The 72089-nt window shown below is 44.9% G+C and overlaps 2 protein-coding genes across 2 annotated transcripts in view; both read left to right on the forward strand.

Moving 5' to 3' along the window:
* Positions 1-862: 862 nt before the first annotated feature.
* Positions 863-50838, forward strand: LOC124010640 (protocadherin Fat 1-like). Its single transcript, XM_046323310.1, has 32 exons — positions 863-4145; positions 4546-4664; positions 4803-4898; positions 4995-5094; positions 6958-7019; positions 7162-7536; positions 9543-9753; positions 13915-14054; positions 16768-17043; positions 18050-18260; positions 18431-22486; positions 22618-22814; positions 23087-23240; positions 23374-23607; positions 25631-26017; positions 26142-26356; positions 26544-26681; positions 26859-27002; positions 27411-27608; positions 30531-31356; positions 37512-37634; positions 37871-38028; positions 39146-39465; positions 39587-39747; positions 39890-40043; positions 42955-43065; positions 43333-43621; positions 43709-44054; positions 44312-44428; positions 44592-44656; positions 45101-45145; positions 50719-50838. The coding sequence occupies exons 1-31, from the start codon at positions 863-865 to the stop codon at positions 45107-45109; spliced, it is 13275 nt and encodes a 4424-aa protein (XP_046179266.1). The 3' UTR covers positions 45110-45145; positions 50719-50838.
* A 17607-nt stretch (positions 50839-68445) lies between these two features.
* Positions 68446-72089, forward strand: part of LOC124011147 (melatonin receptor type 1A-A-like) — a 36189-nt gene continuing 32545 nt past the window's right edge. The window contains exon 1 of the mRNA XM_046324211.1: positions 68446-68812. Within this exon, the coding sequence (XP_046180167.1) occupies positions 68626-68812 (187 nt within the window). The 5' untranslated portion in view covers positions 68446-68625. The remainder of the gene's footprint in view (positions 68813-72089) is intronic.

A 72089-nucleotide genomic window follows, 5' to 3' on the forward strand; every position in this document is an offset into this window, starting at 1 on the left:
TTGTAAAAGTTCTGTGCTGTATTGCCAACTCCATCCATTGTCTGGCATTCGAATTACCTCACCGCTGTAAGTATTCTTTCAGACAAGAACGAGCGCTCGAGCTTGAAGTACGTCACTTCTTGCAGTGCAGGCGTATCCCACACTGCTGCTGCTGCTGCGCTCGAGCCGCTCATTCAGAGTGAGGAGCCAACAATTGGACTGTAATCTCTGACTCATTAACGACTTCGAAATACACTCTTCCTTTAGATATTAAAGAATAAAACATGTCTTCAGATAAATTCAGTGTGCAGTATTCCTGTTCAAATTCGTGTTGTTTTGGCAACAAGGAATGTTGGCAACTACTTGAGTAGCAGAAAGTTGTGAGAAGGTGAGTTTCCATGTAGGGCTTTCTGTAGGCTAATTACCCAGCAATTGTTTTCAGAGTATTGATGTTAATTTGCACATTCTGTTATAAATTATGCATTTGCTTAAAAATCTTACTTGAGAAGTGGATTCATTGAAAAAGCTTTTTGACAATAATTTACAGTAGGCTATTTATAGTCTTCCTCTCAAATGATCTCAAGTGTAGCTTGCAACAGAACAATTCTAGTTTACTTGTGTTATGCCTGTTAGAGAGAGTGCCTGCGTGTGAGTGCTCTATTATCCTACATTTAGACATTTTTGTCATTTAGCAGACGGATCTTACTCAGAGCGATTTACTGTCGGCCGTGGGATTTATTTAAGATACTCTTGAAATGTTTAATTGGATTTGGGGATTTGGTTTAAGTTGGCAGCATACCTAAGCATAGTAGTTCTCAAAACATACATCCAACTGCAATTTATTCACACTTGAGTCATTATTATTTGTATTTCTTTAGGAACTATGTTGATATACGATGCCAATATGGGAAAGCTCTTCACAGCAATTGTTATGCAGATCTTATGGAGTTGCTCAGGAATACCTGGACAGCAGACATCACCATTTCAATTTACACAAACAGTATACAATACCACTATATATGAAAACTCAGCTGCTAAAAGCTATGTAGAATGCCCAATTAAAATGGGAATATACATCACAGACCCATCCTGGGACATTCAATACAAAATAGAATCTGGAGATGGAGAGGTTTTATTCAAGGCTGAAGAATATGTACTGGGAGACTTCAGTTTCCTGCGAATTAGGACCAAAGGAGGCAGCTCTGCTATACTCAACAGGGAAGTGAAGGAGCACTACTCACTGAGAGTCAAAGCACTAAAATGGAGCACCAACGCTGTCGCTCAAACAAGAGTTCAAGTGCGAGTTCTGGACACCAATGATCTCCGGCCTCTTTTCTCACCAACCTCCTACACTGTTTCCGTGCCTGAACACGCTGACATCAGAACTAGCATTGTGAGAGTCACCGCCACCGATGCCGACGTCGGCTCAAATGCAGAGTACTATTTCAGCTTGGGAGGAGAACACACCCACATGTTTGCCATTCATCCTACCAGTGGGGTGATTACTCTCATGGCCAGGCTGGATTACGCTAAGCGGAGGCTGTTTGAGATGGATGTCTTGGCTGTAGATCGGGGCATGAAACTCTATGGGAGCAGTGGCTTCAGCAGCACAGCCAAGCTGACGGTCAGGGTACTGCAGGCCAATGACCACGCTCCCGTCCTCACAGCTGTTCCCTTAGCTCCATCAGCCACAGACACTGACCCTACATATGCTCTAGTAACCGTGGAAGACAATGATCAAGGGCCTAATGGTGAGATAGCATCACTGAGTATAGTAGCTGGGGACCCACTCCAGCAGTTTAGGGCAGTGAAAACCAGCCCTGGTGGAAAAGAATACAGGGTCAAAGCCATTAAGGATGTGGACTGGGATAGTTGTCAGTTTGGATGCAATCTTACACTACAGGCCGAGGATAAAGGTAGCCCACCACAGTTCTCCTCCGCTGAAGTCATTAGAGTGAGATCCCCACGTGTTGATACAAGGGCTCCTACATTTGAAAAAAACATTTACAGAGTCAACCTGACAGAATTTTCCCCACCCAACACTTCTGTTGTAATGGTGAGAGCTATGCCAAATCACCCCATGTTGAAATACTCCATCAAATACCCCAAGATCCAACAGATCACTCATCCTTTCACTATTAATTCAAACACAGGCTTGATAACAACAACTGCAGCTATCCAAGCTGACTGTGCCAGCAAGTATGACTTTGAGGTGATTATCAATAACCAAGAACAAGCATCAACCAGGGTGGTCATCAACGTGATTGATGTAAATAATAATGCACCGGTTTTTCAGCAACCATCCTACAAAGGCAATGTCAATGAAAATGTACCAGTGGGGACCAGCATCCTCACGGTCAGTGCCAGCGACATGGATGAAGGAGAGAATGGTTACATTACTTACACCATCGCCAATGTAAACCCACCACAACCTTTTACCATAGATTACTTCACAGGTGTCATCAGCACTGCCAGGGAATTGGACTATGAAAAGATGCCAAGGGTTTACAACCTCAGAGTCAGAGCTTCAGATTGGGGCTCTCCTTTCCGTCGTGAAGTGGAGACTCCAGTTTCTATTACACTCAACAACCTTAATGACAATGAGCCCTTGTTTGAGAAGGTTGACTGTGAAGTGAGCTTACCAAGATACTACAGGGTGGGTGAGCAGATAGTCCAGGTGTCTGCTATCGATGCAGACGACATGGAAGGGGTTCAGCATGTAGTCATAGATGGTAACAGCCTTGGTCTTTTTGACTTGACACCAGACACTGGGCTGTTATCACTCAAGTTGCCCTTACATGATGGCGAGGCTGCAAGGTTGTCCTTCCACTCCTTACAAATTAGTGCCAACGATGGGGAGACATCAAGTAAGCCAATGTTTGTGAACATCACAGTCCTGTCTGGTTCAGGAGCCGTCTTTGAAAAGTGTGTGGATACAGGAGTGGTTGGGCGTATGGCTGAGAAGCTGCTTCTTGGCACCATGCCACACTCTCAAAGAGAAGATCATTTTGAGGACATTCATTCAATCAATAATTATTTTCCTCACTTTGTGGACTCTACTCCTAAGTTCATTGAGGTTAAAGAGGACCTACAAGTTGGGATGAGGATAGCTCATCTAAGTGCCATAGACGCAGACCATGGCTTCAGTGGAACATTGATGTTTGTGATATCTGGAGGAGATGTTGAGAGTCGTTTCATGATTGAAATGGACACGGGTTGGCTAAAGATTATGGAGCCATTAGACAGAGAAATAATGGATCAATATACTCTCAACATCACTGTGTATGATCTGGGAACACCACAGCGGTCAGCGTCACATGTCTTACAGATCAATGTCCTGGATTCAAATGACAACAGCCCAAACTTCCTCCAGAATAGCTACTCTGTATCGATAAGGGAGGATACAGACGTAGGAACAGCTGTCATTCAGGTTGATGCCACAGATAAAGATTTAGGGGCCAACAGAATCATCAGGTATTCATTGATGGCTGAGTCTGATCACTTTGTCATAGATAACCAGACGGGATTGGTGAAGGTTAAAAGTCCATTGGACCGGGAACTACACCCAACTATTATCCTAAAAGTTGTGGCCTGTGATCAGGCAGTTGATGAACCTCAGATGGTTTCTACAGTATCTCTGAAGATAGTGTTAGAGGATGTCAATGACAACCCTCCTAGATTTTTCCCCCTCCACCAGCGCGTGAAGGTGTGGGAGGACCTCCCGTTAGGGGCGGTGGTGGTCTGGCTACAGGCCCATGACCCTGACCAAGGTCAGTCTGGGCAGGTCCGTTTCAGCCTGCTGGACAATGGAGATGGAGACTTTGATGTTGATAAAACAAACGGTGCTGTTCGTATATTAAGGACCCTGGACTTTGAGAGGAGACAGGTGTATAACCTGACAGCCAGAGCCAAGGATAAAGGGAAACCTGAGTCGTTGTCCTGCACATGTTTTATTGAAGTCTACGTAGTAGATGTGGATGAGAATCTGCACCAGCCTCGGTTTGCCTCCTTTGTGGATAAGGGAAGGGTGAGAGAAGATGCTCCTATTGGCACAACTATAATGACAGTTACAGCACAAGACAATGACCAAGGTAGAGCTGGAGAAATACGCTATTCTATAAGGGACGGATCAGGCCTCGGAGTCTTCACCATAGATGAAGAGAGTGGTAAGAGATTTCTTATTTTTAAAATTATAACCTTTAAACCTAACCCTGCTATAGCATTGAAATGTACTATATATTGCATGTTGTAACCAGGTGAATGCAAAAATGGTCTTCATATATTTTATTGTTTGGATAAAACATTTGTCCCTTTAGGCCAACACAACCCTTTATCACTGAGGTATTTAAAACCGGGTTATTCTTGAACTTACTTTGCATTTTCAATGATGTTTTTGACTTATATCTGGACTTTCATCCTGTAATGTTTGCTATGTAAAGTAGAGAGCACAGAGCTGGGATCCCGAGCCATGTGTGAGACCAGAGTTCCCAGTGATGCCTTGCTCAGTGGAAGCTCATCCCAAACTGTGACTGACATGAAACATGCTTCTTCTCTTTCTCCTCACAGGTGTCATACAGACACAGGAGCTTTTAGACCATGAGACCACCAATCATTACTGGCTGACTATCTATGGCACCGACCTAGCTGTGGTGCCTCAGTCGTCCTTTATGGAGGTCTACATTGAGGTTAGTTTATTGTTGGATTGTGTTCTTTTTCATCCATGTCTCTCTTTTTTATTTATCTTAATACACATGTAGCACTTTGCGATTGTTTTTCAATGACAGTCGTGTTCCAAATCAAATGTATGATTATTTATTATTCAGGTTGAAGATGTCAACGACAACGCACCACAGACCTCCGAGCCAGTCTATTATCCTGAGGTCATGGAGAATTCCCCCAAGGATGTATCTGTTATCCAGGTCCATACTTCTAGACGTGCTTTTAAAGAAGCACTTTTATAACCTTCCACTGTCCTCCGAGAGTTGCTGAATGTTCTCTCCCCTTCTGTTATCCAGGTGGAGGCGGTGGACCCTGACTCTGAGAACAGTGACCAGTTCAACTATAAGATAACCAGCGGGAACCCACAGGGATTCTTCAGCATCGACCACCAGACGGGTGCAATCCTAAACACTATTCATGCATTTTTACAGTGGTTCTTCCTTTAAAAGTTGCGGTGTACTGCAGCACAGATAGCGGGGTACCGCAGAATTCTATGGCACGTTATTTAAGTGTCAGCCATTGTTGCCAGAATTATGCAATTTACCACAATCTGCCACCATCTACCACAAACGGTCGAGGCATAAGCTCAAAACTTTTGAAAGAAGATCCTCACTATGCTTTGTATTGTTACACACTGATCTTTGTGTGAGACTGTCCTATTGCGTCATCATTAGCCAAAGTGTTGTACTTTTCATTATACTGTAAACCATTTGATGTCATAACAAGCACAACATCTCTAAAAAGTTTTGCACAGTAGGCTGATTTAAACATGAACATTTTCAGTTTGCATAGACATCTCACTCAGTACGAACTCTTCTCATGGAAGCGCTCCTGTTATGCAAAGCTTTATGGCAGCACTCCCTGTAAAGTAAATCTAACATTGCTCGTCCAGTGTAGAGATAGTGTTGCTGTCTGTCCAGCATATATCTCTGTGTTTCATGTCATCTGGGTGAGCCTGGTCCCATATCTGTGCTTGTTTAGCCAGCTCCTTGTAATGTCATGAAACAGTCAAAGGACTTGGCTAATGCAAATACAGATCTGGGACCAGGCTAGAGCTTGATGGCCACACCATGTCATTTAGTTTATTTCTAACACTAGACTATTTTCTGTTGTGTCCATGAGAAAGCCCTTGTGCACCCAGCCAACAGGGTTTATTGACCATGAGAAAGCCCTTGTGCACCCAGCCAACAGGGTTTACTGACCATGAGAAAGCCCTTGTGCACCCAGCCAACAGGGTTTACTGACCATGAAAAAGCCCTTTCACTGTAAATCAACCAGCTTCATACCGCTCCCCAATGGCACCCTATTCCCTATATCGTGCACTTACTTTTGGCCAGAGCTCTGATGAAAAGGAGTGCACTATGTACGTAATAGGGTGCCATTTGGGACAGGGACTATATCAGGTTGAGAACAATGTCGGCGTTTTTACCAAAAAAGGCCCTGTGGAGAACAGATCCAACCGAGTAGGAAATGGATTCCTTCTCTAACAACTTCCAGACATTGCTACTGTAGTCTGTAGACCTATAATAGGTTACTTATCCTTAGCTACAGTATTAGAATGTATTTTCCCTCTGATACAGTAAATCCTGGCTTGTTTCTTTATACTATAACTGCTGAGAAAAATAAGTTACTTCCATTATGTCATTATTTAGTTACTTCATTGTTAATTCAAGTAGCAATCAAGAACCTTCCCAGCCCTATGTTGTGGTGGACTTTCCCCCTGCATAACTAACATAATGCTATGCTATCAACAGGCTTGGCTTACAAAATGTATTTTTTCCCACTGCTAATCATACATACGACACAAAACAGCCATCGTTTATGTGGTTTCAATGGGCAAGTGGACTCCACATTTAACCTAACAAGCATCCCGTTAAGTCTTGGGGAAAAAAACAGTTTTCCTTTCCTCAGAATATGGCACAAACTTGTTGTATTGGAAGTGGTTAATTTCTTTGGGCTTATGTTCATGAATTTGTGTATAAAACCTGTGTTTATGGCCCAGTGTTTAAGGACCATATATAAAGTAGAACATGTCTGAAGGTCTATTCCAGCTCCTCAGAGCTGGGCGGAGCTACATGTACTGGGTACAAGACACAAACATTCTATGCCTCTGAAACATACCCATGTTCATTTGCCTTTGAATAACATTAACCCACATTATCAGTGATGCAAATGGGAGTTTAGCAAGAACACAGGATTATCTTACATGTAGATCATGACTGTATTAATACAGTCTGTGTTTGATATCTGACCTGACAGGTTTGGTGACAACCACTTCCAGAAAACTGGACAGAGAGCAGCAAGAGGAACATACACTGGAGGTGAACCATCTTTTATACGTAGCATCATCCTATTGGATGTTCTGGAAATCAATATCCAATTAATCAAAATATGAATATCTAACATCCTGTAAAAGTGACACCTAATGCTTGCTTGACCCTTCCCCTCCTTCCTCACTCCCAGATCACAGTAACAGACAAGGGCGTGCCAGCCAGGTCCACAGCTGTCCGGGTGGTGGTGAGGGTGCAGGATGAGAACGACAACACCCCACAGTTCCTGGAGAAGATCTATAAGGTCCAGCTCCCAGAGAGGGACAGGGACAGGTCAGACAGGGACAGGTCAAATGGAGACAGGGAGAGACCAACAGAGAGGAGGGGGGTTGCTAAGAGCGAGCCAATCTACAGAGTGATTGCCTCTGACAGAGACACGGGCCCCAACGCTGAGGTGTCCTACAGCATCGAGGGGGGAGACGAGCAGGGGAGGTTCTTCATCGAACCCCAAACTGGCCATGTGTTCTCCAGAGAGGTTGTCTCGGCAGGACAGCATGCCATCCTTACAGTAAGTCTGTACAGCTTGTTACAGTAGCTACTGTGGTATTACATCTGTTTAGCAATGAAATGTATTCAATTATCTATCATATTTTTATAGCCATTCAGCACCAGCCTGCAGCTTCAAACTTTGTGTTTAAATATGAACTAGTTAAAGACATGCAATATATATGCTCAACATGTGTATTAAGTCTGCTCAGCATGCTACTGAAGTATAACATGTGTATTAAGTCTACTCAGCATGCTACTGAAGTATAACATGTGTATTAAGTCTACTCAGCATGCTACTGATGTATAACATTTGTATTAGGTCTACTTAGCATGCTACTGATGTATAACATGTGTATTAAGTCTGCTCAGCATGCTACTGAAGTATAACATGTGTATTAAGTCTACTCAGCATGCTACTGATGTATAACATGTGTATTAAGTCTACTCAGCATGCTACTGATGTATAACATGTGTATTAGGTCTACTCAGCATGCCACTGATGTATAACATGTGTATTAAGTCTGCTCAACATGCTACTGATGTATAACATGTGTATTAAGTCTACTCAGCATGCTACTGATGTATAACATGTGTATTAAGTCTGCTCAACATGCTACTGATGTATAACATGTGTATTAAGTCTGCTCAACATGCTACTGATGTATAACATGTGTATTAAGTCTGCTCAACATGCTACTGATGTATAACATGTGTATTAAGTCTGCTCAACATGCTACTGATGTATAACATGTGTATTAAGTCTGCTCAACATGCTACTGATGTATAACATGTGTATTAAGTCTGCTCAACATGCTACTGATGTATAACATGTGTATTAAGTCTACTCAGCATGCTACTGATGTATAACATGTGTATTAAGTCTGCTCAACATGCTACTGATGTATAACATGTGTATTAAGTCTGCTCAACATGCTACTGATGTATAACATGTGTATTAAGTCTACTCAGCATGCTACTGATGTATAACATGTGTATTAAGTCTGCTCAACATGCTACTGATGTATAACATCTGTATTAAGTCTGCTCAACATGCTACTGATGTATAACATGTGTATTAAGTCTGCTCAGCATGCTACTGATGTATAACATGTGTATTATGTCTGCTCAGCATGCTACTGATGTATAACATGTGTATTCAGTCTGCTCAACATGCTACTGATGTATAACATGTGTATTAAGTCTGCTCAGCATGCTACTGATGTATAACATGTGTATTAAGTCTGCTCAGCATGCTACTGATGTATAACATGTGTATTAAGTCTGCTCAACATGCTACTGATGTATAACATCTGTATTAAGTCTGCTCAACACGCTACTGATGTATAACATGTGTATTAAGTCTGCTCAGCATGCTACTGATGTATAACATGTGTATTATGTCTGCTCAGCATGCTACTGATTTATAACATGTGTATTAAGTCTGCTCAGCATGCTACTGATGTATAACATGTGTATTAAGTCTCCTCAACATGCTACTGATGTATAACATGTGTATTAATTCTGCTCAACATGCTACTGATGTATAACGTGTATTAATTCTGCTCAACATGCTACTGATGTATAACGTGTATTAATTCTGCTCAACATGCTACTGGTGTATAACGTGTATTAATTCTGCTCAACATGCTACTGATGTATAACGTGTATTAATTCTGCTCAACATGCTACTGATGTATAACGTGTATTAATTCTGCTCAACATGCTACTGATGTATAACGTGTATTAATTCTGCTCAACATGCTACTGATGTATAACGTGTATTAATTCTGCTCAACATGCTACTGGTGTATAACGTGTATTAATTCTGCTCAACATGCTACTGGTGTATAACGTGTATTAATTCTGCTCAACATGCTACTGATGTATAACGTGTATTCATTCTGCTCAACATGCTACTGATGTATAACATGTATTATGTCCATTTAGCACAAGGCAGCACCTTAAGTATCTCTGTTAATAACCCAGTTATTATCCCTTGCTCTCCCATGTTGTGCTGTTGCCCAGATTAAAGTGGTGGACAACGGGAGACCCCAAAGGTCCTCAACCTGTCGGCTGCACATTGAGTGGATCGTGAGGCCTGAGCCCTCCTCTGAGCCCTTGGTGTTTGAAGAGACCTCCCTCGTCTTCTCTGTCATGGAGACTGACCCAGTGGCTCACATGGTGGGGGTTATCTCCACCCAACCCATAGACGCACCTGTCTGGTTCCAAATCACAGGTAACCAGTAACACACATTAGTGTTTCCAGACTCACCTGTCTGTTTCCAAATCACCGGTAACCAGTAATACACATTAGTGTTTCTAGACTCACCTGTCTGGTTCCAAATCACCGGTAACCAGTAACACACATTAGTGTTTCCAGACTCACCTGTCTGGTTCCAAATCACCGGTAACCAGTAACACACATTAGTGTTTCTAGACTCACCTGTCTGGTTCCAAATTACAGGTAACCAGTAACACACATTAGTGTTTCCAGACTCACCTGTCTGGTTCCAAATCACAGGTAACCAGTAACACACATTAGTGTTTCCAGACTCACCTGTCTGGTTCCAAATCACCGGTAACCAGTAACACACATTAGTGTTTCCAGACTCACCTGTCTGGTTCCAAATCACCGGTAACCAGTAACACACATTAGTGTTTCCAGACTCACCTGTCTGGTTCCAAATCACCGGTAACCAGTAACACACATTAGTGTTTCCAGACTCACCTGTCTGGTTCCAAATCACCGGTAACCAGTAACACACAAATTACAGGAACCCAGCACATTAATCATTTCCCATGCAGAAAATGTGTGAATGTGGGTTACTATTGTTGATGTCACCATTATTCTGTAAAAACTTGAGCTGCTATGTTGAAGTCTTTAGGCTTAATTTCCCAAAGGTTTGCTAGGTAACAGCCCATGTCAGAAGTAAGGTTTGCTAGATAACAACCCCTGTTAGAAGTAAGGCTTGCTAGATAACAACCCCTGTTAGAAGTAAGGCTTGCTAGATAACAACCCCTGTTAGAAGTAAGGCTTGCTAGGTAACAACCCCTGTTAGAAGTAAGGCTTGCTAGATAACAACCCCTGTTAGAAGTAAGGCTTGCTAGATAACAACCCCTGTTAGAAGTAAGGCTTGCTAGATAACAACCCCTGTTAGAAGTAAGGCTTGCTAGGTAACAACCCCTGTTAGAAGTAAGGCTTGCTAGATAACAACCCCTGTTAGAAGTAAGGTTTGCTAGGTAACAACCCCTGTTAGAAGTAAGGCTTGCTAGATAACAACCCCTGTTAGAAGTAATGCTTGCTAGATAACAACCCCTGTTAGAAGTAAGGTTTGCTAGGTAACAGCCCATGTCAGAAATAAGGTTTGCTAGATAACAACCCCTGTTAGAAGTAAGGTTTGCTAGGTAACAACCCCTGTTAGAAGTAAGGCTTGCTAGATAACAACCCCTGTTAGAAGTAAGGCTTGCTAGATAACAACCCCTGTTAGAAGTAAGGCTTGCTAGATAACAACCCCTGTTAGAAGTAAGGCTTGCTAGGTAACAACCCCTGTTAGAAGTAAGGCTTGCTAGATAACAACCCCTGTTAGAAGTAAGGTTTGTTAACAACCCCTGTTAGAAGTAAGGTTGCTAGATAACAACCCCTGTTAGAAGTAAGGCTTGTAATAACAACCCCTGTTAGAAGTAACTTGCTAGATAACAACCCCTGTTAGAAGTAAGGTTTGCTAGGTAACAGCCCATGTCAGAAATAAGGTTTGCTAGATAACAACCCCTGTTAGAAGTAAGGTTTGCTAGGTAACAACCCCTGTTAGAAGTAAGGCTTGCTAGATAACAACCCCTGTTAGAAGTAAGGCTTGCTAGATAACAACCCCTGTTAGAAGTAAGGTTTGCTAGGTAACAACCCTGTTAGAAGTAAGGCTTGCTAGGTAACAACCCCTGTTAGAAGTAAGGTTTGCTAGGTAACAGCCCATGTTAGAAGTACGGCTTGCTAGATAACAACCCCTGTTAGAAGTAAGGTTTGCTAGGTAACAACCCCTGTTAGAAGTAAGGCTTGCTAGGTAACAACCCCTGTTAGAAGTAAGGTTTGCTAGGTAACAACCCCTGTTAGAAGTAAGGCTTGCTAGGTAACAACCCCTGTTAGAAGTAAGGCTTGCTAGATGACAACCCCTGTTAGAAGTAAGGCTTGCTAGATAACAACCCCTGTTAGAAGTAAGGTTTGCTAGGTAACAGCCCATGTCAGAAATAAGGTTTGCTAGGTAACAACCCCTGTTAGAAGTAAGGTTTGCTAGGTAACAACCACTGTTAGAAGTAAGGTTTGCTAGGTAACAGACCATGTCAGAAATAAGGTTTGCTAGATAACAACCCCTGTTAGAAGTAAGGCTTGCTAGGTAACAGCCCATGTCAGAAATAAGGTTTGCTAGATAACAACCCCTGTTACAAGTAAGGTTTGCTAGGTAACAGCCCATGTCAGAAGTAAGGCTTGCTAGATAACAACCCCTGTTAGAAGTAAGGTTTGCTAGGTAACAGCCCATGTCAGAAATAAGGTTTGCTAGATAACAACCCCTGTTAGAAGTAAGGCTTGCTAGATAACAACCCCTGTTAGAAGTAAGGTTTGCTAGGTAACAACCCCTGTTAGAAGTAAGGCTTGCTAGGTAACAACCCCTGTTAGAAGTAAGGTTTGCTAGGTAACAGCCCATGTCAGAAATAAGGTTTGCTAGATAACAACCCCTGTTAGAAGTAAGGCTTGCTAGATAACAGCCCATGTCAGAAATAAGGTTTGCTAGATAACAAACCCTGTTAGAAGTAAGGTTTGCTAGATAACAACCCCTGTCAGAAGTAAGGTTTGCTAGATAACAACCCCTGTTAGAAGTAAGGCTTTCTAGATAACAGCCCATGTCAGAAATAAGGTTTGCTAGATAACAACCCCTGTTAGAAGTAAGGTTTGCTAGGTAACAACCCCTGTTAGAAGTAAGGCTTGCTAGATAACAACCCCTGTTAGAAGTAAGGCTTGCTAGATAACAACCCCTGTTAGAAGTAAGGCTTGCTAGATAACAACCCCTGTTAGAAGTAAGGCTTGCTAGATAACAACCCCTGTTAGAAGTAAGGTTTGCTAGGTAACAGCCCATGTCAGAAATAAGGTTTGCTAGGTAACAACCCCTGTCAGAAATATGGTTTGCTAGATAACAACCCCTGTTAGAAGTAAGGCTTGCTAGGTAACAGCCCATGTCAGAAATAAGCTTTGCTAGATAACAACCCCTGTTAGAAGTAAGGTTTGCTAGGTAACAGCCCATGTCAGAAGTAAGGCTTGCTAGATAACAACCCCTGTTAGAAATAAGGTTTGTTAGGTAACAGCCCATGTCAGAAATAAGGTTTGCTAGATAACAACCCCTGTTAGAAGTAAGGCTTGCTAGATAACAACCCCTGTTAGAAGTAAGGTTTGCTAGGTAACAGCCCATGTCAGAAATAAGGTTTGCTAGGTAACAACCCCTGTTAGAAGTAAGGTTTGCTAGATAACAACCCCTGTTAGAAGTAAGGCTTGCTAGATAACAACCCCTGTTAGAAGTAAGGCTTGCTAGATAACAACCCATGTTAGAAGTAAGGCTTGCTAGATAACAACCCCTGTTAGAAATAAGGTTTGCTAGGTAACAGCCCATGTCAGAAATAAGGTTTGCTAGATAACAACCCCTGTTAGAAGTAAGGCTTGCTAGATAACAACCCCTGTTAGAAGTAAGGTTTGCTAGGTAACAGCCCATGTCAGAAATAAGGTTTACTAGGTAACAACCCCTGTTAGAAGTAAGGCTTGCTAGATAACAACCCCTGTTAGAAGTAAGGCTTGCTAGATAACAACCCGTTAGACGTTGTTCACTTCTCTTTCTCTTTACCTCTTCTCCTGCACTAATTAACTGTCCTACAACTGACAAATTGATCTCTCTTCTGTTCTGCTCCTCCATTCAAACTCTCCTCTTTCTCTCACCCTCTGCGGATTTCTCTTTAATTGGCAAGGAGACATGCACGCTAAAGAAGTGTTTCACATCGCTCAAATGGCTTGCGACTTGACGTGTACTACAGAAGGTATCTGCTGCAGAGATTACCCAGATCTTGTTATCCACCTCCTGTTCTTTGTTAGGGTTTGTGATGCTTTCTCAGAATGCCCAACTTGTACAGATTTCATAGAAAAATGTAACATCGTTGATTAAATAAAATTGTGTATGTCTATTTTTGACATTTGTCCACTCTCTTGTGGTGTTGTTATCAAATAGAATAAGATTAAATAGGATTATATGGGTTTACTCTTAAGCATAGAAGACAATGCATCCAAAAAAAGCTCTATATATCTCCTGTTGAGAGAAAGGGAAACGTTAATGTAATCCACTGTCACTTCTCATTACGCTGATAACAGGTGGCAACGCTGACAGCCGCTTCGATGTAGGCAAGGGCAGTGGAACCGTCATTTTAGCCAAACCCCTCCATGCAGAACCAAAATCAAATTACAGCCTGACAGTGGAGGCAACAGATGGAAACAGATACATCAGCACCCAGGTAATTCACGACACTGAAAAACACAGGACTGAATATATTTTTTCCCAGAAAGCTCCTGCCATATGGGTACCATGCATCCAGGGAATGCCGTTGTCTTGTCACACTACAGAATGACAAATGAGTTGGCTGTTGGATTTTTATGTACATCTTCCAACATATTTTAAATGATTCAGAGATATTGTAAAGCAGGGGTTGGCAACAGGCCTGTAAAGGGATTATTTAGGGGCAATGTTTTTAGTTTAAAAAACTTTATTTAGAATGAAAGTATTCCAATGAATAAAAAAAGAGACGTGATGGTGTTCAATGTAATTGTCACGTTCGCTGGAATAATTAACAGACCAAGCTGCAGCGCGATATGGTTTCCACATATTATTTATTAGAAATACACCAAAAGAACATAGAAAGAACGAAACAAACAACGAACCGTAACATACACTAACTCAAAACAATATCCCATAAAACACAGGTGGAAAAAGCGCTACTTAAATATGATCCCCAATTAGAGACAACGATAGCCAGCTGCCTCTAATTGAGAATCATACCAAACACCAACATAGAAAAACGAAACTAGAACCCCACATAGAAAATAATAACTAGAAACCCAACTTGTCACGCCCTGACCTACTTTACCATAGAAAAACAAAGGCTCTCTATGGTCAGGGCGTGACAGTAATTAAGGTATTAAATTATTATTTTCAAATAAAAACTATTTTTGGGCTTAGTTGTGGTCAATTTGCAGTGTACAAATTATTATAATGATGTTGCATCCCACCGACTATCTGCCCACGGCTGAGTTTATACTTAACAAAAATATAAACGCAGCATGCAACAATTTCAAATATTATATCAGTCAATTAAAATAAATTCATTAGGTCCTAATCTATGAATTTCACATGACTAGGCAGGGGTGCAGCCATCGGTATGCCTGGGAAGGCATATGCCCACCTACTTGTGAGTCAGGTCCACCCACTGGGGAGCCAGGCCCAGCCAATCAGAATTATTTTTCCCCTAAAAAAGGGCGTTGTTACAGACAAAAATACTCCTCAGCTTCATCAGCTGTCCGGGTGTCTGGTCTCAGACGATCCTGCAGGTGAAGTCGGATGTGGAGGTCCTGGGCTGGCGTGGTTCCATGTGGTTGTGAGGCCGGTTGTACATACTGCCAAATTCTCTAAAATTACATTGGGAGGCGGCTTATGGTAGAGAAATTAACATTAAATTCTTCTGGCAACAGCTCTAGTGGACATTCCTGCAGTCAGCATGCCAATTGCATGCTCCTTCAAACCTTGAGTCATTGATGGCATTGTGTTGTGTGACAAAACTGCACATTTTAGAGTGGCCTTTTATTGTCCCCAGTGTAAGGTGCACCTGTATAATGATCATGCTGTTTAATCAGCTTCTTGATATGCCACACCTGTCAGGTGGATGGATTATCTTGGCAAAGGAGAAATTCTCACTAACAGGGATGTAAACAAATTTGTGCGCAAAATGTTAGAGAAATAAGCTTTTTGTGCATAGGAACATTTCTGTGATCTTTTATTTCAGCTAATGAAACATGGGACCAACACTACATGTTGCGTTTATATTTTTGTTCAGGATAGTTGTAAAATGTTAAATGCAATACATCGGTGATGACTGACATTTAGGGAATCAAAAAGAAGCAGCACTAGCTATAATGTTGTAGGCCTTAGGCTGCGACCTTGTAAGACATTTCATATACTGCACACATTACCTTGAGACTAAGGCAATTTTATCTAGGTATAGTTTGTGTTGAGTGATCTGTACCAAATACATATACCTCCTTGTTCCTATAGCCACAACATCCTCAAGCCGTCCATGTGTGCTTGTTGTTGGTGGAGGATTTGTAGGTGTTTGTACACAGAAATGGCAGGCATCACCATGACCTGGTCTGGGGTGAAGCGATTGGTTAGACAGGGAATGACATTCACTGTTTTGTTATGGTTCAGTCTCAGTTTCAGTGTCTCTGGTTCCAGAGAAATTCCACCATGAAATGATAATCATGAGCTGCATACTAAATCAAACCCTATTCCTTGTTATAGTAGTGCACTACATTAGGGATAGGCTGTCATCTGGGATGCACACATGGCCTTCATATGGTTTTAAAGGTCCAGGTTTAGAGAATTGTTTACCCAAGCGGTTTTATTGCAATCTAGGCATTTGCCAAACACTAACATTTCTTCATTTGTTTGTTTGTAGCGACTTTTTCTCTAAAAAGCACATTTATTTATGGCAATTTCTACCTCAGTTTAATTTCTACCATATGTTCCTGCACATAGTGCCGTTTAGTCACTTCTCTTTCCCCTCTTATGTGGGTTTATGGAGTATGGAACTAATGTTGAAAATAGCTACAGTACCAAAATATTGGACATTCAAACAGGATCTTAGAAGTGAACACTTTTAGTGCTGACTCCACTCAGGAAACAAGGGAAGACTATTTTAAATAGAAAAGTGTAATGCATGACAGCAATGAAGATGTCCACACTTAAAGCTGACTGTTACGTTAATTTGCAAGATGTTGGAAATCGGTGCAACAAATACTTACACAGCAATGCATGACAGCAATTAAATGTAATGCATACTGTTATTTTCATTTGCTTACTGTTGTAACTAAATGCATTTTGAAACAAACAGCCTCATTTCAATTTGCAGTATGTTGGAAATTGGTGCAACAAATACACAGTCTTCATTTACCTAGGTGTTCATCAAAGTGATTGACACCAACAACCACCAGCCCCAGTTCTCTCAGCCCCAGTATGAGGTCAGCATCCCAGAGGACACAGCACCAGAAACAGGCATTCTGCAGCTCAGTGCCACAGACAGAGACCAGAGGAACAAGCTAACCTTCACTCTGCTGAGCAGCACTGATCTCTTCAGCCAGAGGAGGTTCAGGCTGGACCCTGGGACGGGACAGCTCTACACCACAGAACCACTGGACCACGAGGTCATGAACAAACACACCCTCACTGTCATGGTAAGACAACATGAGGGATCTACCGTCACGCCCTCACTGTCATGGTAAGACGACATGAGGGATCTACCGTCACGCCCTCACTGTCATGGTAAGACGACATGAGGGATCTACTGCCACACCCTCACTGTCATGGTAAGACGACATGAGGGATCTACCGCCACGCCCTCACTGTCATGGTAAGACGACATGAGGGATCTACTGCCACACCCTCACTGTCATGGTAAGACGACATGAGGGATCTACCGCCACGCCCTCACTGTCATGGTAAGACGACATGAGGGATCTACCGTCACGCCCTCACTGTCATGGTAAGACGACATGAGGGATCTACTGCCACACCCTTACTGTCATGGTAAGACGACATGAGGGATCTACCGTCACGCCCTCACTGTCATGGTAAGACGACATGAGGGATCTACCGTCACGCCCTCACTGTCATGGTAAGACGACATGAGGGATCTACCGTCACGCCCTCACTGTCATGGTAAGACGACATGAGGGCTCTACCACCACGCCCTCACTGTCATGGTAAGACGACATGAGGGATCTACCGTCACGCCCTCACTGTCATGGTAAGACGACATGAGGGCTCTACCACCACGCCCTCACTGTCATGGTAAGACGACATGAGGGCTCTACCGCCACTCCCTCACTGTCATAGTAAGACAAAACTAGGTATTTAATTTGGCTGTGTCCCAGATGGCACCCTATTCCCTTTATAGTGCACTACTTTTGACCATGGCCCACAAAAGTAGTGCACTATATAGGGAGGAGGGTGCTATTATTTGGAACGCACAATGAGTAAACAAGCCTTTCGAATCAAATCAAATCAAGATGACAAACAAGCCTTTCAGATAAAATCAGGCGGACAAACAAAACTTTCAAATCAAGCGGATAAATAGGCCTTTCTGTGTCACTGTGTGGATGTCTTGGTTGATGTTTTGTAGCACCTACCCATGTGTGATATAATGTCTAATATGAGTACTGTGATCCATGTGTTTTCCAGGTGTGTGATGATTGTGTGCCTGTAAAGCGTAACCTGGTCAGAGTGATAGTTAACGTGGAGGACACCAATGATAACACCCCCTGGTTCACCAGCCCCCGGTACTCAGGCCAGGTGTTTGAGTCAGCTGCTGTGGGATCGGCTGTACTTCAAGTTACTGCTCAGGACCGAGACAGAGGAAGCAATGCAGAGATCAACTACATCATAGAGTCAGGTACAGTACTGTTCCTACCACACTGTTGAAACCATGACTCTCTGTGTACCATGACTTTTTAGTCTTTGACTATTAATGAATAACTACAGTACACCAGACGGTAGAATAACAATCCATGCTGTTACTAAAATCTTTGCTTTTTACTCTATTTTGGTGTTTTCCCTTCACAGGGAACGAGGACAACTCGTTTGCTATCGACCTAGTCCTGGGGACCATTACAGTGGCTAAGGAGCTAGATCGTGATGACAAGAGTCAGTTTGAGCTGGCTGTAATGGCGTCAGACAGAGGAGCGCCTCCACTGAGTGCGGTGACAACCGTACGTATAGCTGTCACTGTGCCAGATAACGCCAGGCCCAGGTTCCCTGAGGAGGAGATCTCAGCTGTTATCAGTGAGACAGCCCCTGTAGGCAGCTCAGTTACTCTGGTCTCTGCCTCCAGTCACTCTTCTGTCCTCTACCAGATCAGAGAGGGAAATGTCAATAACGCCTTCGATATCAATCCAACCTCTGGGGTTGTTGTCACTCAGAGGCTGTTGGACTATGAGAGTGTGTCTTCATATAGACTGACAGTGCAGGCCACCAACATGGCAGAGATGGTGAACTATGTTACAGTCCTTATTCACCTCAGAGATGAGAATGACAACAGTCCAGTGTTCACACAGACAGAGTTCAGAGGAGTTGTCAGTGAGTCCGCCCCTGTTAACAGTGTGGTGCTAACCAATGGAAGGTCTCCTCTGGTTATCCAAGCCACTGATGCTGACAGTGATCTGAATGGCAGGCTGGTCTACCAGATTGTAGAGCCCTATGCCCTTGAATACTTTGCCATTGACTCCAGCACCGGAGCCATTCGCACTGTCACTGGCCTGGATTATGAGCAGAGGTCAGAGTTCAACTTCACTGTGCAGGTCCATGACAGTGGAAAGCCACAACTTTTCTCTGAGATCATAGCCTATGTCACCATCCAGATCACTGATGTCAATGATTGCCCCCCAACATTCAGCCAAGACGTGTTTGAGACGTCTGTCATAGTGCCAACCTACAGTGGAGTGAAGGTGATTTCTATAAACGCCACTGATCTGGATTCAGGAGCTGGTTCCAATCTACTGTTCTCTATCTCAGATGGAAACATAGGAGGTCAATTCATGATTGATCCCAAGTCAGGCGTTATTTCTGTTTTGAATCCAGCCCAGTTGCGAAATGGGTACGAGTTGACAGTCGGAGTGTCTGATGGGAAGTTCACCAAGACTGCCATGGTCAAAATTAACATAAGAGAGAATCAGAACAAAGATCTGGCGTTTGCCAAGGACCTGTATACTGTCTCTCTACCAGAGAACTCATCTGAGAGGAAAACTCTGGCTGTGGTGACTGCTGCGAGAAAAAGGTTAAACGAACCTCTGTTTTACACCATCCTGAACCCACAGGGGAGGTTTGAAATTGGACACACCTCTGGTGTACTGTTTACGACTGGAGTACCTTTCGATCGAGAGGAACAGGATAAATTTGAGATCGTTGTGGAGGTGACGAAGGAACACAGATCCTCAGGGGTGGCTCATGCTCTTGTGGTGGTGACCATTGAAGATGTAAATGACAATGAGCCTGTGTTCGTGGGACTCCCCTACTCAGCCCTGGTGCAGTTAGATTCAGCAGTGGGTCAGGTTGTCAGGCAGATAACCACAGTGGATAAAGACATTGGTAGGAATGCTGAGATCAAATACCAGCTGAAAGAAGACTGGGGATATTTTCAGATCAGCCCCTCAGGGGAAATCTCACTCAAAGGGACCGTTCACCCAAAAGACGTTGACACTAAGTTTGCAATCAGCGTCATCGCTAAAGACAGAGGGGACCCATCTCTCTCGGCAACAGTGGAGGTGGCTGTGACAGTGGTGAGCAAAGCCGTACCTGTGTTTGAAAAATCATCCTATGACATAGTTATACCAGAGGATGTTCCATTAGACACCTCCATTGTGAAGATCCAGGCCAATGCTTCAGAGGGACCAAGGACTGTCTACAGCATATCGAAGGGAGACCCTTTAGGTCAGTTCTCCATTAGTTTCATCACTGGTGTCTTCCATGTTGTACAGCCGTTGGACTACGAGACCCACCCAGCATACAGACTTAGTATCCGGGCCTCAGACTCACTTACAGGGGCTCACTCTGAAGTGTTCCTTGACATTATCTTGGAGGACGTCAATGATAATGCACCGACTTTCAAAGAGAGGTTATATGAGGCTAGTGTGTCTGAGTTGGCTGACATTGACTCGTCAGTGTTACAGGTGTCTGCTACAGACTCAGACTCGGGCAACAACAAAGTGCTGTTTTACCAGTTAGTGGAGGAGGGGGGTGGCTCAGAATACTTCACCATTGACCAAGAGAGTGGGGTGATCATGACCTCTGGCCTGTTAGACTTTGAGGTGGTACCACAACATAGGTTGGTGGTCAGAGCTGTGGATGGGGGTGTCCCTGCCCAATCCAGTGAGGTCCAGGTCATCATCTCAGTGACAGACATCAATGACAACCCACCAGTCTTCACACAAAATCTGTATAAGGCTATGGTCAGCCAGCTGGCCCAAAGGGGTCATTTTGTAGCCTGTGTGAGGACCTCTGATGCTGACCTGTCAGACACTGACCGCCTGGAGTATTCCCTACTCTCTGGCAATGAGGACTCCAGCTTCACCATAGACGGAAGGAGTGGAGAGATTGTCATATCGAAATACCACAAGCTGAACAGGGAGACACTCTATAACCTCAGTGTGTCTGTGTCTGATGGGCTTTATAGTAGTGTATGTAATGTACAGGTCACAGTGGTCACTTCTAACCTCCACAGCCCCTCTTTCTCCCACACTGAATCTGTTGTAGAGCTGTTGGAGAACTCACCTGTTGGCACGTTGGTCACTCAAGTCACAGCTACCGATAAAGATCTTGGAGGTTATGGCAAGGTGACATATTACATAGTGAATGATGTCGCAAAGGACAAATTCACTATCAATGAAAATGGGGAGATTTTTACTGTGGAAAGCTTAGACAGAGAAAATGTCATCAGTAACCTAATCTCTATTAGTCTGATGGCTAAAGATGGAGGGGGAAAGCTAGGCTTCACCTCTGTCAACGTGATCCTGACTGATGTTAACGATAACGCTCCTCAGTTCAGGGCAGCAGAATACAAAGCCAATATTCCCAGGGATGTCTCTGAAGGAACTGTCATAGTCAGAGTTACTGCTGTGGACGCAGATGAAGGCAGCAATGCTGACATCACTTACACTGTACAATCTGAGGTGGGAGGTTTTGACATACATCCTCTCAATGGTGATATAATTGCCAAAAATAATTTTACAGCCTATAAAAATGACCTCTTTTCCTTTTATGTGAGTGCTAAAGATGCTGGAGATCCACCGAAAAAAACTTTGGTGCCAGTATATATCAGACTACTGCCCAAGGAGGTGACCGTGCCAAAACTAGTTGAGTTACAGAAGAGATGGTCAGTCAGTGAGGGTCTTCCTATAGGTTCTGAGATTGATGTCATCCAAGAGAGTGAGCAGCTGTTGATATACAACCTTGTTAAAGGCAGCACCCCTGAGAGCAACCAAGACCAAGTCTTCGTTGTCAACACAGACACAGGGAAGCTCAAACTAGCCAAACGTCTTGACTTTGAAACCACTAAATGGTACCTGCTGACTCTGCAGGCACAGGGCGACCCAGAGGACATTGATGTGATTACGACTGCCCAACTCCATATTCAGGTACAGGACGTCAACGATAACAGTCCACAGTTTGAATCGGACTCTTACAGATCATTTGTTGTTGAGAACCTACCTAAAGGGACCTCAGTGATTCAGGTGAAAGCTACTGATCTAGACTCAGGAGTGAACGGCCAGGTTACCTACAGTCTGGACCAGTATCAAAACTCTGTAGATGTCCTGGGGATGTTTGCTGTGGATGAAGAGTCAGGGTGGGTCACAACCCTGAAGGAGCTGGACCGGGAGCAGCAGGACCGGTACTCAGTAGCAGTACTGGCTACAGACAGAGGGCATGACGGGAGGCTGGATACGGCTGCCACAGTGGAGGTGACAGTGGTAGACGTCAATGACAATCCTATGCACTTCACGGCAGAGGTGTTCAGGGCCAGCGTCAGTGAGGACATCCCCGTTCCTAGCAGGGCCATAACAGTCCTGAGGACCACCGACAGAGACTCTGAAGACCTCAACAAGCCAATCTGCTGTTTCATCACAGGTACTCTAGCTGGCTTGAGTAAACAGATTGTCTTTGAATTACAGAATGTTACAGGGATGTTTCAGTTGCTTTGGATAATTTAGCAAAATTGTTTGTTACCCTGAATGTTAAATGTATTTTGCCTCTCCCAGGAGGTGATCCACAGGCTCAGTTTGACCTGGAGCACTCTCAGGGGGAGTGGAGGGTGGTGGTGAGGAGAGCTCTGGACAGGGAGGAGAGGGACAGTTACCTCCTGAACATCACTGCTTCCGATGGAACGTCTGTGACCACAGCCACTGTGGAGATCAGTGTCCTCGATGCAAATGACAACAGTCCTGTCTGTGAGAGGGTAAGGGTTGGGCAGTGCAAAATGACAACAGTCCTGTCTGTGAGAGGGTAAGGGTTGTGCAGTACAAAATGACAACAGTCCTGTCTGTGAGAGGGTAAGGGTTGGGCAGTACAAAGGCACTTAGAGAACATACTGTAACAGAGTGAAAGTGCTTTTAAACAAAATGACCCTACGAAGTTTCTATGTAATATGAAGTCCAAAAGTTTCTATTTATTTTGTTGAGTTTCTTACAGAGTTGTTTACCTCGTGTAACGTCCATGACTCCTCTACAGGCTCTCTATGCCCAGACAGTCCCTGAGAACTCTCCTGAAGGGAGGCTGGTCCTGCAAGTCTCTGCCATTGATGCAGACATCCAATCCAACGCTCAGATCTCATACACTCTCTCTGGAGATGGGGCTGATTACTTTAGCATTGAATCAGACACAGGTACTGTACATCAATCAAACATATAATCATCATGTTTGGTGAAAATTGTTCACCAAATGTTACCAGTAAATGTTTTAGGAGTGGAGCCTGTAGAACCTAAGACGTAGTTGTCTGTGCTGTGCGTTTTCTGAAGGCCGGCTGAGAACCCTGTTGCCGTTGGACCGCGAGGAGAGGGATGTGTACAGTCTACTGGTACAAGCGAATGACGGAGGACAGCGTTACTCCCAGGCTAATGTGGTGATAACAGTGGGAGATGTCAACGATAACGCTCCTGAGTTCACAGCTGACCCCTACCCTGTCACGGTCTTTGAGAACACTGAGATAAACACGTATGTGGCACGGCTACAGGCCACTGATCTGGATGCAGGTAAGAGGCATTAACTTACCAAAAAGTATTCAGAAGATATATCCTGTTATTAGACAGAGCTCATTTCATAAATGCGCGGCAATATCATGATTTACGGATCAAATAGAATAGATATGCTGATGTAATGAATAAAGAGCCTTGAGAAAAGTCCTAATTCACATTCAAAATAAATGGTTGGTGTGGTGAACCTTTTGAAGTAAGTCTTGCAGAAGTTTCCAAAGTCATAAGCGAGCGCTGGTTGCTCTTTGTTGCAAGTAATCAATTATGTAGTAAGACAGAGAATGAGGTCTGTGCTTTATCCTGGTATTAATGGAAGACACACACACATAGAAACACAAATGAACACAGCCCAGGCTGAATGGAAAAAGATTGCTTTGATGATAAGCTGACAATGTTATTTAGTCTGTTATTGACAGTAGTCCTTTCCTCTTAACAGTTAACAGTCAAGCCCAAATATTCCTTGAAATCCAATTAAACACCGGCAAGCTGTGTAAATAATATTTCCTCTCCAACCAAGGAAAACAACAACAAAAGAATGAAAGACTTCCTCTATATGGACTTAATGCAGTGAGTGATTGACACGGACAGTGCTTTTGTCCATTGGTCCTCAGCAATATGAGTATAAAGTGATGGTATCCACTATACATTAGGTAGTTTGCTTCAGTCAACAGCCCTAACCAAGGAGAAAACACACCCACACATGGACAATATATATATGTATATATACAGTATATATTTTAAAACACTTGCTAGTATGAAATTACAAGTGCACCCACTTTGCTGATTACTACTTTGAGGGAAAATGTACTTACTATGACTGTGAAATGTGGTTCTCTCACCTAGCTATCTTAAGATGAATGCACTAATTTAAGTCACGCTGGATATGAAACTCTAAGTTATTCCCTATTTAGTTCCCTACTTTTGACCAGGGCCCTGGTCAAAAGTAGTGTATTATGTTGTAGGGAATCTGGTCAACCAGGGCCCAGTCTGGTCAAAAGTAGTGTATTATGTTGTAGGGAATAGGGAGGATGCCATTTGGTTCCTACTTTTGACCAGGGCCCATAAGGGTCTGGTCAAAAGTAGTGTAATATGTTGTAGGGAATAGGGAGGATGCCATTTGGTTCCCTACTTTTGACCAGGGCCCATAAGGGTCTGGTCAAAAGTAGTGTATTATGTTGTAGGGAATAGGGAGGATGCCATTTGGGACACAACCTTTGGTTCTGTTCCCAGCAGAAAGAGTTTACTGTATGATGATGTAGTTGTGCAACAACAGTGTTGTTGTGTGGATTTTACAACAAAATGTAGCTGTTTGTTCCAATATACCTCTAATTGACCTCTTACTGGTGCTTTTCAGCACTTCATATTGAGAAAGTATTGCTTTCCTTGGAGCCATTTGTATTTCGCCGGGATATTTCTCCATGGACTCCTACCTTGGACTTTCTGTATCTCCACTGGTGCCTGCTGTGATGGAGAGCCAGACAGACATGGATCTGTGATAAGAGTTGAGTTATGCAGCATACTCCTCTCTTTCTTTGGTTGCATCATAAATGGCGGGAGTTGGGTTTCATTTGTGATGCCTGCCTGGCTGTATTCATCAGGGCCTGTTGTTGTGAGGCAGTCATGTCTTGCCCCAGCTGGGCCTCTATCGTAAACAACCCTATTGTCTACACTAATCACAGACCTAAACACAGACCTGCCCAGAGGATGTCCATGTCATCACAGACAGACTCACTCTCCCTAGCCTCAATAACGCGCATCGTTCTGGATCAGTTAATGAAATGCCTTGTCATCTGATGACTGGAGGTCATTGAGATCATGGAGAGATTTGGCCCCAATTCACTCAGCTGTCGTGCAGTTATCTTAACAAATGACTGTGGTCAGATATAGTATAATGGATATGCTTGGGCTGGGCAAGCTCGGGTCAAAATGCCATTGACCTCCCATTTCATCTGGATTGTTCATGTAGGATAGAGTGGAGATGTCTGTGCGTTTATTAACTCTCTGTCCCTCTCCCTCTCTCTAGGAAACAACAGCAGGATCCTGTATTCCTTTGAGGACTCAGCCGATGGCCGGTTCTCCATCCAGCAGCATTCAGGGTTGGTCCGTGTGGAGCGACCCCTGGTGAGGACCCAGGCTGGGTACACGCTGCGTGTCCGGGCCACAGACCAGGGCTCACCCAGAAGACTGTCCTCTGTCTGCTCCGTGCTCGTCTCTGTGCTCAGCGTCAACGACAGACCCCCGGCCTTCCAAAACAGGGACTATGGCGTCACGGTGTCAGAGGACGTCACCTTGGGGACCCAGGTGGTCAGGGTGTTTGCTGCTAGCGGAGACCCCAAGGCCACCGCTGACATCACCTACTCCATCGTCAACGGCAACGAGCATGGGATGTTCAGCATGGACTCACACACCGGTAGCTATACTATAAATGTCAACTTTATTGTTTATGACATGAAACGAGGATTGCCATTGAAAAGGCTGTCCTAGTCATGTGAGTTTAGTGTCCCTTTACTGAGCGTATGTATGTGTGTCTACAGGTGACATATTTGTGACCAAGGCTCTGGATTATGAAGCGTCCCATGAGCACTATTTGACAGTACAGGCCTCGGACAAAGGCAGGACGAGCCAAGGTGACATTGCCACGGTAACCATCTACTTGACAGATGTCAATGACAACTCTCCTGTCTTCAGCCAAGAGGTGTACTCTGCTGTGATCAGTGAAGATACCGACATGGGCCTGACCATGTTGACGGTGAGTGTCCATTTGCATTAAAACCCCAATCACTATAAATGAAACATTTTCAAGCTTTGATTTGTACTCAAATTCTCTGTAGAAAGAAAGGGAAATCCTGCAGTGTCATTTTACTAGAAAACGTTTGATGCACTATTGTTACTAGTGTTAACATGTCCATTCATGCACTCTGTTCTTTGTTGTTAAGGTGATGGCTGATGACATTGATGGTCCCTCCAACAATCACATCCACTTTTCAATCGTCAAGGGCAACCAAGCCGGGCCCTTCACCATAGACACGGTCAGCGGTGAGGTGAAGGTTGTTTGCCCGTTAGACCGAGAAAAGGTAGCTAACTAACTTTCCACGTTCGTCCCATGTTCCTCTCATTCAACAGAGCACAATTAACACTCCAATTATCACAGTTTGAAGCAGACAAGTATTGGCAATGTTACAAGCCTCAATTGGTTTTAATTGCTCACAAAGTCGATTTTTCCCCCACCCCTTTACTCTGTGTTAAACTAGGTGCCTGCGTACACTCTGACGGTACTGGCATCAGACAGTGGGAGTCCATCCAGATCCAGCAGTGCCCTGGTCAACATTGACGTGTCGGATGTGAATGATAATGCGCCCGTGTTCTCTGAGGCTGACTACAGCCTTGTCATCCAGGTAAGACAGACAGGTCAGAGGTAGACATGCCACGGAGAGATGAGAGAGAGATTTAAATCTGACAACACTGACTACACTTCTTAAATGAAGTGAGGTTTAGCTGGAGGGTGCAAGTTAACTGGAAGTTAAGACGCCTCAGAAACGTTATTGGGTTCCATAGAGTTGCACTTGATGCAGATGAGTGTAAGGAATAGTGTGAGGTACAGATACAGGATGTATAGCTGAGAAGAGAAAGGATAAATGAGGGAGCTTCATTAAGCCTCTGAACAGTAGCTCCTGAATCAACATCGAAAGGCATGGATATGGAATCTCTCTCCCTCTCTCTCTCGCTCTCTCCCTCTCCCCTCTCTCTGTCTCTCTCCCTCCCTCTGTCCCCCTCTTTCTTTCCTTCCCCACTCTCTATCCCAGGAGAGTGTCCCAGTAGGGAGCAGTGTTCTCAAGCTGACTGTAACAGATAGGGATGCCTCCCACAACGGCCCCCCATTCTCCTTCACCATCCTTGGGGGAGATGAGGGAGGCTCCTTCCTAATAGACCCCAAGGGAACCCTCAGGACCACCACACTGCTGGACCGCACAGTAAAGGACCACTACATACTACATGCTCAGGTTGGACTACATTCACAAAATGCTAATTAGGCTAACAGTAGTATTACATTTTTCTGATATGTGTTTTGTTTTTGATACAGTAAATTATTAGTAATAGATCAACCATTGATGTATATCTGCTGTCTGTATCAGGGAGCACCAATAGGTTCACTGGACACGGCCATAAGCAAACAGGGAAACGCTCATCCGGAGGAGGTGCTCCTAGTGGCTGGGGACTTTAATGCAGGGAAACATAAATCAGTTTTACCTCATTTACCTCGACCAGGTCGCAGTTGCAAATGAGAACTTGTTCTCAACTAGCCTACCTGGTTAAATAAAGGTTAAATAAAATACCATTTCTACCAGCATGTTAAATGTGCAACCAGAGGGAAAAAAACTTGAGACCACCTTTACTCCACACACAGAGATGCGTACAAAGCTCTCCCTCGCCCTCCATTTGGCAAATCTTAACGTAATTCTATCCTCCTGCCCAGTGAGACGAGCCTACCAGACGAGCTAAATTACTTTTATGCTCGCTTCGAAGCAAGTAACACTGAAACATGCATGAGAGCATCAGCTGTTCCGGATGACTGTGTGATCACGCTCTCCAAAGCCTACGTGAGTAAGACCTTTAAACAGGTCAACATTCACAAGGCCGCAGGGCCAGGTGGATTTCCAGGATGTGTACTCCAAGCGTGCGCTGACCAACTGGCAAGTGTCTTCACTGACATTTTCAACATGTCCCTGACTGAGTCTGTAATACCTACATTTTTGAAGTAGACCATCATAGTCCCTGTGCCCAAGAACACAAAGGTAACCTGACTAAATGACTACCGACCCGTAGCACACACGTCTGTAGCCATGAAGTGCTTTGAAAGGCTGGTCATGGCTCACATCAACTTCATTGTCCCAGAAACCCTAGACCCACTCCAATTTGTATACTGCTTCAACAGATCCACAGATGATGCCATCTCTATTGCACTCCACACTTTCCTTTCCCACCCTGGACAAAAGGAACACCTATGTGAGAATGCTATTCATCGACTACAGCTCAGCGTCCAACACCATAGTGCCCTCAAAGCTCATCACTAAGCTAAGGAACCTGGGACTAAACACCTCCCTCTGCAACTGGATCCTGGACTTCCTAACGGGCGGCCCCAGGTGGTAAAGGTAGGTAACAACACATCTGCCACGCTGCTCCTCAACAAGGGGGCCCCTCAGGGGCTGCGTGCTTAGTCCCCTCCTGTACTTCCTGTTCACTCATGACGGCATGGCCAGGCATGACTCCAACACCATCATTAAGTTTGCCGATGACACAAGGGTGGTAGGCCTGATCCCCGACAACGATGAGACAGCCTATAGGGAGGAGGTCAGCTACAGGACAACAACCTCTCCCTCAACGTGATCAAGACAAAGGGGATTATTGTGGACTACAGCTAAAGGAGGACCGAGCACATGCCCCCATTCTCATCGATAGGGCTGTAGTGGAAAAGGTTGAGGGCCGCAAGTGCCTTGGTGTCCACATCACCAACAAACTATCATGGTCAAAACACACCAAGACAGTGGTGAAGAGGGCACGACAAAGCCTCTTCCCCCCTCAGGAGACTGAAAAGATTTGGTATGGGTCCTCAGATCCTCAAAGTTATACAGCTGCACCATTGAGAGCATCCTGACTGCATCCCTGCCTTGTATGGCAATTGCTCGGCCTCCAACCGCAAGGCACTACAGAGGGTAGTGCGTACGGCCCAGTACATCACTGGGGCCAAGCTTCCTGCCATCCAGGATCTCTATACCATGTGGTGTCTGAGGAAGGCCCTAAAAATGGTCAAATACACCCTAGTCATAGACTGTTCTCTCTGCTACCGCACGGCAAGTGGTATCGGAGCACCGAGTCTAGGTCCAAAAGGCTTCTTAATAGCTTCTACCCCCAAGCCATAAGACTCCTGAACAGCTAATCAAATGGCTATCCATGTTCACTGAAAACACGGGAATGGTTGAAGGGTTGTATACCGGCTGTCTGTATCAGGGAGCACCAGTAGGTTCACTAGAAACACAGGAATGGTTGAAGGGTCGTATACCTGCTGTCTGTATCAGGGAGCATTAGTAGGTTCACCAGAAACACAGGAATGGTTGAAGGGTCGTATACCTGCTGTATGTATCAGGGAGCACCAGTAGGTTCACCAGAAACACAGGAATGGTTGAAGGGTCGTATACCTGCTGTCTGTATCAGGGAGCACCAGTAGGTTCACTAGAAACACAGGAATGGTTGAAGGGTCGTATACCTGCTGTATGTATCAGGGAGCACCAGTAGGTTCACTAGAAACACAGGAATGGTTGAAGGGTCGTATACCTGCTGTATGTATCAGGGAGCACCAGTAGGTTCACTAGAAACACAGGAATGGTTGAAAGGGAAAGGGGGATACCTAGTCAGCTGTACAACTCAATGCGTTCAACTGAAATGTGTCTTCCGCATTTAACCCAACCCCTCTGAATCAGAGAGTTGCAGGGGGCTGCGTTAATCGACATCCGCTTAATCGGCACCCAGGGAATAGTGGAAGGGTAGTACACCTGCTGTCTGTATCAGGGAGCACCAGTAGGTTCACTGCAAACACAGGAATGGTTGTAAACTTCTGTGATCATAACAGAGTTTGTACAGATTGCCCAAATTTCAGTATTGATTCTCTCCTTTAATCCCAGAGTTTGTACAGATTTCCCTCATTCCAGTATTGCTTTTCTCCTTTAATCCCAGAGTTTCTGGCCTTTGATCCCAGAAGCAGCAGTGACTCAAAGTCCACTAACTCCCCCCTCTGGTCATCAATGGTACTTGCAAGCCTGTTATTTTATCCTCTTAACCTGAAGTGAGGAATTCAAGCATTGGGTAGTGATTATAGTGATAGGTTGTAATAATGATGTAATGGCTGTGGTTCTGTTGTGTTTCCTCAGGTGCTAGACAGTGGCAGACCACCAATCCTGGCCTCCACAGTGATCAATATCAGGGTGATCCAAGAGAGCCTCCACCCCCCTGCTATCCTCCCCCTGGAGGTACTCATCTCCACCCCAGGAGAGGCCTATCCGGGCGGGGTGCTGGGTCAGATCCGAGCCACTGACCAGGACCTCTATGACTCCCTGACCTACAACCTCCAGCCCAATTTAGCCAATACACTACTGTTCTCCCTGTCCCCCTCAGATGGCCGTCTGGTGACCCGGCCGGGTCACGTCCTCAAGCTGGGCCATTACCTGCTCAACGTCACTGTTACTGACGGACGCTTCACCACGGCAACCGGTGTCAGTGTGCACGTCCACCAGGTGACCAAGAGCATGCTGGAGACCTCTGTGGCCGTCCGTCTGGCTGGGGTGGGCCCCGAGGAGTTCGTAGGGGAGCACTGGAGGGGCTTCCTGAGGGCACTGCGCCTGGTGGCAGGGATCAAGAGGAGTGATGTCCAGCTGGTCAGTCTGCAGCCCTGCGAGCCCCCTGGTAGCCTGGATGTCCTGCTGGCTCTGGAGCGGTCACCTCCCGGTAGCCCCCTGACCACTACCAAGGACGGGATCCTCCTTCGTAAGCTCAATGTCTCTGTGGGTGCAATCCAGGAGCTTACAGGCCTCCGCGTGGTCAGGGTGTTCAGGAAGCTATGTGCAGGCTTGGATTGTCCTGCCATGCTCTGTAGTGAGGTGGTCACCCTGGACCAGAACTTCCTGACCACCTACAGCACGGCTAGACTCAGCCTCATCACCCCGCCACATCACAGATCTGCTGTGTGCCTCTGTAAAGGTACACCACACATCACGCATCACACACATCACCACACATCACACCACACACCTCACACACCACACAACACCACACATCACGCATCACACGCATCACACACATCACACACATCACCACACATCACACCTCACACACCACACATCACGCATAACACACATCACCACACATCACACACATCACCACACATCACACACATCACACCACACACCTCACACCTCACACACCACACAATACCACACATCACGCATCACACACATCACCACACATCACGCATCACACACATCACACACATCACACACATCACGCATCACACACATCACACACACCACCACACATCACGCATCACACACATCACACACCACCACACACCTCACACACCACACAACACCACACATCACGCATCACACACATCACCACACATCACACACCACCACACATCACGCATCACACACATCACACACATCACACACATCACCACACATCACCACACATCACACACCACCACACATCACGCATCACACACATCACACACATCACCACACAACACCACACATCACGCATCACACACATCACACACATCACACACATCACCACACATCACACACCACCACACATCACGCATCACACACATTACACACATCACCACACATCACACACCACCACACACCTCACACACCACACAACACCACACATCACGCATCACACACACACACCACACACATCACACATCACACACCACACACACACATCACGCATCACACACATCACCACACATCACCACACATCACACACACATCACACATCACACACATCATCACATCTCACACACATCACACCTCACACACATCACACCACACACCTCACATCACACCACACACACACACACATCACACATCACACACATCATCACACACCACACACCACCACATACCACACACCACCACATCACACATCACCACACCACCACACACACACACATACCACACACCACACATCACACACACACACACACATCACACATCACCACACACCACACATCACACATCACACATCACACACCACCACGTACCACACACCACCACACATCACACATCACACACCACCACACATCACCACACCACCACATACCACACACCACCACACATCACACACCACCACACCACCACACATCACACACCACCACACACACACACACATACCACACAGCACACACCACCACATACCACACACCACCACACATCACACACCACCACACATCACACACCAACACACCAACACACATCACACACCACCACATACCACACACCACCACACATCACACACCACCACATACCACACACCACCACACATCACACACCACCACACCACCACACATCACACACATCATCACATCTCGCACCTCACATCACACCTCACACACATCACACCACACATCACACACCACCACATACCACACACCACCACACATCACACACCACCACACCACCACACATCACACACCACCACACATCACACATCACACACCACCACATACCACACACCACCACACATCACACATCACACACCACCACATACCACACACCACCACACATCACACACCACCACACATCACACATCACCACAGCACCACACATCACACACATCATCACATCTCGCACCTCACATCACACCTCACACACATCACACCACACACCACACATCACACATCACACATCACCACATACCACACACCACCACACATCACACACCACCACACCACCACACATCACCACATACCACACACCACCACACATCACACATCACACATCACCACACCACCACACATCACACACCACCACACATCACGCATCACACACATTACACACATCACCACACATCACACACCACCACACATCACGCATCACACACATCACCACACATCACACACCACCACACACACATCACACACATCATCACATCTCACACCTCACACATCACACCTCACACACATCACACACACCACACACACCACACATCACACATCACACACACCATCACATCACACACACACCACACACCACACATCACACCTCACACACACACCACACACCACACACCTCACATCACACATCACACATCACACCACACATCACACATCACACACCACCACATACCACACACCACCACACACATCACATACACACCATCACACACACACACATCACACACACACCACACACCACACATCACACACACACCACCACACACACCACCACACCACCACATCACACATCACACACCACCACACACCACACACACCACACACCACACATCACACATCACACACCACACACACATCACACACACCACCACATACCACACACCACCACACACACACACACACCACCACACCACCACACACCACCACACCACCACACATCACACACCACCACACATCACACATCACCACACCACCACACAGCACACACCACCACATACCACACACCACCACACATCACACACCACCACACATCACACACCAACACACACCACCACATCACACATCACACACCACCACACACACCACCACACACATCACACCACACATCACACACACCACACCACCACACACCACCACACATCACACACACCACATACACACACACACCACCACACACACACATCACACACCACCATCACACACACACACCACATACCACACACCACCACACATCACACATCACACACCACCACACATCACACACCACCACACATCACACACCACCACACCACCACACATCACACACCACCACACATCACACACCACCACACATCACCACACCACACACACACCACACACACACACACCACACATCACACACCACCACACCACCACACATCACACACCACACCACACCACCACACCACCACACATCACACACACACCACCACACATACCACACACCACCACACACCACACACACACCACCACACCACCACACACCACACACCACACACATCACACACCACCACACACCACCACACATCACACACCACACACACACCACCACACACACCACACACCACCACACATCACACACCACACCACACACACCACACATCACACACACACCACACCACACACACATCACACACCACCACACATCACACACACACCACACACCACCACATACCACACACCACCACACATCACATCACACACCGCGCACACCACACACCACCACACATCACACCACACACCACCACATACCACACACCACCACACATCACACACCACCACACCACCACACATCACACACCACCGCACATCACACATCACACACCACCACATACCACACACCACCACACATCACACATCACACACCACCACATAACACACACCACCACACATCACACACCACCACACATCACACATCACCACAGCACCACACATCACACACATCATCACATCTCGCACCTCACATCACACCTCACACACCACACATCACATACCACACACCACCACACATCACACACCACCACACCACCACACATCACACACCACATCACACACCACCACATACCACACACCACCACTCATCACACATCACACATCACCACACCACCACACATCACACACCACCACACATCACGCATCACACACATCACACACCACCACACACCACACATCACACACCACACACCGCACACACCACACACCGCGCACATCACACACCACCACACCACCACACACCACCACACCACCACACATCACACACCACCACACATCACACACACCACCACACATCACACACCACCACACCACACACCACACACATCACACACCACCACACATCACACACCACACACCACCACACACACACACACCACACACACACACCACACATCACACACCACCACACATACCACATCACACCACCACACATCACACACACCACATACACATCACACACCACACATCACACACACACCACCACCACACATCACACACCACACACATCACACACACATCACACATCACACACACCACCACATCACACATACCACACACCACCACACACATCACACATCACACACACACACACACATCACACACCACCACACATCACACACCACCACACACACACACATCACACACCACCACACACACACACCACCACACACACACACCACACACATCACACATCACCACACCACCACACATCACACACCACCACACATCACACATCACCACACCACCACACATCACACACCACCACCACCACCACACACACATCACACACCACCACATACCACACACCACACACACACACACCACACCACCACACATCACACACCACACACCACACACACACATCACACACACCACACATCACACCACACACCACCACCACCACACACACACACACATCACACACCACCACACCACCACACATCACACACCACCGCACATCACACATCACACACACCACACACCACACACCACCACACATCACACCACACACCACCACATACCACACACCACCACACATCACACACCACCACACATCACACATCACCACAGCACCACACATCACACACATCATCACATCACACACACTCATCACACACTCACACACATCACACACACACACACACACATCACACATCACACACACACCACATACCACACACCACCACACACACACACATCACACCACACACACCACACATCACACACCACACACACACACCACACATCACACACCACCACACACCACACACACACCACACACCACCACACATCACACATCACCACACCACCACACATCACACACCACCACACACACGCATCACACACATTACACACATCACCACACATCACACACCACCACACATCACGCATCACACACATCACACACCACCACACACCTCACACACCACACAACACCACACATCACGCATCACACACATCACACACATCACCACACATCACACACCACCACACATCACGCATCACACACATCACCACACATCACACAACACCACACATCACACATCACACACATCATCACATCTCGCACCTCACATCACACCTCACACACATCACACCACACACCTCACATCACACCACACATCACACCACACATCACACATCACACACCACCACATACCACACATCACACCACCACACCACACATCACACATCACCACACATCACACACCACCACACATCACACATCACACACCACCACATACCACACACCACCACACATCATATACCACCACACATCACACACCACACATCACACATCACACACCACCACACATCACACACCACCACACATCACACACCACCACACATCACACACCACACACCGCGCACACCACACACCGCGCACACCACCACACATCACACACCACCACACATCACACATCACACACCACCACACATCACACACCACCACACATCACACATCACACACCACCACACATCACACACCACCACACATGACACACCACCACACATCACACATCACACACCACCACACATCACACACCACCACACATCACACCACACACCACACATCACACATCATACACCACCACACATCACACAATACACACCACCACACATCACACACCACCACACAGCACACACCACCACACATCACACATCACACACCACCACACATCACACATCACACACCACCACACACCACACACCACCACACATCACACACCGCACACACCACACACCGCGCACACCACCACACATCACACACCACCACACATCACACACCACCACACATCACACACCACACACCACACATCACACATCATACACCACCACACATCACACACCACCACACATCACACACAACAACACATATCACACATCACCACACAGCACACACCACCACACATGACACACCACCACACATCACACACCACACACCGCGCACACCACACACCGCGCACACCAACACACATCACTCATCACATATCGTCAAGTATTCGATAAAACAATAGAAGTCGTCCAATACACTACATTCCGGCTGCATCCCAAATGGCACTTTTTTCCCTACAAAAAGTAGTGCATTGAATAGGGAATGGAGTGCCGTTTAGGGTGTGTCCTCTCCCTTATTGTAATGATTTGATATGTTCGGTAATAGGTGGTGAGTGTCCTGTGTTGAAGCTCTGTGAGGGGAAGCCCTGTCCTGAGGGATGTGTGTCCAACCAAAGAGAGGGACCATACAGCTGTATCTGTCCACCTGACCAACAGGGAGACTGCTCAGGTACTGTCTGTCACTCAAACAACCAAACAGACCATCATCCAAGAAAGTGTTCCAATGACTGTTTCTTTAGTCTAACTTGGCTAGACATTATTCTCACATTCAAGATGAATAGAATGGCTCCTGTTTCTTCAGATCCGATATAACCATTACTTCAGTCACCAGCAAAACAGATATTAGTAACAGAGATGTAAGATGTCACATAACTGATCCATCTATATGTTATGTTTAAACCACAGGAGGTCAGTCTCTATGGTTCAGTGGGAAGGGTTACATCAGGTACCGTCTGATGGAGAACCGCTATAGAGAGAAGATGAAACTGTCTCTCAGACTGAGAACCTTGTCCCACCATGCCACTCTCCTGTTTGCCGGAGGAACAGACTACTGCATTCTAGAGGTAGGTCTATGGATAAGTCCCAGATGGCACCTATTCCCTATATAGGATTCTGGTCAATAGTACTGCATTATAAAATAGTAGGGGATAGGGCACAAGTTGCTGTTGGTTGTTCAGTTAGTAAAATCAATAATTACATTTGAATAAAACAGGCCATAAACTCAGGATTTAAACTTTGAGAAGAAATGACAGTGAATACAGTCACTACAACACTATACTGTACACATGTAGAGACACTCACATGCATCATTGGTAAAATAATATGTGTTTAGTCAGTATTCTCTAACATCACATTGTCTTGTGTTCAAAATGAAACCCTACTCCATCTACACAATTGATTAGGTACAACAATCTAGTACCGGGTCGGACCCCCTGTATCCATGAAGGGGTGCACCTGGTCAGCAATGTTCAGTTACGCTGTGTAGTTCAAATGTTGCTCAATTGGTATTAAGGGACCTAACGTTTGCCAGGAAAACATTCCCTACACCATTACACCACTGCCACCAGCCTGTACCGTTGACACCAGACAGGATGGGCTATGAAGTAATGCTGCTTGGATGTTTTTGGTTTGTCGGTAAACCCTAGAAACCATTTTCGTGAATGGGGTGGTGTACCTAATTAACTGGCCACTCAGTGCACTATATAAGAATATTTTTACGTGCTATGCACTTCAGCACTCGGCGGTCCTGTTCTGTGAGCTTGTGTGGCCTACCACTTCACGGCTGAACTGTGTTGCTCCTAGATGTTTCCACTTATCAATTACAGCACATACAGTTGACCGGGACTGACTTGTTGGAAAAGTGTCATTCTATGACAGTGCCACTTTGAAAAGTCTCAGTTCAGTAAGGCCATTCTACTGCCAATGTTTGTATATGGAGATTGCATGGCCGTGTGCTCAATTTTATATACCTGTCAGCAGGTATGGCTGAAATATCCGAATCCACTAATTTGAAGGGTTGTCCACATACTTTTGTATATATAGTGTATATAGAATCGTGAGAATCGCAATACATATCGAATCGGTACCAAACTATTGTGATGATATCGTATCACGAGGTCCCTGGCAATTCCCAGGCCTAACAGCCGTTTCCTATCTTTATGTACCCACTCCTGCCCTCAGATAGTGGACGGTAGGCTGCAGTACCAGTTTGACTGTGGCAGTGGCCCAGGCATCGTCTCTATCCACAGTGCCCAGGTCAGTGATGGCCAGTGGCACACCGTATCCCTTGAGGTAAACGGCAACCACGCCATGCTGGTTCTGGATCAGCTCTACACGGCCTCGGGCACGGCACCAGGCACACTCCGCTCCCTCAACCTGGACGGAAGCCTGTTCCTGGGTGGTGTTTCTGAATCCGACCAGCAGAGGACAGCAAAGACAGCCTCACAGCGTTTGCCAGTCTCTCACAGTCGTGATCTTCAGGGTTGTATTGAGGCAGTCAGGTATTTGATGTTTCCCTCCATTTTGTCAACCTTTTTGTTTATTTATTTTTATTTTTGTAATGTGATTTGTGACAAATTTGCTTGTGAATTGACTAAATAACTGTTGATTTTATTTTGTCAGGTTTAATGGCTATGATCTGAACTTGGACACTGAGGCACAGGCCCATGTTCTAATAGAGGAGGTGGTGGGGGTGGCACCAGGCTGTGTGGCCCTCCCTGCTCCAGACTGCTCCTCTCAGCCCTGTATGAATGGAGGAACCTGCTCCACTCTGCCTCGTGGAGGTAGGAGACAGACACCATTTATTGCCATAGATAAATCCCCATACAGTCCTATTCACAGTCTATACAGAACATATTGGTCTCAAACATCTTGTTATCCTATATATATATTATTTTGTACATTATACACTTGTTTCTATTGCAGGTTACTTCTGTAAATGCAGTGACTTGTTCATGGGGTCTCACTGTGAGGCGGCAGCTAGCCCCTGTTCCTCCAACCCCTGTCTATATGGAGGAACCTGTGTGCTGGACAACCAGGACTTTTACTGCCAGTGTAGAGGACAGTACTCAGGACCACGGTACATAGAGCAGTTACCCATTATGAACTGAAATTTGGAATAATGTGTCCCAAATGGCACCTTATTCCTTTGTAGTGCACTACTTTTGACCATGACCCTTAGGGTTCTGGTTGAAAGTAGTGCACTGTCTAGGAAACAGGGTGTCAGTTGGGACATTACCAATCGTGACCTTGAGATTCTATTTGACATCTTGGTAAAAAATGAGTTATTCACATAGAGTTGCTCATTAGGTGGTCCTTTACATGTGAGATCTGTCAGAGATGTTCTAAAGTAAATTTACAATGAAAAATCGGAATGTTCTTTGTGCGCAAACACCTTTTAACTTAATGCTTTGAGGGTTATATCTGCAATCCAATCACACAATGCTGGGCTGCCAATCAAAATTAACTGTTATGTAAGGTCATATAGTTATTGAGTCATGAAAGAGGAAGGCATCACAAAATAGTTCTGGGACTTGAAAAATACTCATTAACTCCAAACTATACATTTTACAGGTAGGACCTTATAGTTCCAAGTTCTTGATTATTCATATCATGGGTTCTAGTCCCAGGTCTTCGATTATTCATATCATGGGTTCTAGTCCCAGGTCTTCGATTATTCATATCATGGGTTCTAGTCCCAAGTCCTTGATTATTCATATCATAGGTTCTGGTCCTCTTTTTACCAGCACGTAATAAATACAGGTGCCTTAGGGCATGTTTAGGGCTGCTGTTGTCATGTTCTATATCAATACGAAAACCTCCAAGGAAGAGGTATTTCACAAAAATGTCAAACTTACCACATTTTATTTATAACTAGGAAGTAGTTTACTGACTTTGGGTGTCAGAGACCAGACACACATATCAGTTTACTCATCCAGAGCTAAGCTTTAGCAATGCTGCTAGTTATCCATAGGATATAGTATATTTGTCATTTTCGAGAGCTATCGCTTTAAGAAATGTGTGATGAACATGAATTAATATATTTGATGATGTGATTAGAAAGAAGGAAGGCTATTCTCTTTATTTAATCATGAAATGTCTGTACTTTTCTGTGAAGGTTTTAACATTCCGTGCCAGATATAACCTTCCCTCTGGGCACAGACCTCCGTTCAACACAGAAATATCTAATTTACATAAGTATTCACACCCCTGAGTCAATACTTTGTAGAAGCCCCTTTGGCAGCGATTATAGCTGTGAGCTTTTCTAGGTAAGATTTTCCACACCAGAATTGTACAACATTTTGCCATTATTAATGTCAACATTCTTCAAGCCGTCACATTGGTTGTTGATCATTTTAATTTTTAAATTTTTAATTTCACCTTGATTTAACCAAGTAGGACAGTTGAGACCAAGTTCTCATTTACAACTGCGACCTGGTCAAGATAAAGCAAAGCAGTGCGACACAAACAACAACACAGAGTTACACATGGAATAAACAAATGTACAGTCAATAACACAATAGAAAAAATATATATACAGTGTGTGCAAATGAGGTAAGATTAGGGAGGTAAGGCAATAAATAGGCCGTAGTGGCGAAGTAATTACAATTTATCAATTAACACTGGAGTGATAGGTGTGCAGAAGATGAATGTGCAAGTAGAGATACTGGGGTGCAAAGGAGCAGAAAAAAATAACAATATGGGGATGAGGTAGTTGGATGGGCTATTTACAGATGGGCTATGTACAGGTGCAATGATCTGTGAGCTGCTCTGACAGCTGATGCTTTAAGTTAGAGAGGGAGATATGGGTCTCCAGCTTCAGTGATTTTTGCAATTCGTTCCAGTCATTGGCAGCAGAGAACTGAAAGGAAATGTGGCCAAAGAGGGAATTGGCTTTGGGGGTGACCAGTGAAATATACCTGCTGGACGGCATGCTACGGGTGGGTGCTGCTATGGTGACCAGTGAGCTGAGATAAGGCGTAACTTTACCTAGTAAAGACTTATAGATGACCTGGAGCCAGTGGGTTTGGCGACGAATATGAAATGAGGGCCAGTCAACGAGAGCATACAGGTCACAGTGGTGGATAGTATATGGGGCTTTGGTGACAAAACGGATGGCACTGTGTAGAAGCGGGCAGCGATCAGTTGAAGAGCATGCATTTAGTTTTACTTTAATTTAAGAGCAGTTGGAGGCCACGGAAGGAGAGTTGTATGGCATTGAAGCTTGTCTGGAAGTTAGTTAACACAGTGTCCAAAGAAGGGCCAGAAGTATACAGAATGGTGTTGTCTGCGTAGAGGTGGATCAGAGAATCACCAGCAGCAAGAGAAAAGAGTTGGCCCTAGAATTGAACCCTGTGGCACCTTCATACAGACTGCCAGAGGTCCGGACAACAATTGCTGAACATCCATTTTCAGTCTTGCCATACAAGTAGTCAAAACTTAAACTAGGCCACTCAGGAACATTCACTGTCTTCTTGGTAAACAACTCCAGTGTAGATTTGGCCTTGTGTTTTAGGTTATTGTCCTGCTGGAAGGTGATTGCATACAGAGTGAGCCCATGCAACTTGTTATGTGATTTGTTAAGCACATTTTTACTCCTGAACTTATTTAGGCTTGCCATAACAAAGGGCTTAAATACTTATTGACACAAGATATTTCAGCTTTTCATTTTTGGAAAAAAATAATTCCACATTATGGGGTATTGTAAGTAGGCCAGTGGCTCAAATATGGCTGTAACATAACAATATGTGTAAAAAGTCAAGGGGTGTGAATACTTTCTGAAAGCACTGTACCTTTATGGTGAGGACCTTAATGGGTTATGAAAGAAGAAATCACCACAAAACAGTTCTGAGACTTTAGAACGTTATAGTGTTAGTCACGTGTCTGCTATCCTGTGGGGTTGGACATTTCTCATAGCATTGTTGTTGTTGGTGAAAAACTGAAGACAATAGATGATGTATGGGAAGTTAAAAAGTGTGTCTATGTTCCAGGTGTGCGGTTGGTCCGTACTGCAAAGATAACCCCTGCAGAAACAGTGGACATTGTATCGACAGTCTGGATGGGGCTGTGTGTGAGTGTGAGCCGGGGTTTCAGGGGGAACGGTAAGCAGAAACATCCATTACTCTCACTAACCCGCATTCTTCCACTCCTGGTTTGGTATGACACATCCATGATGTCACACTATGCCAGAGCTGCAATATATACTGCATATAGGTTCTGGATGTTTGCATCCCAAATGGCACCCTATTCCCTACATAGTGCACTACAGAGCTCTGGTCAGAAGTAGGCACTATATTGGGACCATTTGGAACACACTCCATATAGATGCTGTATGTGAATGTGACTCTGGACGGTGTTCTTCTGTCCAGGTGCCTTGGGGATGTAGATGAGTGTATGCAGACAGAGAGCCTCTGCTCTAACGGAGGTGTGTGTGTAAACACCTACGGCTCCTTCAACTGTAGCTGCGTGGTGGGGTTCGCTGGGCGGCAGTGTGAGCTCGAGATGTTGGTCAGGAACGAGCTGCTGTTCACCAGCTGGTCCATCGGCCTGGAGGAACTCCTTGGACTGGCCCTGTTCCTGGTTACCATCTTCGGCCTGTCTCTGCTCTTTGTAGCCGTCCGGAAGAGGGCCAAACAGGACGGATCTAAGGAATATGAGGTATCATATCTGTTGTCAGTGTAAGTGATTGATTGTATTTTTGAATATATGACAAATAATTGTGACGTTCGAACTTTGAACCTTAAGGATGAAGATGGTAAAGAGTTCTTTGGGAGAGCTTACCTGGAGGTCAAGTCCAGCCGGGGAGTCCCAGTCTTCTTGGACGTTCCACCACAGATCCCAGTTAGACCCATCTCCTATACCCCTAGTTACCCCGGCAACTCACGCCACAACCTGAACAAGGGTTCCTGCGAAGGTCTTGGGTTGGTGGAACCCACGGAGCACAGCACCCCTGACCCAGACCCCGTGCCCATGCTGAGGAGAGGGGTTGCAGTGTGCAGTGTGGCTCCCACCCTGCCACGCCGCCTGCATTCCAACACCCCTTCAGAGACGGAGTCCATCCAGAAACCCTGCTGGGACTACCACTATGATGGTGAGAGAGTAGATGACTGGAGGCTGGGAGCAGGAAATGAGAAGACACTGTTTTGTCATTCATAGTTTTCACATTTTGACCTATCAGCTTTACTTTGATAACCTGCATGTATTTTTATTGTAAACAACTAAATTAAATTGCACATTTGATGTGGCTTTACATATAGTACAGTATGATACCTTTGTGTTTATGGTGAATCAAACAATCTCGTCTTCATCAGCAAGGTCATAAGTGATTTGTATCTTTGTCTCCCCCAGAAGAGGTAGTGGAGCTGGATCCGGTCTCCACTCAGAGATCTAGGAAAGACCTGGAAAACCGTAGCAGTGCCTCAGAGTCCCTCTGTTCCTACCAGTCAGGATCAGGAGATGAGAACGGTAGGTGTCGTTACTCGTCTAAGATGACAGGGTGAAGACATCACAGTGTCAGTGCTGGAATCCAGGCTAATGCATATTATTAGGCAACACCTACCTGTAATGATACCTCTGAATGAGTGTTCTCTCTTATGTCACTTGTCCTTCTTCCTCTCCTTTTCTCTAGTCTCAGCTCCAGTTTGGATTAAATCTATGCACAGCCCCAGGTCAGGGTTTAACAGGGGGCACAGTGTAAGTTGTCATTTACATTGACGTTCTGGGAAGTAGCCCAATGGTCTCCTGATAGTCTGACAAGCTACATATACAGTACTGATAGTCTGGCAATCAACTGATAGTTTTACAGTCTCCTGATAGTTTGACAATCTACATATACAGTACTGATAGTCTGGCAATCAACTGATAGTTTTACAGTCTCCTGATAGTTTGACAGTCTCCTGATAGTCTCCTGGTGTAAGATCACATCCTTGTGTTGTCCTGAACTCTTGTGTTAAGTGTAGTTTGTGGCTTCTGTGGTTCCAATCCATACCATTAGCATTTGTTTATTTTGAAACAACATATGGTTAAATTCCCATCTATTTATTTCCACCTCCATTACTCAAGAGTATTCACCCTATGTAGTATTTGGTACATTTATTGTGTGCTAATGTTAGATTTCTCTCATCACTCCCTCCTTAGCCCTCATAGGACTTCAATCACACAGTATTTACTGTGGAAAATAAGGTATCATTCCTATCTTATACTACACTAGTTGTTTCAGGAGATAGTTGTGTTCAGGGAGGCAGGAGATACAGTGTCTTGCAAAAGTATTCATCCCACGTTCTGTTTTTCCTATTTTGTTGCATTACAACCTGTAATTTAAATTGATTTTTGTTTGGATTTCATGAAATTGACATACACAAAATAGGCCAAATTGGTGAAGTGAAATTAATTACTTTTTTCTTTTACAGAAAAGTGGTGAATGCATATGTAATCACCCCCTTTACTGTGAAGCCCTGAAATAAGATCTGGTGCAACCAATTACCTTCAGAAGTCACATAATGAGTTAAATAAAGTCCATCTAAGTGTCACATGATCTCAGTATATATACACCTGTTCCAAACGGCCCCAGAGTATGCAACACCACTAAGCAAGGCGCACCATCAAGCAAGCTGCACCATTAAGACCGTGGAGCTCTCCAAACAGGTCAGGGAGAAAGTTGTGGATGAGTACAGATCAGGGTTGGGTTATAAAAAATATTCAAAACTTTGAGCATCCCACGGAGCACCATTAAATTCATTATTAAAAAATATAAATAATGTGGCACCACAACAAACCTGACAGGAGAGGGCTGCCCACCAAAACTCACAGACCAGGCAAGGAGGGCATTAATCAGAGAGGCAACAAAGAGACCAAAGATAACCTTGAAGGAGCTGCAAAGCTCCACACCGGAGATTGGAGTATCTGTCCATTGGACCACTTTAAGCCATACACTCCACAGAGCTGGGCTTTATGGAAGAGTGGCCATAAAAAAGTAATTGTTGAAAGAAAACAATAAGCAAACACGGTTGGTGTTCGCCAAAAGGCATGTGGGAGACACCCCATGCATATGGAAGAAGGTACTCTGGTCAGATGAGACTAAAATGGAGCTTTTTGGTCATCAAGGATGTCTGGCGCTATGTCTATGTCTGGCGCAAACCCAACACCTCTCATCACCCCGAGAATTTCATCCCCACCGTGAAGCATGGTGGTGGCAGCATGTTTTTCATCAGCAGGGATTGGGAAACTGGTCAGAATTGAAGGAGTGATGGATGGCGCTAAATACAGGGAAATTCTTGAGGGAAACCTGTTTCAGTCTTCCAGAGATTTGAGACTGGGACAGAGGTTCACCTTCCAGCAGGACAATGACCCACTGAGACATCAGTGTAAGTGCTGGAATCCAGGCTAATGCATGTTATTAGGCAACACCTTCTACCTGTCTTCCAGAGATTTGAGACTGGGACGGAGGTTCACCTTCCAGCAGGACAATGAGCCGAAGCATTCTGCTAAAGCAACACTCCAGTGGTTTAAGGGGAAACATTCAAATGTCTTGGAATGGCCTAGTCAAAGCCCAGACCTCAATCCAATTGAGAATATGTGGTATGACTTAAAGATTGCTGTACACCAGTGGAACCCATCCAACTTGAAGGAGCTGGAGCAGTTTTGCCTTGAAGAATGGGCAAAAATCCCAGTGGCTAGATGTGCCAAGTTTATAGAGACATACCCCAAGAGACTAGCAGCTGTAATTGCTGCAAAAGGTGGGTATTCAAAGTATTGACTTTGAGGGGGGTGAATAGTTATGCACGCTCAAGTTATGTTTTTTGTTGTTGTTATTTCTTGTTTGTTTCACAATAAAACATATTTTGCATCTTCAAAGTGGTAGACATGTTGTGTAAATCAAATGATACAAGCCCCCAAAAAATCAATTTTAATTCCAGATTGTAAGGCAACAAAATAGGAAAAGTGCCAAGGGTGTGAATACTTTTGCAAGCCACTGTAGTTGTGTTCAAGGAGTCAGTAGATAATTGTGTTTAGGGAGTCAGTAGATGAGGTAATGTTGGCTGTAAGTGATTCTGGCTAGAGTTCCCAGTGGTTCTGGCTAGAGGTCCCAGTGGTTCTGGCTACATCTTTACATGCAGTATATGCTCTTCAATAGGCATCAGTCCAATACACTGACTCCCATGGGTGTTAATTTGTCTCTTTGTAGTGTAAACTCTTGAAATATTGTATTTCTCTCTCAGCTGTCATTACTGGGCTTGTGTTCTTCAAAACACCAGAGGTGATGTGCTTGTCTTCCCTCCTCTCATGCTCTGTTAGCTTACCGTAGCAAACGCAGAATTGTACTCCGAAAGGACCATTTACCAATGTGCTGGCTTGTAAATAAACCCTCTATAACATCTTACCCTTGAATGTGCTGCTGAAATCCTGCTGGTGTCTAATCTGATTTAATACAGAGGAGATTTCACAATGATGTTGTGAGTTCAATAATTATTAGGTGCCGAAAACGTGTTTGGTGATGGAATATCACTTCCTTATGTTATAAAATACATTTTACTAAGACACATATGATTGTTCATGTTATGAATCACTCTGTGAGGTCTTTCTCTAACATATCATTAACATTGTATCCTAAACGTTGTATTTTGTAACCTAATACATCCAATAATACGTACCAAGATCTTCTCACCGTGACATTTGAGGATTTTATATGCTGTGGTTGTCTGAAAAGTTATTCCCGGGGGGGTCGCAAAAAGCTTAATTATACAACGGGTGGGTCTAATACTGGATGCTGATTGGTTAAAAATGCATTCCAGCCCATGTCTATTCCACAAATTACCACCGGCTAAATCTATGACGTTAAAATGCCTATTTAATCTGTCTGACTGCGCAATCCACAGTCGCAGTCAGCTCAGACAGGCATTTTATATACTAGATCTACATTGTAAAAAGCATTTGGTTTTCAACAGCGGAGATGTGTCATAGCCTTGCTGTCTGTTTCAATATTGAAATTCAGTCTCCAGCTGTTCTATGGTAATGAATGTGGTGCCGGGACGAAACAGACAGGCTGGCAGCTTTTCTCAGCCAGTCGAAATCATGAATCAGCATTTTATGGATATATACAAAGAAATGTCAATAGAAAAACACAACATACAGCTAGTTTGTTGTCATTCCAGCTTCAGTTTGAAATCATTGTTTTAGCTGTGTAGTTGGCTATCTCTGAACAGTGGCCTTGTAAGAGAGCACATTTTCTAGGCCAGGTGAAATCACACATCATTAGCTTATTCTTATGGATGTATCCCCCAAGAAGTCACTAGAAAACAGCCTAAACAAATGCAAATGCAGCTACTTTGCTGTTATTCTGGCTACACTGTTTGACTTGACTGTGTTAGTCAAAGTTGATTAGCTAGCAGGCAAGGGATAAGAACGTTGCCAGCCATCATGGCAACGGAACATTGTGTCTATAGATTTAGAACAAAAAGACTTAAATACTGGATTGCGTCTCTGGCAACCGAACCGATAGAACGAACGACCAGCCGGCTTGTGTTGCAACCCCAGATTTGGGTCAGGACTATATCTTGTGGAAGAAATAATATGAATAAATTCATCAAAATAATGTTTTTAATGAAATTGTCTATCAATCATTATTTGAATATGTTGAAAATGAATTGTAAAAAACTGAAATAAATAGCTTGCGGTACGCTCAGTGCTCCGTTGACATTTCATAGAGATACACTTGTTTTTCTGAGTAGTGTCTCATTAATATGAAAAGCGTATACTAAAATATTAAAATGTCATGTCTCAAAATTGATATCTACAGTTGAAGTTGGAAGTTTACATACACTTATGTTGGTGTCATTAAAACCACTCCACAAATTTCTTGTTAACAAGCTATAGTTTTGGCAAGTCGGTTAGGACATCTACTTTGTGCATGACACAAGTAATTTTTCCAACAATTGTTTACAGACAGATTATTTCACTTATAATATCTGTATCACAAATCCAGTGGGTCAGAAGTTTACATACACTAAGTTGACTGTGCCTTTAAACAGCTTGGAAAACTCAGTAAAATTATGTCATGGCTTTAGAAGCTTCTTATAGGCTAATTGACATAATTTGAGTCAATTGGAGGCGTACCTGTGGATGTATTTCATGGCCTACCTTCAGACTCAGTGCCTCTTTGCTTGGGGAAATCAAAAGAAATCAGCCAAGACCTCAGAAAATAATTGTAGACCTCCACAAGTCTGGTTCATCCTTGGGAGCAATTTCCAAACACCTGAAGGTACCACGTTCATCTGTACAAACAATAGTACGCAAGTATAAACACCATGGGACCACACAGCTGTCATACCGCTCAGGAAGGAGATGTGTTCAGTCTCCTAGAGATGAACATACTTTGGTGCGAAAAGTGCAAATCAATCCCAGAACAACAGCAAAGGACCTTGTGAAGATGCTGGAGGAAAAAGGTACAAAAGTATCTATATCCACAGTAAAACAAGCCCTATATCGACATAACCTGAAAGCACGCTCAGCAAGGAAGAAGCCACTGCTCTAAAACCGCCATAAAAAGGCAGACTATGGTTTGCAACTACACATGGGGACAAAGATCATACTTTTTGGAGAAATGTCCTCTGGTCGGATGAAACAAAAATAGAACTGTTTGACCATAATGACCATCGTTATGTTTGGAGGAAAAAAGGGGGAGGCTTGCAAGCCGAAGAACACCATCCCAACCGTGAAGCACAGGGGTGGCAGCATCATGTTGTGGGGGTGCTTTGCTGCAGGAGGGACTGGTGCACTTCACAAAATAGATGGCATTATGAGGTAGGAAAAGTATGTCAGGAAGTTAAAGCTTGGTTGCAAATGGGTCTTCCAATTGGACAATGATCCCAAGCATACTTCCAAAGTTGTGGCAAAATGGCTTAAGAACGACAAAGTCAAGGTATTGATTGGAGTGGCCATCACAAAACCCTGACCTCAATCCTATAGACATTTTGTGGGCAGAACGGAAAAGGTGTGTGCGAGCAAGGAGGCCTATAAACCTGACTCAGTTACACCAGCTCTGTCAGTGGGAATGGGCCAGAATTCACCCAACTTATTGTGGGAAGCTTGTGAAAGGCAACACAAAATGTTTGACACAAGTTAAACAATTTTAAGACAATGCTACCAAATACCAATTGAGTGTATGAAATCTTCTGACCCACTGGGAAAGTGATGAAAGAAATAAAAGCTGAAATAAGTCATTCTCTCTACTATTATTCTGACATTTCACATTCTTAAAATAAAGTGGTGATCCTAACCGACCTAAGACAGGGAATTTTTACTAGGATTCAATGTCAGGAATTGTGAAAAACTGAGTTTAAATGTATTCGGCTAAGGTGTATGTAAACGTCCGACTTCAACGTTATCTGTCTTACCTCTATGTTGTTTTATGTCCTCCTGATTGGAGAAGACAGATGATGAGTTTAGTTACTGTGACCCTAGTCTTGGCCATCCTACAAGGGTAAACTTTTTAACAGATGATGATAGAGACATACGGTTTGGACCATTTGGTTTCTTAGTGGAGTATCTACACATTATTTTACCAATTTGTTTTTTATTAGATTGGACACCCTATAATTATCCACAGTTTATATTCTCCAAACCTATCAGACTATTCTCCCAACAATGGTCACAGTAACAGACTACTGAGATGATCTATGCATGTCTGTATTTGTGTCTAAGGGGAGACAGACACTTTGATGCTTGTTTTTCACTGATAACATTTTCGCCCCGAATAGGCTATCACTGGGACACATCTGATTGGATGCCGAGTGCTCAGCGTCCCGTAGACCAGGAACTGTTGCAGAGTATATGTATAGAAAAGCCTGCCCCCTCCTGCATTGACCCTGACCCTGAGCTCCTCAACCTTGACTGCTATGTAGGAGGTATAGACATTGAGAGTGACTCCACCAACTGATTTCCTTTCTCTGGATGTAGATGATGTCCACCTACCTGTTAGGCATCAGGGACAGTTATGATGACTCCATCCAGACACATACTTCACCTGTAGCCAGCAGGGGGAAAACATTTACCAGCACCAGCAGCACCACCTCTACCCTACAGACCCCGCTAAGCTCCCAGGCAGTAACACAGGTATCAGCAGGGTGCATATAGGGACACACAGTGACCCCTTGGACATGAGCTGTGGATAGGAGCTCAGCAGCAGTGTGCCCGTCTCCCATGCCTCCAGCTCTGACCTGTCAGGCTTGGGTGAGGGGTCAGAGTGACCAGCAGGCTTGTTTGGTTATCTCACACCCTAACCTCTGGACACAACGCCTCTGACAGGCGACTGAAACGATAAACTTCACTTAGAGAATTCAGAGATAGACCCTGATGATCAGAGCATTGGCTCTCTATTGGAAATATGTCTTGATAGTCTTAATCAAATCTACTTTGAAACAAAAGTATACATCTCATACACATGGTTATGGGCTTTAGAAAGAGAAGACACCTTTACCATGTCAGATATAGAGTTAAAATGTATTACCCTTTGAGTTTGCATCACAATATTACACTTTATATACTTCACAGAAGACTGAAATATAACATAACCGTGATATTTTTGGCGTGTTGTAAAATAATGTTTATTAATTATGAAATTATAAAATGTATGAATAACAGGCCACTATAGGGCCATTTGGTCATTTGACTGCAGGAAAGGTGTCTTGAATGTTATGTCATTTCAGAAGAAAAAGCTCACCCCTTACGTCCATCTGTAATGGCTAACACTGTAAATACCATACACGTCTGCATATTCTTATCAGTGATATTGCATTGCATGAAGCTTATGTTAGGTTTATACTGATTATACATTAATTAGCTATTTGATTGTACTGTACAATAAACATTTATATAAATGATTCTGCCATTGAATCATTGCTGTTACGTTTGTTTTAATAAATGAATACAGATCAGTCAGCAGAAGGGACAGCCATACTGTTTTAGCATTAGCTATCCTGTTGTCCTGCCATACCCTGCTATCATCAGTAAGGAAAGGGGAAGTGGATGAGAGAAAAGTCCTCTTTTTGACCTCAAGCTCATTCTTTTAAAAAGGGGGTAACAGTTTCTATCTTCTACTTCAGACTGATATGTTTAAAGTTGGACTGAATAGGACTTTCACCAAAGAATGAAGCATTTTTACTTTGGAACACTTTCAATTTTTTTTTTACTCCAGTTTAACTTGTGAGATGTAAAAGAGCTGGGCTTCTTCCCAAATGGCACCATATTCCCTATGTAGTGCACTACTTTTGACCAAATCCCATAAGGGTGTAATGCACTCTGTACGGAATAGGGTGCCATTTGGGACGTATACATGGGCATCAAAGGAAGACTGCTGCTCATCCCCTCACCAGATGCACTTGACTTGATGGTGGTCATCTAGCCTGTCAATAGTACGGTCACCTCTACTTCTTATGCGGTTTCCATTGGAGGAAAATCATTTTAGAAGCTGTTGTTTATGTTTACATGTTTCTCAAAGAAAATATAGCTCTTTTCACAAGGTTAACCCTCTGTGAGAAATAGAATGACAGATACTTCTGTTTCCATAGGATCTTATCACACTACAGCAAGCCAGAGATGCACAACAAATATATAGTATCCATTCTGTTCAGTCCTGTATAAATGAGCTCAATAGGATGTAAAACAAAATATATAGAGAACCGGTCAAAAGTTTGGACACACCTACTCATTCCTAGGTTTTTCTTTTTTACTATTTTTTTTTACTATTTTGACAGCTAGGATGAATAATGTATTTTAAGTGCGGCCCTCCAGACCTCTGTGAAGATGGAATGCGGCCCACAGGGAAAATTGTAACGGCGTTCTTCATTTGTAGAAAGAGAGTCGGACTGAAATGCAGCGTGGTGGTTACTCATGTCTTTAATGAAGGAAGAGCGATACATGAAATAACTATACAAATGCAAAACAAGAAAACGGAACGTGAAACCTAATTACAGCCTATCTGGTGAAACTACACAAAGACAGGAACAATCACCCACGAAGTACACAGTGGAACCCCGGCTACCTAAATACGGTTCCCAATCAGAGACAACGAGAATCACCTGACTCTGATTGAGAACCGCCTCATGCAGCCAAGCCTATACAACACCTCTACTCAGCCGCAATCCCAAATACTACAAACCCCAATACGAAAATACAATATATAAACCCATGTCACACCCTGGCCTGACCAAATATATAACGAAAACACAAAATACAATGACCAAGGCGTGACAAAAATGAGTTTGACGCCCCTGTTTTAGAGTAGGTTCTTGATAGTGAGAGCTAAAGATGCTCATTGCAGAGCACAAGATGGCAGTATAACCGCAGAAAGCTTTTCTTGGGAATGGTGTGGATTAGACACTATAAGTAACCTGGATTAATGTGGTCTAGCTCAGATGTCAATGTTCCTCTGAATGGATGTGTCAGACTTCATCACATTATCAAACCAGAAAGGAGGGAGGGCATTACCAACTACATGATGGTATTATTAAGCAATAAGGCACGAGGGGTGTGGTATTTGGCCAATATACCACAGCTAAGGGCATTTCTTAGGCACAGCCCTTAGCCAGGTATATTGGCCATATACCACAAACCCCGAGGTGCCTTGTTTTTATTATAAACTGTTTTCCAACGTTATTAGAGCAGTAAAAATAAATGTCATACCCGTGATATACGGTCTGATATACCACGGCTGTCAGCCAATCAGCACTCAGGGCTGGAACCACCCAGTTTATAATTTGGATTAAACAGGTCTACTTCTGTCTTACATGTAGCACAAATCCTTGTCAGACAGTGACATAATTTAAATTCTGTGACATGTAGTGGGTGGGCCTTAGGGGAGAGGAGCAGAGCCTTGTGTGTAACGTGATGTGGCAGTCGGCTTCACTCTGACTGACTGACAAACAGGAACATGTGACACAGGCACAATGGAGATGTATGACAAACACACACACATACATGTAAATCCCTGGTCAGAACACATGCACGCACACACACACAAACACACAGTTATTCTCACACACAATGACCCAAACACTCCCCACCACACACACACACACACTCTTTCTCATATGCACACAGACTCAGAAACACTATTAATTGTCCCTTGCAGTCTCCTCACACCTGGCCTCATAGAGCAGAAAACCAACGCTGTGTCCCCAGGTCAACCCTGGCCCAGTCATAGAGCAGAAAACCAACGCTGTGTCCCCAGGTCAACCCTGGCCCAGTCATAGAGAGGTAAACCAACGCTGTGTCCCCAGGACAACCCTGGCCCAGTCATAGAGAGGTAAACCAACGCTGTGTCCCCAGGACAACCCTGGCCCAGTCATAGAGAGGTAAACCAACGCTGTGTCCCCAGGACAACCCTGGCCCAGTCATAGAGAGGTAAACCAACGCTGTGTCCCCAGGTCAACCCTGGCCCAGTCATAGAGAGGTAAACCAACGCTGTGTCCCCAGGACAACCCTGGCCCAGTCATAGAGAGGTAAACCAACGCTGTGTCCCCAGGACAACCCTGGCCCAGTCATAGAGAGGTAAACCAACGCTGTGTCCCCAGGACAACCCTGGCCCAGTCATAGAGAGGTAAACCAACGCTGTGTCCCCAGGACAACCCTGACCCAGTCATAGAGAGGTAAACCAACGCTGTGTCCCCAGGACAACCCTGGCCCAGTCATAGAGAGGTAAACCAACGCTGTGTCCCCAGGACAACCCTGACCCAGTCATAGAGAGGTAAACCAACGCTGTGTCCCCAGGTCAACCCTGGCCCAGTCATAGAGAGGTAAACCAACGCTGTGTCCCCAGGTCAACCCTGGCCCAGTCATAGAGAGGTAAACCAACGCTGTGTCCCCAGGTCAACCCTGACCCAGTCATAGAGAGGTAAACCAACGCTGTGTCCCCAGGACAACCCTGACCCAGTCATAGAGAGGTAAACCAACGCTGTGTCCCCAGGACAACCCTGACCCAGTCATAGAGAGGTAAACCAACGCTGTGTCCCCAGGACAACCCTGACCCAGTCATAGAGAGGTAAACCAACGCTGTGTCCCCAGGACAACCCTGACCCAGTCATAGAGAGGTAAACCAACGCTGTGTCCCCAGGACAACCCTGACCCAGTCATAGAGAGGTAAACCAACGCTGTGTCCCCAGGACAACCCTGACCCAGTCATAGAGAGGTAAACCAACGCTGTGTCCCCAGGACAACCCTGGCCCAGTCATAGAGAGGTAAACCAACGCTGTGTCCCCAGGTCAACCCTGGCCCAGTCATAGAGAGGTAAACCAACGCTGTGTCCCCAGGTCAACCCTGGCCCAGTCATAGAGAGGTAAACCAACGCTGTGTCCCCAGGACAACCCTGACCCAGTCATAGAGAGGTAAACCAACGCTGTGTCCCCAGGACAACCCTGACCCAGTCATAGAGAGGTAAACCAACGCTGTGTCCCCAGGACAACCCTGACCCAGTCATAGAGAGGTAAACCAACGCTGTGTCCCCAGGACAACCCTGGCCCAGTCATAGAGAGGTAAACCAACGCTGTGTCCCCAGGACAACCCTGACCCAGTCATAGAGAGGTAAACCAACGCTGTGTCCCCAGGACAACCCTGACCCAGTCATAGAGAGGTAAACCAACGCTGTGTCCCCAGGACAACCCTGGCCCAGTCATAGAGAGGTAAACCAACGCTGTGTCCCCAGGTCAACCCTGGCCCAGTCATAGAGAGGTAAACCAACGCTGTGTCCCCAGGACAACCCTGACCCAGTCATAGAGAGGTAAACCAACGCTGTGTCCCCAGGACAGAGGGACCCAGTCAGGGAGAGGTAAACCAAGCTGTGTCCCAGGACAACCCTGACCCAGTCATAGAGAGGTAAACCAACGCTGTGTCCCCAGGACAGTGACCCAGTCAGAGAGAGAAACAGAGCTGTGTCCCCAGGTCAGACCTGAGTCACTTTAGCAGACCGAGACATGGATGCCTAACTCTCACAAAAACTCTTCTTACCTTACTCCCCGCACTGAGTGCTTATTGTCCATTCAGAAGAGACCCCATTCATTCATTCATTCATGGTTTGTACCATTGCCTATACACATTTTAAAGGGGATGTTTAGGTGAATAAAAGAGAAGAGCATATATTTTCAATCGTAATTCAACAGGGAGACACAGAAGAAAAACAGACCTCTTGGAGACGTGCCCTTTATATTCTAATCAGACCGTACCAAACGTTCTCTGAACAGCAGCTCAAGAGGTTTGTCACAAACATCAGCTGGTACAGAATCAAACAGATACATTATACGTGTGTCTCCGGCACAGAATGGAGCCAAACTTTGACCATACCATTCAACACTGGCAGATGTTGGATACTGGCAGTTTCACGGGTCAAAGGTAGGAACATAAGTAATTAGTATCAGTGTCACAACTAGTACACTGGAAATCATGTGTATTACAGAAACTGAACACATCAATATGCTATGCATTGTGTTAATCACTGGAAATCATGTGTATTACAGAAACTGAACACATCAATATGCTATGCATTGTGTTAATCACTGGAAATCATGTGTATTACAGAAACTGAACACATCAATATGCTATGCATTGTGTTAATCACTGGAAATCATGTGTATTACAGAAACTGAACACATCAATATGCTATGCATTGTGTTAATCACTGGAAATCATGTGTATTACAGAAACTGAACACATCAATATGCTATGCATTGTGTTAATCACTGGAAATCATGTGTATTACAGAAACTGAACACATCAATATGCTATGCATTGTGTTAATCACTGGAAATCATGTGTATTACAGAAACTGAACATATCAATATGCTATGCATTGTGTTAATCACTGGAAACTCTGACTCATCTTAGATTTCCCCATTACACACATGCATTTGTGTCACAAAATAATATAGATATTTTACTCACGGCATAATCTGGCAATGAACAGAGATATTGTAGGTGCAACAGCGCCTCTTCTCCCTCAAGAGGCTGAAGAGATTTGGCATGGCCACTCAGATCCTCAAGAACTTCTACAGATGCATTATTGAGAGTACTGCCCTCGGCCCCAAGGCTCTACATCACAGGGGGCGAGCTCCGAGCCACCCAGGATATTTATATCAGGCTGGGTCTGAGGAAAACTGCCAAAGACTTATGCCACCCCAGCCATGGACTGTTATCTCACACACCTTCTGGCAAGCGCTACCGGAGCATCAGGTCTCAGACTAACAGGCTCCGAGGCAGCTTCTAAACTCAGCAAAAAAAAGAAACGTCCTCTCACTGTCAACTGCGTTTATTTTCAGCAACTTAACATGTATAAATATTTGTATGAACATAAGATTCAACAACTGAGACATAAACTGAACAAGTTCCACAGACATGTGACTAACAGAAATGTGTCTCTGAACAAAGGGGGGTTCAAAATCAAAAGTAACAGTCAGTATCTGGTGTGGCCACCAGCTGCATTAAGTACTGCAGTGCATCTCCTCATGGACTGCACCTTATTTGACAGTTCTTGCTGTGAGATGTCACCCCACTCTTCTACCAAGGCACCTGCAACTTCCCAGACATTTCTGGGGGGAATGGCCCTAGCCCTCACCCTCCGATCCAACAGGTCTCAGACGTGCTCAATGGGATTGAGATCCAGGCTCTTCGCTGACCATGGCAGAACATTGACATTCCTGTCTTGCAGGAAATCACGCACAGAACGAGCAGTATAGCTGGTGGCATTGTCATGCTGGAGAGTCATGTCAGGATGAGCCTGCAGGAAGTGTACCACATGAGGGAGGAGGATATCTTCCCTGTAATGCACAGCGTTGAGATTGCCTGCAATGACAACAAGCTCAGTCCGATGATGCTGTGACACACCGCCCCAGACCATGACGGACCCTCCACCTCCAAATTGATACCGCTCCAAAGTACAGGCCTCAGTGTAACGCACATTCCTTCGACGATAAACGCGAATCCGACCATCACCCCTGGTGAGACAAAACCGCGACTTGTCAGTGAAGAGCACTTTTTGCCAGTCCTGTTTCGTCCAGCGACTGTGGGTTTGTGCCCATAGGCGGCATTGTTACCGGTGATGTCTGTTGAGGACCTGCCTTACAACAGGCCTACAAGCCCCCAGTCCAGCCTCTCTTAGCCTATTGCGGACAGTCTGAGCACGGATGGAGTGATTGTGCGTTCCTGGTGTAACTCGGGCAGTTGTTGTTGCCATCCTGTACCTGTCCCGCAGGTGTGATGTTCAGATGTACCGATCCTGTGCAGATGTTGTTACACGTGGTCTGCCACTGCGAGGACGATCAGCTGTCCGCCCTGTCTCCCTGTAGCGCTGTCTTAGGCGTCTCACAGTACGGACATTGCAATTTATTTCCCTGGCCACATCTGTAGTCCTCATGCCTCCTTGCAGCATGCCTAAGGCACGTTCACACAGATGAGCAGGGACCCTGGGCATCTTTCTTTTGGTGTTTTCCAGAGTCAGTAGAAAGGCCTCTTTAGTGTCCTAAGTTTTCATAACTGTGACCTTAATTGCCTACCGTCTGTAAGCTGTTAGTGTCTTAATGACCGTTCCACAGGTGCATGTTCATTAATTGTTTATGGTTCATAAACCCTTTACAATGCAGATCTGTGACATTAATTGGATTTTCAAGAATTATTTTTCAAAGACAGGGTCCTGAAAAAGGGACGTTTCTTTTTTTGCTGAGTTTATCTCCAAGCAATAAGACTGAACAGCTAATCAATGGCTGCCCACCCTCACCCTTGGACTATCTGCACTGAATCTATGCACACTCACAGGTCTTTTTCCACACACAAATTTGGAGGCAAAAGAAATGCACACCTGTTTAGGCGAGGTGCTGGCTATAAACTTTGATTTGATTTGGCACACTATCTCCAAGTAGATGTTGACACATTGTGAAACATCTGTCTCAGTATGGAATTAGTAGAATGTGAAGAATAAAACATGGAATCAAATGTGGGAAGAAGCATAGCAGCTCAATATAAACCAAATACAGTGGTCCAGCCAAACACTGTCATATACAATACATCAGAATACATTTTCTACCCAGACTGCACTGCTTTCTCTCTATTCTCAGCTGACTCTATTCTCTCTGACTGTCTACTCACATCACGACATCCAAGATTTCTCCTCCATCCATCCTCTCTGCTGTAGCCTGTTTCATCTGCCCCCTCCATGGCTGCCCGCTATATGTCCCTAATCTCAGCAACCCAGAACCAAATCTCGCTGGCCTCTACAGTCTTAATGTTTTGTCTGTCCACCAGAGACGAGTCTGTTTCTGGCCTCTGTTACCACAATGTTCCCTTGGTCTTTATTGTCTCACTCCCCTGCCTTGTTCTTCTGGTCCAGGCCTTTAACTCTGAGGAGTGACTCTCTTAAATTGATGTACACTTAAAAAAAAGGTGCTATCTAGAACCTAAAAGGGTCTTCGGCTGTCCCCTTTTCTGAGTCAAAATGCAAGGCGAGATCTACGACTCTACTGCACAGATTAAATATGACTTCAAAAATGTAAGCCTATGCAACATTAACCTACTAAAAAAAGTTCTGTAGCAATGAGGTGTGTCATAGGCTATAGGCCCAATACATTAACACTGCACATTGGCTATGCTTGAATTTCCCTGCCAGTGTTGTACTGAGACCATTTTGAAAATATATTTCAAAATTGTAGGTAGCCTATATGATCACACTTGTAATAGATACTTTGTTTTATTACTTTTGAGGCACAACTGAGTGAGCAGAATCATTTGCTATTTTTTTTATTTTACTAGACTGATGGCTTGCATCTATCTATCTGATGGTCAGTCAGGGGAGCGAGTGAACCGACTCACCGCTCACCCTCCCTTTACGGAGAAAAGGGGACACTGTCTTCCAGCTGATGGCGAAATTCAAGTTGCACTGCATTATTTCTGCCTCATGCACAAATCCATGTTGTTAATCCGATGTCCAGTGAAATATTACTCGATATAAAAAAAGAGACGAGCTGCTAATAATAACTAATTCATTGCAGCTGCAGAGCTGCTTGTATCGCATTTTATGGTTTATAAAAATGTTGGAACAACGTGTTGACAGTGATGAATAACAACTTAAGTATGAACTCACTCAGAAAAACATCAGTGTTTTGCTATATTCGTTGAGTATCTCTAGTCATTTTTTAAACGTTTTGAAATATCACAGTATCAATTTAGCTGTGCGCTCAACGCTTAATTTTACAGTCTATGGCTCAAGGAAACTGCAGACATGTTGATCTGAGCTATCTGATTGGCCAGCAGTAGGCTTATAACTGAACTTGATTTGCTCTCTGGCAGTGTTGCTATATTCTTGGGTTTTTCAGAAAAATCGGGCACTTTGAAGACGACGTCGCGGGTGAGAATGTATTGGTCGCGGGTGAGAATGTATTGGTCGCGGGTAGCAGCTTTTTGGGCTACTTCTAAATTGCACCGCGGCCGCCATGTAATTTCTCTTAAAAAATATATATTTCACTGTGACCTGCTGCTGACTATCAGGTACTGAGCAGACTTGTTACAGAGCGAATGAGTGGTGGAGAGGGAGAGGGGCGGAGGGGTGTGTGTGCTTTGACAGCGCTCGTTGAGAGAGCGCAGCAGCAGAGGCATCTGAGTCACTGAGACAGAGCAACACGCACGTCGTGATAACATTTGACCAGTTGTAGGTAGGCTATTTAGATTGGTCATTATGGAGACACGCTTTTCCCATTAAAAATATTAACGCGCTAGAACTGATACAACGACCACAAAGCGCTGGGAAACGGTGTTAGGCGCACTGGAGCTCTTTAGATGAATTCGCAAAGAGTAAACTGAATTCTAATGTCGACTTATCTTATGAATAACAGTATCAAGCGAGTGGTTTTACTCGTGATCAGTTCTAGGGTCTGGGGCGCTGCGCGATTGGACTTTTGAAATGGATGTTATAGAACTCTCATGCTTGTTATGGGAAAAGGTCCACAATGAAAATTACAGTAAATGTGGAGAATGATAGGCTACATTTGCATCAGTTGGCCATCAAGTAGTCTATTCATTTATTTTATTTTCAGGCTACTGAAGCCTACTATTTGATACAATAAATATATTGAAATGACGAAATCACTGGAGTCATTGCAAATCAATGTGTGCCACTTGTGTAGCCTGCCAGGAGCTGACAAATTGATTTAATCAATAAACTGTAACTCAGCTTGTTGTCGTGGCCTCGTGTTATCACGCAAATATTAGTGGCCATGTTTAGTTCATTAAATTGGAATTGATCAATTGTGATCATGGTCTCAGCTCTATCGCAAATGTATCAATCATTCTCCAAATTTGATATCAGTTTCATTGTGGATTTTTCCACGTTGACATGCTGGCCTATTATGGCCTATAGGCTACCTGCATAGTTCAGCAAACCATGGCAAAGTTGAATTGCCAATATAAACCCAGATTTTAGTCAGTAGCCTATGCCTATTGAAATAACAAGTCAATCTCGCAAATAGGGCATTTATAAAGGTTAACATCTGGCACATAATAAAGGCACAATTGCCAGAAAATCGCCTGACATTCGATTTTTGAAGTTCGTCCAAGTGTTTCTTGCACAGAGATTGAGATCCTCTGTCCAACTTTCATCACTGAAACTCTCCTGTTGAATGTATCTATAGTTATGCATATTCGCAAATAGGATGTATGTACAATTATAAACGGGGTGGTTTGAGCCCTGAAGGCTGATTGGTTGAAACCCATGGTATATCAGACGAGTGGTTGACGCGGGAATGACACAAAAATATATATTTTTCTGTTCTAATTACTTTGGTAACCAGTTTATAATAGCAATAAGGCACCTTAGGGGTTTGTGGTATATGACCATATACCACACCTGGCCTTATTGCTTAATCATAGTAGTAAAAACAAGTTAAATCGAAATCCATTGATGGGAAATGATCTGGAGAGTTTAAGGGCGATCTTTTCTTTCGTTTTTTTCGTTTATCTTCGTTAAAAATGCTGTTGATATTCCTTCTTAATTTGCTCGATAACGTTATGGAAAAAGGGTCAAATAAATGTGGTAACTCCTCTCTTGATGCAACATTTACATTTTAGGGGGGACTAGTTTTCAGGCCTTGTGGGTGTGTTTTCAGGGGTCATTGGCCTAGAAAGTAAGCCGGAGTTCTACCTTCAGACACATGAATGGTTTAAAATGAGAACACTTTGCCTTCCCAGCACTAGAGCTGTTGAATCAAGTGCACCGACCGCCAACAGCATGAAACAATTAAAGATAATAGGATCGCAAGGCTTAACTTCTATCGTTTTTATTTACAGAAATGTTTGGTGATCAACTAGGAATGCATTGGAGATCGACCAGTCGACGGTTGGTGACCACTGCCATAGGATAACCCGTTGATGTTCCAGTTAGTAGAACCCACTAGGCACAGACGGCAGTTCAACGTCTAGTTTAGTTTTACATTTGAGTTTTCAACTAAAGTGAATTCAACGTGAATTTCAATGATTCAACATCATCACATTGTTTCACTGATATTTTAAACAAAATAATCAATGTTGATTCAACCAGTGTTTGCTCAGTGGTAACCCTGGGTTTGACCTGGAACCAAAAAGGCTTCTACTATAGGGACACCCGTAGAACCCCTATGGAACCATTTTTTTCTAAGAGTGTAGATCTGTTGGGAAAGAGGCAATGACCTCTAGTAAAGTTATTGCTTCCTAGAGCGCCGCACTGCTGTTTGTTGTCCTGTGGGGAACATGTTATTCCTATTTTGTAATGATAAAAGCGATCACTTGAGTTGCCACTTCCAGGAGAACAACCATGCCTGGTGGGGCACTATGGCCATCGTCAAAGTCTATATTGGAATTAATTGATGCTACCTCCTCTTACATTTGAAAATAACGTGCCTGCTGAGTGACACATGGAGGCCCTTTGGATGCCAGTGTGATAAAGAGGGCTCCATATTCAACTCCTTCCAAACACCCTAACCTTGCTACTAAGTGCTTGGCACAATGGACGGTGTCCTGCAAGGTCCAATATAGGCTGGATAAATGTAATTTGTGAATCCACTGGCCAGGACATACACCAGCCGTATAATTTGAGAGGCCAGGCCATAGTTTATTATGCAAGCATTTTGTTGCACATTTCTGTTCAACCTGAAGTAAAACTGGACTGTGTCTTTGTGGTGTGTTTCCTCAACAATCCAGTCTGTAACTGAATGAGAGGAACTCCCACTCAGACTGAACTGGCTGTAGCCAAGGAGCTTCAATGTTTTATTAAAGCCTGTGGTCTTTTATCTGCTTTCTCTCAGACTCTTTTGTAGAGAGCAAGGTTCACACTCTGCTGACAGCCAACCCCCACTCCTTACAGCGCCCGTCAACCAACCCACACTCCTTACAGCCCACGTCAACCAACCCACACGCCTCACAGTACCCGTCAACCAACCCCCACTCCTTACAGCGCCCGTCAACCAACCCACACTCCTTACAGCCCACGTCAACCAACCCACACGCCTCACAGTACCCGTCAACCAACCCCCACTCCTTACAGCGCCTGTCAACCAACCCACACTCCTTACAGGGCCCGTCAACCAACCCCCACTCCTTACAGGGCCCGTCAACCAACCCCCACTCCTTACAGCCCACGTCAACCAACCTACACGCCTCACAGTACCCGTCAAGCAACCCACACTCCTTACAGCACCCGTCAACCAACCCCCACTCCTTACAGCGCCCATCAACCAACCCACACTCCTTACAGTGCCCGTCAACCAACCCACACTCCTTCCAGCGCCCGTCAACCAACCCCCACTCCTTCCAGCGCCCGTCAACCAACCCCCACTCCTTCCAGCGCCCGTCAACCAACCCCCACTCCTTACAGCGCCCGTCAACCAACCCCCACTCCTTACAGCGCACGTCAACCAACCCACACGCCTCACAGTACCCGTCAACCAACCCCCACTCCTTACAGCGCCTGTCAACCAACCCACACTCCTTACAGGGCCCGTCAACCAACCCCCACTCCTTACAGGGCCCGTCAACCAACCCCCACTCCCCACGTACAGCCCACGTCAACCCGCAACCCACACTCAACCACAGCACCCGTCAACCAACCCCCACTCCTTACAGCGCCCATCAACCAACCCACACTCCTTACAGTGCCCGTCAACCAACCCCACACAGCGCCTTCCAGCGCCCGTCAACCAACCCCCACTCCTTACAGCGCCCGTCAACCAACCCCCACTCCTTACAGCGCCCGTCAACCAACCCCCATTCCTTACAGCGCCCGTCAACCAACCCCCACGCTTCACAGCGCCCGTCAACCAACCCACACTCCTTACAGCGCCCGTCAACCAACCCCCACGCTTCACAGCGCCCGTCAACCAACCCACACGCCTTACAGCGCCTGTCAACCAACCCCACTCCTTACAGTGCCCATCAACCAACCCCACTCCTTACAGCGCCAACACCAACCCCCACTCCTTACAGCGCCCGTCAACCAACCCCCACTCCTTACAGCGCCCGTCAACCAACCCCCACTCCTTACAGCGCCCGTCAACCAACCCCCACTCCTTACAGCGCCCGTCAACCAACCCACACTCCTTACAGCGCCCGTCAACCAACCCCCACTCCTTACAGTGCCCATCAACCAACCCCCACTCCTTACAGCGCCCATCAACCAACCCCCACTCCTTACAGTGCCCATCAACCAACCCACACTCCTTACAGCGCCCGTCAACCAACCCCCACTCCTTACAGCGCCCGTCAACCAACCCACACTCCTTACAGCGCCCGTCAACCAACCCCCACGCTTCACAGCGCCCGTCAACCAACCCACACTTCAGCGCCCATCAACCAACGCCCACTCCTTACAGTGCCCAAACCAACCCCACGCTTCACAGCGCCCGTCAACCAACCCCCAACCCAACAACCCTTACACTCCTAGAGCCCGTCAACCAACCCACAACCAACCCACACTCCTTACAGCGCTCGTCAACCAACCCACACTCCTTACAGCGCCCGTTAACCAACCCACACGCCTTACAGCGCCCGACAACCAACCCACACGCCTCACAGCGCCCGTCAACCAACCCCCACTCCTTACAGCGCTCGTCAACCAACCCACACGCCTCACAGCGCCCGCCAACCAACCCACACTCCTTACAGCGCCCGTCAACCAACCCACACGCCTCACAGCGCCCGTCCAACCCACACGCCACAGCGCCTCACAACCAACCCCACTCACAGCGCCCGTCAACCAACCCACACGCCTCACAGCGCCCGTCAACCAACCCACACGCCTCACAGCGCCCGTCAACCAACCCACACGCCTCACAGCGCCTCCGCCCGTCAACCAACCCACACGCCTCACAGCGCCCGTCAACCAACCCACACGCCTCACAGCGCCCGTCAACCAACCCACACGCCTCACAGCGCCCGTCAACCAACCCACACGCGTCACAGCGCCCGTCAACCAACCCACACGCCTCACAGCGCCCGTCAACCAACCCACACTCCTTACAGCGCCCGTCAACCAACCCACACGCCTCACAGCGCCCGTCAACCAACCCACACGCCTCACAGCGCCCGTCAACCAACCCACACGCCTCACAGCGCTCGTCAACCAACCCACACGCCTCACAGCGCTCGTCAACCAACCCACACGCCTCACAGCGCTCGTCAACCAACCCACACGCCTCACAGCGCTCGTCAACCAACCCACACACCTCACAGCGCAGGTCAACCAACCCAGATTCCTGAGCAGTGAGCAACAGGGGGAGAATGGAGAAGCACAACCCCATATCAATACTCTTGTCAAAAAAACATATCTCTTGATTTTTTTCAGTCGTTTGTGTTTCCCGTGAAACACAGTTGCTACGCTGTAAGAGAGTTAGTATCAACTTGTCATCTATTAACACAGAACAGATCATTTATAGCCTATACATGAACTCATCAGCCAGCAGCGTTGTCACTTTGAAAACAATCTGAATTGCACGCTCTACATCAGGGATCATCAACTAGATTCAGCTGCGGGATGTTTTTTTCTTGAGCAAGAAGCCCAAACAGATATAATCATAAAACAATCATTTCAAATCTTGCTTGCATTTGTATATGATCACGTGACTCTCTATTATGCATGGCAATACTTGGGAACAGAGTTCCAACATGAAAATCATTTGTAGCTGATTTACTGGTGTTTTTACAGTCTTTTATGTCCAACAATGAAAGTTTTTTTTGCTCAGAAAACGTGGGGCCAAGTTTTTCCAACCACAGGCTGCTGTTTGGGGAATCTTGCTCTACAGGGGAGAAGAGAAAACACGGGCAGATTAAAGGACAGGTGGTGGATAAAGGGGCATATTGTAAGTGATGAGAGAGTCTGGCGCTGAACAATGATGTAGACCTAAGGCTGGGTACATCATGCAGGCGAGGTGTGTGTGTGTAACAGTATAACTTTAGACCGTCCCCTCGCCCATACCCAAGCGCGAACCAGGGACCCTCTGCATACATCAACAACAGTCACTCACGAAGCATCGTTACCCATCGCTCCACAAAAGCCGCGGCCTTTGCAGAGCAAGGGGAACTACTACTTCAAGGTCTCAGAGCAAGTGACGTCACCGATTGAAAAGCTATTTAGCGCTCACCACCGCTAACTAAGCTAGCCGTTTCACATCCGTTACGTGTGTGTGAGTGAGTCAGTGAGTGGTGCAATTCTCTTCCTAATCATGCTCCATCACATTGAGCTCTTGTCTGGATTTTTTTCTTCTCATTTTGTCTGTCATAGTTGAAGTCTACCTATGATGAAAATTACAGGCCTCTCTCATCTTTTTAAGTGGGAGAACTTGCACAATTTGTGGCTGACTAAATACTTTTTTGCCCCACTGTAGATACTGGTATACAGACTCGTAGATACACACAGTGATGAAAACCATTACTAAGGCTTGCTGAGGTCAAGTAGGAGGGGCAATCAATATGTGGGGTGGGACTTTATCTTGATGAATTACCAAATGCAAAGTAGCATTGAATCCTTCTTCATTAGATTGTTGGCTCATTTATCTGCAGGTAAGAACACTGGTAACAAAAAACACTTTTCTGTTCCTTTATTCCAAGAATCTCACTGTTCAACCTTTGGTTATAAACAGAGTTGCAACAATAAGAAACGGACTGTAAGATTTTTGTATAGCTGCAATATTGAGGACCTTGGTTTTAAAGATATGGTCATGAAACCTACTTTAGATGACTTTGTATTGACAACTTTGACATATTTGAAAAGAGGAAATATCTGTTTTTCTACTCAGCCTTTAAAGGGGCAATCTGTGATTACATTCCTTTACTGTTAAATGAACACTGAGTGTCTGAAACATTATAAACACCTTCCTCATATTGAGTTGCACCCCCTTTCGCCCTCAACACAGCCTCATTTCTAGGGGGCATGGACTCTCCAAGGTGTCGAAAGTGTTCCACAGGGATGCTGCCCCATGTTGACTCCAATGCTTCCCACAGTTGTGTTAAGTTTGCTGGATGTCCTTTGGGTGGTGGACCACTCTTGAAACTTGAGCGTAAAAAAAAACCCAGCAGTGTTGCAGTTCTTGACACACTCAAACTGGTGAGCCTGGCACATACTAACACACCGCGTTTGATCTGCTGTCTTGCCCATTCACCCTCTGAATGGCACACATACACAATCCATGTCTCAATTGTCACAAAGCATAAAAACCTTCTTTAACCTGTCGCCTACCCTTCAACTACACTGGTTGAAGTGGATTTAACAAGTTACATCAGTAAGGGATCGTAGCTTTCTTCTAGGTTCACCTGGTCAGTCCATGTCATGGAAAGAGAAGGTGTTCATAATGTTTTGTACGCTGTGTTCTGTATAGCCATTGATTCTTCAAGAATATAACTTAACCTCATGAGATCAGTTCAACTGTCTTACCCCATCAGAACCCAACATATAAGCTTGTTTTATTATTTTGTTTGTAAGCAATGTTATTGTAATGTAAACCATCACTGTATGCCCACAAAACACGGTTAAAACTATAATTGTGATGTAATGGATGGTCAGTCCTTGCATCCATAGCGCTGTCTATGAATTGGAAAGGGGTTTACATTTCTCCAGCCCTATTCCTCAGCTGTTTACCGAAACAGTGGCGGGGTTTTATAAAATAAAGGGTCACTACAGATTACAAAAGGAAACAATAGTATAAATACAGTGTAATACACTATTCTAATAAAATCTATGGGTTGGTATAAATAAAGCATGAATGACTGACAGTAATGAATGAACACATTAATAAATTATAGACTCGTGCGAGTGAAAAGCGTCGTGAAGACTTGATATGAATTGAGCACCAGCTTCAAACATGGAGTGGAGAAGTGCTTACCACGTTCGGCCACTAGGTGGCAGTATTTTCATCACTTAGGCTACAGTTTAGTCTTGGAATCCGGCACTGAAGTTGCCGCGGAATGTGACAGACGCGCAAAGTGATGGAAGACGATGCAGGGCTATAAAAGTGTAGCTGCGTGTCGTGGCAGAATAATTGAACTTGGGCACTCAGAAGAGGACCAAGCTACAACAGGTGAAATAGAAGTTTCAGCTGCGCAAAGACGGCTACTATGGATCGCAAACCTGAGATCTATTACGAGACTGAGAGAAGGTGAAGAGATACGATAAAATGAGAAGAAATGAAAGCGGTCTGACGAACGGTTCTTCAGTGGCCCCCCACGACACTAACCTGAATCGCCCTCCATGGGTTGCGACAACTTTGGGATGCTTTCTGATTTTCACCATTGTCGTTGATATTTTGGGCAACCTCTTGGTCATTATCTCCGTGTACAGAAACAAAAAACTCAGAAACGCAGGTAAGTCAAAGTAGCCTAACCCAATAAAATGTATGTATTTTGAAAAGCATACTGCCATTTGCTGTAGTCTTTTACAACCAAATGAAACTTATTTGTCTATCTTCATTTCTTAGTTGTACCACCCTGTTGCAGGAGAACTTTCCTGTAATGCAGGAGATTAAAAACTTTTAATGTATTTATGGTTTAAAAAGGCTTCTGAAGTTTGTAATTTCCCCTTTGATATTTCAGACATGATTTTCTCTTACTTTTTTGTTGGGTTTGCTAGATTCTTCTAAATTCATTATAATTCACATAACCCACACTTCCTGTTGCTGCAGGATTATTTTCTTGCTTTAGCAAACTGGCTCAAATTAAGATCCTACATCTGTATTCTGCATAAGTACAAGCCACAGAGATGTCCTGTGGATGTCCTGCCTTGCCGGCCCTGGACATAAGCGACATAGGCGGTCGCAGAGGGCCCTCGACAGACCCTCACTTAGGAACTCAGTCTGTTGAGTGTTAGAATAGTAAAATACACAAGGTGCAATTTCATCAGCAGTGTTCCTCGTGTTATGTCAGTCACTGACAGTCACTCAATTAGCCCATGTCAGCAAAAAATAATTAGATGAGTAAATTAGTCTACCCCGCTATCTAAACTTGTAATCATGGCCGATTTTCTGACCGGGCACGTTTCAAGGGCCTGGTCCTCTACGTTCTAAAATTAATTTCAATCATGGCCGATTTTCTGACCGGGCACGTTTCAAGGGCCTGGTCCTCTACGTTCTAAAATTAATTTCCTGCAATGCTACACATTTTACAATGGGGTGTAGAGAAAATGTTGCAGTTTTAAAGCAACTTTTCTCAAATTCTACACATTTTGCCATGGCTTATACCATGTTAATATTATATCTGATTCAGAGTGACCTTTCATTCTCTTCTCATTATTGTAACCTCATTCTGTTCAGCATCACAGAGCAGATGTTTTAAATATGTTTATTTATTGAACTAGGCAAGTCAGTTAAGAACAAATAGTTATTTATAATGACTGCCTACCCTGGCAACGCCGGGCCAATTGTGCACCGCCCTATGGGACTCTCAATCACAGCCAGTTGTGATGCAGCCAAGATTCGAACCAGGTACTACAGTGACGCCTCTTGCACTGAGATGCAGTGTCTTAGACCACTGTGCCACTCGGGAGCCCAATATCCTGTGTGTTCAACATCACAGAGAAAATCTATCATCATTACTGTAACCTCAATCTGTTCACCTTCACAGAGAAAATATATCTTCATTACTGTAACCTCATTCTGTTCAGCATCACAGAGTAGATCTATCCTCATTACTGTCACTTTATTCTGTTCAGCATCACAGAGTAGATCTATCCTCATTACTGTCACTTTATTCTGTTCAGCATCACAGAGTAGATCTATCCTCATTACTGTCACTTTATTCTGTTCAGCATCACAGAGTAGATCTATCCTCATTACTGTCACTTTATTCTGTTCAGCATCACAGAGTAGATCTATCCTCATTACTGTCACTTTATTCTGTACAGCATCACAGAGTAGATCTAGCCTCATTACTGTCACTTTATTCTGTTCAGCATCACAGAGTAGATCTATCCTCATTATTGTAACCTCATTCTGTTCAGCATCACAGAGTAGATCTATCCTCATTATTGTAACCTCATTCTGTTCAGCATCACAGAGAAAATCTATCCTCATTACTGTCAACTTATTCTGTTCAGCATCACAGGCAATGTTCCCTCAAAAAAATGTTGGTACTGAGAAAATGTTAGGTCTGCTGAGCGCAAACTCGAACAGTGTGAAAATTCTGTGCAACTTCCAGCATGTGTTTACTTTGAACACTGAAGCTGTACCCGCTTTAACTTACAGTTTGAACAGTAGTCAAGTAGGCTACTGTAGCTATTTTATCATAATGTAGTGGCTGGTAGGCCGGAGTGGCTGGTAGGCCTACAATGGAGAAAATGCATCCCATAGCATTTTAACATGTAAATAGCTGTTATATCATTCAGGTAACATTCCATGAGACTTTGGAGAGAAAAAAACATACAGGGCTTGAGACTAACCTGTTCATCCACGTGTTATTCATATAAGGAGGTTACTGAAAATGTTCTTCTGTTGTTTGATGCAAGAAACACTTTACAAAATAAAATGCATTATTATTCCCATACCATTGTTACAGAGAATCAGAGAAATGATGCTACCCTGTGCCTATTGGTTACTTAGCTTATTCAAGCCTCTCTCAAAATACAACACTGCCCCTTTAAGACAAGAAAACTCTGAACCTGACTCACATTTCAAATATGTCTAGAAGTGTACATGTTTTGTGCTCTTGAAGAAGCAATCACTCCCCCATTGCTGATTACAAATTATCTATATCTGGGCTAATAACTCGCTAACTAGCAAAGGATATGAAGAAATGTGCACACGTGGCCACATGCAGCCCTTATGCTTATGCTGTAAACACAGTCCAGTTCAAAGTGAATGGCCACAGATCCATATATGGCAATGGTCTATTTGCATATATGCCTCCTGCAGCTTTGATTGGTTATGGCATTTTGTTTTGGTATGTTGCATTGAAAGTGGCTAATATTGCATTGAATCGATCACAATTCCCACAGTAAAAGGAAACATTGAGAGTGCTAACTAATGGGGAAAACTCTAGAAAGTTAAGTGAAGTTCAACCTCATAATTCTCTGTGCAGGCTGATATTTCTTCTGAGCAGCAGTCCCGGGGGAGCTGAGGGAACATTGATCACAGAGTAGATTTATCCTCATTACTGTAACCTTATTCTGTTCTCAATCACAGAGAAGATATGAATGATGTGTGAAACAGGCTAGCTGCTGTGTGTGGTCACACCTCGTTATACAGACAGGTGTGTGTTGTTGTGGAGGCTCAAGTGGCAATTTAATGATCCTCAAGGGCAACATTGACTGGTATTGGTGCAGGTACTGTAGTGCTGTAAGTGTCATCAGTAGGGTTGCAAAATTCCGAGAACTTTCAATAAATTCACTGGTTTTCCAGAAATGTTGGTGGGGGGATTTCTGGTAAATCAGGTAATTTATTGAAAGTTCCTGAAAGATTGTAACCCGAGTTGTAAAGCCAACATTTATTCTGTAGAGCTGCTGTTATTTTACTCCATGACGTCCTTTTCATTTGAGTTAACCTTCATTGTTGGAACCTTGGGTTACCACATGAGCGGAACACAATCCTATTGCTGCTTAGGCCACTACTTTTAGCAGCAGCAGGTAATTGGCTCCTTATCAAACATATCA

The sequence above is a fragment of the Oncorhynchus gorbuscha genome, linkage group LG23 (assembly GCF_021184085.1).
Source record: "Oncorhynchus gorbuscha isolate QuinsamMale2020 ecotype Even-year linkage group LG23, OgorEven_v1.0, whole genome shotgun sequence".
In the NCBI taxonomy this organism is placed as follows: Eukaryota; Metazoa; Chordata; class Actinopteri; order Salmoniformes; family Salmonidae; genus Oncorhynchus; species Oncorhynchus gorbuscha.

Excerpts from the sequence above, each read along its gene's own strand:
- LOC124010640 (XM_046323310.1), top strand. The coding sequence starts at position 863 with ATGTTGATATACGATGCCAATATGGGAAAGCTCTTCACAGCAATTGTT. Across the intron at positions 18,261-18,430 it reads CAACTACATCATAGAGTCAG|GGAACGAGGACAACTCGTTT; the intron begins GTACAGTACTGT and ends TTCCCTTCACAG. Across the intron at positions 40,044-42,954 it reads GGACAGTACTCAGGACCACG|GTGTGCGGTTGGTCCGTACT; the intron begins GTACATAGAGCA and ends TCTATGTTCCAG.